The sequence below is a fragment of the Henckelia pumila genome, chromosome 1 (genome assembly GCF_033568475.1).
Source record: "Henckelia pumila isolate YLH828 chromosome 1, ASM3356847v2, whole genome shotgun sequence".
In the NCBI taxonomy this organism is placed as follows: domain Eukaryota; kingdom Viridiplantae; phylum Streptophyta; class Magnoliopsida; order Lamiales; family Gesneriaceae; genus Henckelia; species Henckelia pumila.
The window spans coordinates 174,500,115-174,572,203 of NC_133120.1; the positions used below are offsets into that span (position 1 = coordinate 174,500,115).

General features: G+C 37.2%; 4 protein-coding genes across 5 annotated transcripts; 3 read left to right on the forward strand and 1 right to left on the reverse strand.

Annotated features, from left to right (window-relative positions):
* Positions 1 to 24,454: 24,454 nt before the first annotated feature.
* On the forward strand, positions 24,455 to 25,399 carry LOC140874495 (uncharacterized). Its single transcript, XM_073277788.1, has one exon. It carries the CDS (start codon positions 24,455 to 24,457, stop codon positions 25,397 to 25,399), a length of 945 nt encoding a protein of 314 aa, XP_073133889.1.
* Positions 25,400 to 30,572: 5,173 nt separating this feature from the next.
* LOC140874496 (uncharacterized) lies at positions 30,573 to 35,065 on the forward strand. The gene is made up of 4 exons (XM_073277789.1): positions 30,573 to 30,675; positions 31,852 to 32,384; positions 32,931 to 33,513; positions 34,419 to 35,065. Exons 1-4 carry the CDS (start codon positions 30,573 to 30,575, stop codon positions 35,063 to 35,065), a joined length of 1,866 nt encoding a protein of 621 aa, XP_073133890.1.
* Positions 35,066 to 42,425: 7,360 nt separating this feature from the next.
* Positions 42,426 to 44,471, forward strand: LOC140875189 (F-box/FBD/LRR-repeat protein At5g56420-like). Of its 2 annotated transcripts, none has more exons than XM_073278784.1 (4): positions 42,426 to 42,648; positions 42,775 to 43,668; positions 43,799 to 43,933; positions 44,046 to 44,471. In XM_073278784.1, the coding sequence occupies exons 2-4, from the start codon at positions 42,829 to 42,831 to the stop codon at positions 44,313 to 44,315; spliced, it is 1,245 nt and encodes a 414-aa protein (XP_073134885.1). In that variant the 5' UTR covers positions 42,426 to 42,648; positions 42,775 to 42,828; the 3' UTR covers positions 44,316 to 44,471. The 2 variants fall into 2 exon arrangements, with proteins under 2 accessions (XP_073134885.1, XP_073134887.1); XM_073278786.1 differs by having other exon boundaries at positions 42,426 to 42,630; positions 42,758 to 43,668.
* A 13,695-nt stretch (positions 44,472 to 58,166) lies between these two features.
* On the reverse strand, positions 58,167 to 59,857 carry LOC140880450 (polyubiquitin). The gene is made up of 2 exons (XM_073284907.1): positions 59,728 to 59,857; positions 58,167 to 59,195 (listed from the first exon to the last, which is right to left on the reverse strand). The coding sequence occupies exon 2, from the start codon at positions 59,193 to 59,195 to the stop codon at positions 58,269 to 58,271; it is 927 nt and encodes a 308-aa protein (XP_073141008.1). The 5' UTR covers positions 59,728 to 59,857; the 3' UTR covers positions 58,167 to 58,268.
* Positions 59,858 to 72,089: the final 12,232 nt, after the last annotated feature.

The window sequence follows — 72,089 nt, forward strand, 5'->3', positions numbered from 1 at the left end:
AAGAATTGTTGAAAGCTACTGCTCCTATTCCTTGTCATACTCCTTTTCGCATGATACCGGCTTTTGAGCACCGAACTAGCGCTGAGAGGCGAGATTTTAATGAGCGAGCAGCTGCACGAAGCGGCCCTGCACCCCGACCTCAAGCACCCCCTGTTGCGCCCGATCGTGTTGCTATTCTGGAGGATGAATTGAGAGCACACCGCCAAGAGTTTCGGACATTTCAGCAGACTAATGGTATCTTTATGGACTACATGATGGATTTTACAGATGCTTTGAGACATCAGTTTCCACAGGCTGCTAGTTCGGCTCATCCATTTCCTCTGTATCCACAGTGGCCGCCCACTTTTGGCCCTTCTGATCCGTCCCATGATGATGCTGCTGATGATGGCGACGACCACTGACGGTCGTCGTTTGTGGTACATGTCCTTTATGCTTTCTTGTTTTAATTCCTTGAGGACAACGAATGTACTAAGTTTGGGGGAGTTGTGTCAATTCTGACTTTTATTTAGTTGCTTTTGGTTTTGTTTTGTTTTTTTTTTTATTTTAGTTGTTTGGTTCTTAGGAGTTGTGTTGTGTTGGTGTGTGGCTGCATTTGAAAATTTTTTGAGAAATTTATGTAGTTGTGTTGATATGGATTGATGACCAATGATGTTAATTTTTGTTTTGTAACTGAAGTCCATGACTACCTGCCTAGTTGACAAAATTTTGAAATAAATGGAACCAAGTGAACAATTGAACTCCTATATATTCTGTGATTTTGCTTGAATCTGAATCTTGAGACAGACAAACAAAAAAGGATTGAGGCATTGTTTGGATGTTTTTTGGGCCTTGAATTTGATTGAATCAGTGTATCCTTAGTTGCCCATTTGAGCTTACACGCATATTTGTACTTAGAGGTACGATAATTCTGAAACTACTTGTGAAAATCATCGTTTACTGCTGATGATTATCCCTTTCTGCACTGATTGAGATTTGTATGATTTAATTGTGGATTGAGACTTGTCTAGAACTAGTTCGGACACCCCTTGAGGCGAAATACGGGCAAAACTGTGATTAGGAATGATTTAGGCGATTTTTCTGAATTCTTTTGAGCCTTTCAAGCTACCTATTATATATGTTATCCCTAGTACCTTGTTTGAGTTTTATTGAAAATCGAATGGCATGCGTGTAAACGTGTGATTAAACCCCCATTCGTCATTATTTCAAGGTCCTACATTGACTACCTGAATAGCTTATACACTATTTCCTACCTTTAATGGAGTAATTTGAATGCTAAAATGTTATATGCTCCTAGATTTATTTGTGAAAAATGGAATGGTGTGGTGGATGAATTGAAAAGATGAAAAGAGGTAGTAAAAAAAAAAAATGTGTGTGGTTGGAAAAGTTGTAAAAGAGAGTTGAAAGAAGTTGTGAGAAAAATTGAAAAATCAATGAAGTGAAATAAGTGTGAAATTGTGAATGAAAGGAGTCAAAATTAGAATTGAGTTTGAGCATAAATGTGAATTACTCCTTATTTGAATTCTTTTCCTTCATTTGTAGCCATGAGCCAGGCCTTGCATTATAAACTTATTAAGTCCTATTGACCGAGTCACAGTTGCCCAATATACTAGTGGAGAGGGGTTGCGAGAATTTAGCCTATGGACTGTTGATTGAAACTTAAATGATTATGAATTCTTGATCGAAACATGCACACACTACGTTCTTTGAATTAAACCAATTGAGTGTGGTTGTGATGATATATCCTTGAATTTGATCCTGTTTTACCATGAAAGTCCTCATGATTTGTGAATGTTTGAATTGAGTTAAGAGAAGAGTATTTTGAAACGTGAGTTGCGGAGTTTATGAGTTTATGAGGTTGAATTACTTTTCTGGACATCTTACTTTTCAAGTGTTAGTAGGGCAGAGATGATTGGATTTAAATCGTTTTGAAATTCCATACTGAGGTCATTAATCCATAGTCATTCTTGATGGTTATTGTTCTTGCAATTGAGTGGAGTTTGAGTTAGTTTTGCTCGAGACGAACAAAAGTTCAAGTTTGGGGGAATTTGATAAGTGCATTTTGTGCACTTAATTTGTATATGGTTTTGCTTGACTTTTGGAATTTATTGGTAGATATTGCGTGAAATTGTTGTTGTTTTTGTGTTTGTAGGAAGTTATGGATTTTGATGTGTTCAAGTGGAAATAAGCTTACAAGATGGAAGTTTACAAGGAAATTCGAGAGTTGGAAAAGTGAAGAAAAAAGGCTGAGTTCGAGCTAGAGGCGCGCCCGCCCTATCCTTAGGCGCGCCCACGCTGTTAATGAAGAGTTTGAGATAATGAGTCGAGCTGGGAGCGCGCCCGCGCTGTTGAGGAATTTTTAAAAGCATGTTTTGCGAGTTGAGAGGGCGCCCGCGCCGTCGTCTGTTTGGAATTTTAGAGTCCGATTGTTTATGAAAACTTGGGGGATATCTTTGGTATTTTTTTGGACGATTGTTAGGTCATATTTAAGGGATTTTTCGGAGTCATAGGAGGTTTCTATCAACCACCAATACACACAATATTCGAGAGAGCACTTTTGTGAGTTTTTTGGAGTTGAAGAACTGAAGATTGCTTGGAACGAAGACGAAGACTTTTCGACCGCACACGGAAGAAAGACTACGGCTTTGTTTCTTCTTTTTATTTTCTTTTGATTGTTGAATTATGTTTGAGATATTAAACATTATTTGGTTTTTATTGAATTCAAGCATGAACTAAACTTTTCTAGTCTAGAGGTTGACGTAGCTTGGTTGAGACATATTCATGAATCTTTGATTTTAATAAATTGAATTTCTATAGATTAATTGTGTTTCTAGAATTGAATGTCTTCTTAATTTATTGGCCATAAATTGAGTTGTTATATTTACTTAGAATCATCGCGCGGGAGAGAGGATTTTGAGTAGGATCAATAGAAACTTCACTGTTAATTGTTTATATAGCTCGGGAGAGTATATAGCTTTAATAGAACCTTTAAGGAACATCATTTTACACATATCACTACATCTAGATTTTTAATATGGATATTGAAATCGAATTGTAAGTTGATACACTCTATTTGTTGCTCGGGAGAGGGGAATAGAATAATCTAAGTGTTTTGGTTATTAATCGAAGGAAATTCATAAAATAGATTAATTAGGATTGAATATTGTTGAGACCAAGTGAAATCAAAACCTCTGGACTATTTTTCTCTGATTGATAATTCCTCAAAATTTGTGTGTGTGTGAGCTGAATAATTTCTATTTATTTATTTTATTTATTCTGCAAAACTCTTGAAGTTTGATTTTCTAGATAAAATTAAGACTATTTTAATTACAAGTATTGAATATTTTTATTTTACTCCCTGTGGGATCGACACTCTCTCTTTCACTATACTAAAACTTGACACTCGTACGCTTGCGAGGAAATTTCACAACAATATGTCAAGCGACAATTTCTAAAGTGGTGGCAGGAAAAACCACAGATGGTCTTGCCATGCCTTCTCTGATTACTGATTTGTGTGTTGCTGCCGGTATGACATGGCCTGATAGTGAAGAGCAGCTGAAATGTCGTCAATCTATTCCTTGTACACCTCCAGCACACTTTGTAGACCTGACTGAGAGGCGTTCTCGCCAAGCACGTCGGTATTTTACTGCTCAAGCAGCTGCTCGCCAGGAAGAAGCGCCTCATCCTGCTACCCCTCCTACATTGACTGATCAAGTTACTTCTCTTGAGGAGGCAATGCAGCAGCAATCGACATTTCAGCAGGAGTCTAGGGTCTTTATGCATTACATGATGGACTTGACATCGGTCCTAGCTCATCAATTTCTGGGTTCTGTGAGTTCTTCATATTCGTTCCCTATACCACCACAGTGGCAGCCCACTCCTGATACTACTGAGCCGCCCCCTCCTTTTGATGACGAGGATGCCGGCGACCACTGATGGTCGTTGTTTGAGGTATATGTCCTTTATTCTTTCTTGTTTTATTCATTGAGGACACTGAATGTACCATGTTTTGGGGGGGTCAATTCTGAAACTGAAAAACTTTGAAAATTTTGTGCTGCACTTTTTGCTTGTTTTTAGTTTAGTTTGCTTTTGTGTTGTTTGTTTTAGGATTTTTTGTGTTTTTGAAGGCGTTTTGTGCTGTGGTTGGCTTCTATTTAAGTGAAAGTGATGTTAATGCGAATTGAGTGTGGCAAGAATGAAATGGAAAGATGGACAATGATGTTAGAATTTGTATTCCGTAACTAAAATTCATGATTGTCCACCTATCTGACCAAAACTTTGAATTTATTGGAACCAAGTGAAAGATTGAACTCTTATATACTCTGTGATTTGTGCTTCTATATGAATTTTGAAACATACAAACATAGAGATGATTGAGGCATTGTTTGAATTGTTGGGCCTGATTTTGTTGACAAAATTTATCCCTAGTTTCCCATTTGAGCTTACACTTATATGAGTACTTGAGGTACAAAAATCTGAAAATTGTTGAAAAATCATCGTTTACTTCTGATGATTTTTATTTCTGCAGTGATTGAAATTTGTATGATTTGATTGTGGATTTATACTTGTCTAGAACTAGTTCGGACATCCCTCGAGGTGAAATACGGGCATAACTGTGATTAGGAATGATTTAGGCAATTTTTCTGAAATCGTTTGAGCCTTTCAAGCTACCCTGTAATGCATATATCCTTAGTACCTTGTTTGAGCCTTATTGAAAATCGAATGGAATGCGTGTAAACGTGTGATAAACCCCCATTCGTCATTGTTTCAAGGTCCTACATTGACTACCTATGAATAGCCTAAACACTATTTCCTACCTTTAAGGGAGTAATTTGAATGTTAGAATTTTAGGTTCTCCTATTTTATATTTGTGAATATGGAATGGTGTGGTGGAAAAGATTTGAAAATGAAATAGGTAGTTGTGAAAAGAAAAAAAATGGTAGAAAAGAGTTGAAAAAAGAGGATTGAAAAAAAAATTGATGAATGAAGAGTTGTGAAAGAAAAAAATGAAAAAGTCAATGAAGTGAAGAAGAAGTGTGAAATTGTAAATGAAAAGGAGTTGAAAGTAGAGTTTAAACATTAAATTACTCCTTATTTTGAATTCTTAATCCTTCATTTGTAGCCTTGAGCCAGGCCTTACGCTATAAGCCAATTAAGTCATATTGACTGATTCACAGTTGCCCAATATACCAGTGGAGAGGGGTTGCGAGAATTTAGCATATGAACTGTTGATTGACACTTTCAATGAGTATGAATTTTTGATCGAAACACGCACACACTGCTTTTATTTGAATTAACCCGATTGTGAGTGTTTTTGATTTAATTTTCTTACCTTGATCCTGTGTAACCTTTAAAAGTCCTCATGATCTGTGAATGTTTGAATTGAGTTCAGAGAAAGGTACTTTGAAACGTGAGTTGCGGAGTTTATGAGTTTATAAAGTTGAGTTGTTTTTCTTGATAAATAATTTTTCAAGTGTTAGTAGGTTGGATATGATTGGACTTGAATTGTTTTTGAAATTACACGGAGGCCATTGATTCATAGTATTTCTTGATGATTCTTGTTGCTTGCATATGCGTTATGAGTTTGTTGTGGAGTTTTGCTCGGGACTAGCAAACATTCAAGTTTGAGGGAATTTGATAAGTGCATTTTGTGCACTTAATTTTTATTTGAGTTTCTTGTTAATTGTTGTGTTTCGAGCGGAATTATGTGGTATTTTGTTGTTTTTGTGGTGTGCAGTGAAAGAAAGAAAAGATGACTTTTGCGTTGATGTGAAGGAAAAGAGCGTGGAAAAGAGTTTAAAAAGCAAGATGAGATAAAAAGGAGAGCAGAAAAAGTTGAAATTCAAAATAGTAGGGTGGCCGCACAGCCTTAGTAGCACGCCCGCGCTGTTGTGAATCAAGGAAAAAATAAAATTCGAAGGTCAAGTGTGCCCGCGCTACCTTAGTAGCGTGCCCGCGCTACCTGGAATTGCTGAAGAAAAGAAATAAGTAGCTGTAGTGCGCCCGCGCTACAGGTGTTGCGCGCCCGCGCGACGCGAATTTCAGACGTGAGGAATTTTAATATTCAAGGAAACTCGGGTATTTTCGTGGGTTTTTTATTGGACAATTTGGAGGCCATATAAAAGGGATTTGTCTGATAGAAAAAAGGGAAGCCACCACACGTCATCAGAACAAATTTTTGGAGAGCTTGAGCGTGATTTTGAAAATAAGAACATCAATCAACAAAGACGGACGTCGATCGACTGGACACAGAAGACCGACTACGGATTTGTTTTCTTGCTTTGAATTCTATGTTTATTGAATTGATGTTGGGATATATAAACATGTTTTGTGTGTTATTTAAATTTGATTATGAACTAAACTTTTAGAGTCTAGAGGTCGGATGGAACCTCGTGTAGACACTTTAATGAATTTGTAATATTACTGAATTGAGTTCCTCTAGAATAATTGTGTTTCTAGAATTTCATGTCTTTTCAATTACCTGATCAATAATTGAATTGTAATATTTATTTGAAATCTGGCACTCGACAGAGGGGATTTTGAATAGGACCAATAGAAATTACACTGTTAATTATTTATATAACTCGAGAGAGTATATAATTTTAACGGAACTTAGAAAAGAACATTGTTTTACAAAGATCACTACAAGTAAATTCTTAATAGGGCTATTGGAATTGAACTGTGGTTGATATATTTTATTCGGCACTCGAGAGAGGGAATAATACACTTAAGTGTTCTTGGTTATTAATTGAAGGGAATTCATGAAAATAAATTATTTAGGAATGATTGTTGTTGAAACCAGGTGAAATCTATACCTCTAGACCATTTTTTCTCTGATTGATAAATTTCTAAAAGTTGTGTGCGTGCTATAAAACAATCCTTTGATTATTTCTATCTATTTTGCAAACCTCTTGATCATTAATTTTCTGAATAAAATTAGGACTATTTTAATTACAAGTACTAGATAATTTCATATTACTCCTCGTGGGAACGATACTCTATTCACTACTATTTCACAACAATTCATCTTGAGCCAAAATCATTGATTTCAGCGGGCAGGACGACCCTTTTATGTTAGATGTTTTGGGGGCTTTAAGCGAGTGGCCTAGGCGTATAGGTTCGCCTAGTGTCAGCATACTCCTTATAGTCACACCAAAGTCTAGAGGATGGAGATACGTAGCACCACCTCGATCGGGAGAGTCGGTGAGTTGTTTACGTGATCTCATCCTCGGGATCCCAAAAGCAGAGCAACAATTTTGTGATTATCCGGACTTGATAATCCAAGAGTTTTAAAGTCATGCATTTCATTCGGATTTCTCTTGGAATTGCATGGTTGATATTTGAATATCTGGAAATGGATGTATTTCATTTTGAGATGCTTATCTGATATTGCATGCTAGTCTCTTTTACTGGGAACGTTATTCTCACCGGATTATCCGGCTGTTGTCTTGTCTTTGTATGTGTGCTTGGCAACAGGTGGGGCAGGACCGAGTCAGAGGCAGCATGGCTAAGGGTTGAGTTGATTAGAAGTGAGACTTGGTGGTTTAGAAGTCGAATATGTAATCGAACTTAGATTGTATTCGAATTTGTATTATATTGCATTGAATAAGCTAGACTGGAGCATGCTCTAATAGTTTGAGATTGTATAACTCTAGAACTACCTTGTATTGGATTATGCATGATGTTTGGATGATTTATGGATGTCAAATGGATTTAGTTTTGAAGATTTGGTGTTGAAAAGTGTCGAGCTTATCTGTTTTATTTTCTGCAGATCTGTGCCCGCTCAATCGGTTGAATCTTACCGATCGAGCGAGCACCCCTAAGCTGAGGCAGAAGTTTGGGATTTTTTTGTGTCCGCTCGATCATTAAGTTTTGACCGATCAAGCAGAGGGCTTTTGTTAAGTCTCGGCAGAGACTTGGAACTTATGGCCCGCTCGATCGGTAATGTTTTACCGATCGAGCGAGCACTGTTTAAAAAAAAAAATTATATTGCTTTTAGTCTTTGTTCTTGTATGCTTATTTGTTGTTTTATCCTAAGATTAGATGATTAGAATCGAAGTTTCACATCTAACATCACGGCGAATGGAGGCGTTCAGACCCTAAATAAAATGTTTCAACTTCTCCGCAAGATTCCCAGAAATCATGGACACAAAGTACCGCCCTCTCTCAAACTTCTTGACATATTCAGCAATGGTCATGCTCCCTTGGAAGAGTTGTGAGGACCTCGGTTCTAATTATCTAATCGAAAATAAATCAATAGAATAAATACATTCAACTCGCATAATACAATACATGATATAACTAGAGTTGTTAAAAAGGTAGAACATGCATCGTTCTAGTCTAGTTACTTCAAAATACATATCAAGTTCGAAACATGAAATCGACTCTAAACCAAGTCCTCACTTCTATCAATCCCAACTCGAACTAGTCATGTTGCCTTTGACTCGATCATGCCCCACCTGTTTCCAAGTACATATACAAAAACAAGACAACAGCCGGATAACTCCGGTGAGAATAATATTCCCAGTAAAATCAACATAACATGTAACATCAAGTAATATATCAAAACATGATACAAATCGAACATAATTCAACATGGAATAAAATGCAATGCATGTCTTAAAAGAAATTTGGAATTATCTAATCGGATAATCAAATGAGATTTTGGTTCTTCGGTTGGGATCCCGAGGAAAAGATAACACACAACTAACTCACCGACTCTCCCGATCGAGGTGGATGATGTGTATCTTAATCCTCTAGAGTTTGGAGCAACTATAAGGAGTATTTAGACTTTGGGGGAACCTCGACAACCCATGCACTCGCTTATAGTCACCAAAATGTCTAATTCGATATGAAATCATGTAATTCGGCTCAAGATGAATGCATATGAAAATCGTAATACACTCAAGGATAATTCAAGTAATTCAACTAAATGCATGTAATCAATCAACAGGTTTAAGTTTTCAATCAAAAAAAGTAATCATGAAAGTATGTGACTCGAGTATCGTATCTAACTCGAGTATTCTGTCCCTTTTCGATCGATGTTAGCTTATACCTTTTCTTCGAACAATGACTCCCAATTCAGACAAGAAATCTCGATAAATTCTTCAACAAATTCTACGAACTCTGAGCTTCACCCGTCTTCAAACAAATCTGTACAGAGATGTAAAAGGACTCGAGATTAATTAATCAAATCCAATCAATAACAACTCAAACCATTTAACCCAAAAATTCCCTAATTATCAAACCGGCGGCATAACGGCTAATAAACGGCCAACTGAAAAATCAACAAACTCAGCATATCAATCAAATCTACCTCATATCTTCAACAAAACATCAAAATCGACACAATATCAACAAAATCCCAAACCCCCATTTTTGAATAAAAGATTCAAAAATCATAACAAATCCAAACGTCGCTCTTTTTTCGATCCGACTTGGAATATACGATCTGTGCCAGTCAAGAACAACATATCCAAACAAAACCATAATCCATCGACATCCGAAAAATAAAGTATAACCGATCGAAGAAAAACTTACGGTGCAACGAAGCATTCAAATCCGTAATCGCGAATATACCTTCAGATCGAAATTCTATCGGATAGATCGTGCGAAATGAAGAAATCAAAAGCTTGAAGGGGCGGCCATGGCTTCTCTCACGTGAATAAGGAGAATAAGAGAAGAAATATGATGACACTACATGCCTATTCACTATATAAGTGCCAAGACTTAGTCAAAATAAGAAAATTGCACTTTGGTCCCTGAATTCTTCAAAATTTGCAATTCAGCCCTGGTCAAGTTTCGATTTAGCCTTCAAATTTCATAATCTCTGAATATCAAATAATAATCTCAATTAAGATAATTTTGGGGAATTACAATTCTCCCCCTCTAAGAACTGATTTCGTCCTCGAAATCGCATACGAATCGATCACATAAGATAAGAGATAGAACAAAGACTGCAATTAGAATTCACATCATATAAATAACTCTGGAAATCGTTGTCTCAAAATAGACTCTGTCTCCCAAGTCACTTCTTCGACTCCGTGTCGGCTCCACTGCACTTTCACTAATTGAATCGACTTGTTTATGAGCTGCTTCTCTTTTCGGTCAAGAATTCTGAATCGGTCGTTCGACGTAGCTCACCGTCTCATCAAGTTCTGCCTCTTCTGGCTGATGAACATGAGAAGGATCTAGGTGATATTTCTGCAATATAGAGACGTGAAATACGTCGTGAATACCCGAAAGATATGGAGGAAGTGCAAGTCCATAGGCAAGATCACCTATCTTCTCCAGAATCTCATACGGACCGATGAATCTCGGAGACAACTTCCCTCTCTTCCCAAATCTGACTGTGCCTCTGAAAGGAGAAATCTTCAGAAATACTCGGTCTCCCTAATCAAAATACAGAGGTCCGCATCTGACATTTGCATACTTTGCCTGTCTGTCCTGAGCCGTCTTCATTCTCAACCGAATAATCTTCACCTGCTCAGCCATATCTCAAATCTTATCCGGTCCCAAATCAGGTGACTTAAAAATCTCACCCCAATACAAAGGAGATCTGCATTTCTTCCCAGACAACGCTTTGAAAGGTTCCATCCCGATACTCGTCTGATAGCTATTTTTGTACGAAAACTCCACAAGAGGTAAAGAATCCTGCCAACTAGTTCCAAATTCAAGTACTACGGCTCGTAGCATATCCTCTAAAGTACGAACCGTCCTCTCTAACTATCCGTTGGTCTGAGGGTGATATGCTATAATCGCATGCAATCGAGTACCAAGTGCCTCTTGAAGACTGCGTCAAAAGTAAGAAGTAAACCGAGGGTCTCGGTCTGAAACGATAGACTTCGGCACACCATGAAATCTCACAACGTCTCTGACATAGATATCGGCCATCTGATCATGTCGATACGTCATCCTGTACGAAATAAAGCAGACAGATTTTGTCAATCAGTCATGTTGGAAAACGTGTTCAGATCAATTAAGAATTGATACGCGGTGCAGCGGAAGTTTAAAAATTTTATTTTATTATATGGAACGATTCCATATATGGGTATCAAAACTTTTACGATTAAATTTGTTCAAGTAAAAATAAAATCATAAATTAAATTTTTACCTCGTCAAGCAAAGGCTTGATCGTGGACTCCAACAGAATTTAATCTGCTCTTCTTGTAAATCTCGGGAACCGATGACAGTCACAATCTAACTCCGGAATTAGGTCCACGAATGAAAAACAAAAACCCTCTGATTGACTGCACAAGAAATCAATCAGAAGTTTTACGTAGAGAATAAACAGATATGATCTGTTAATTCGATTTGTAATTTTTCTCAAAAATCACAAGTCGAATTTTCTCCAAAAGGGACAGAGGAATTTTTCGAAAAATCCTCTTGAATAGTATAGAGTGAATTTTGAAAATTGCAGTATTCAATGTGTGTAATTTTTTAACCCAACACCTCTATTTATAGATAATTTCTAGTTATAATTGTATCAGGACTCTAACTCCTTAAAACCCACAATCCATAACTTAAGCCCAACAAGTCAAGCCTGTTGTTATAGAAATTAATATAAAATTCATCGTGACTCCGATTGATAAATTGATTTCACCAATGTGCACAGAAACCATTTCTGCATCTTTTAGATTCAAGATAATTTTTCTGAATCCGAATTCAGTGATTTCCAAAAATGCCCATCCCTATGTCATTTTAGGAAATCCCACTCCCTTTAGTTAAGAAGTCCAACTTCTCTTTCATTAAATTTAACTCTTTAAATTTAACTATCTCTACGGGGTTTTAGTAATCCATTACTTGTGTAACCCTCAATGGTTCAGGAATACAGCTAGCCGTGGGCTCACAACTCCTTGTGACTCGAAACAACAATTTCCGACTTACCCATCGAATCATGGTAAGAGCGCCTAGCAACATCGCCCCATGATTCCCTAGGTATTACTGATAGTGCCTGCAAGAACCAGTAGATTTTCGTTAGCGTACAGTACGGTCCCTTCATCCATATATCCCGATCGAATCAACAACCATTGGTATATCGAGAGTCGTTCGAGATTCGATAACTATGCATTACATCTTGGAGATCAAATAGTGACATCGCATGTGTTACTAGGAAAACCCATTAACCTAAAACACATCATGTACTCTGGCCAGAGATTCGTCACACTAATATCTCCTCAGATCGCATAGGATATCCACACTCGCAAGTATGTGGTGAATCCTTGACAACAAAGCATTGACTCCTATATGTGTCGTAACTGTACCCAATCCCGACACCTGATGACCCCAATAGAGTCGGTAAACGAGTCAAAGAATAGTACTAGCATATAGAGTCTCAATGATGTTTCAAGTAATAAGGACTAATGGTGTACAACCAAAACTGCGGACTTTATCCACTCGATAATTGATAACCACTTGGAAAGTCCGAATAGGGTAGTTCGATCATTCATCATATGAATATCCATTTGCATGCTTTGAACATCTCTATGTTCCATACCAATGAAACGTGGTACTCGGCATTGCAAATGCTAGTATCAATCTTGAGCGATCCTTATCCTTATTTGCGGACGGCTCAATTGACTAGAAACAGTTTAGAATATACAGTGACTATAAGATGTGTTTCATGATAGCCACCCCCATGTGCTACCATATCTTACATACACTATAGTATATTCAAGGCCTTTATCAAAACAACAATAGTATATCATAATATAACAATATGAAGAAAGATAAAGTCAATGCCATTATAAAAGTGTAAATTATATTAAACAAAAGATTGTTTTACATAGAGTCATAAAAGCCCTTAGCCACAAGTTGGCTAACCGGGAACCCACTCTTTCAATCTCCCACTTACCCTAAAGCCAACTATTCATACTACGTAATCCCATTGCTTCGCGATGTTTGTCAAACAATGGTCCTGGCAAGGGCTTAGTAAGCGGATCAGCGATATTGTCTGTAGAGGCCACTCTCTCGACACTGATGTCTCCTCTTTCCATGATCTCCCGGATGATGTGGTATTTCCTCAGTACGTGTTTGGACTTCTGATGAGACCTTGGTTCCTTTGCCTGAGCAACGGCACCCGTGTTGTCATAGTATACCGGGACTGGACCAACAGCTTCAGGAATTACACCCAACTCTTGGATGAACTTCCTTATCCAAACCGCCTCTTTAGCAGCAGCTAATGCTGCAATGTATTCTGCCTCAGTGGTGGAATCCGCTGTGGTGTCCTGCTTGAAACTCTTCCAAGAGACAGCACCGCCATTGAGCACGAATACAAATCCAGAGGTTGATTTCGAGTCATTCACGTCATATTGGAAGCTAGAGTCGGTATAGCCTTCCAACTTTAATTCTCTCCCTCCATAAACCATGAATACATTCTTAGTCCTTCGCAAGTACTTAAGAATATCCTTCACGGCTTTCCAATTCATTTGACCGGGATTGGCTTGGTATCTGCTCGTGACGCTCAGAGCATAGGCCACATCCGGTCTGGTAGATATCATCCCATACATGATACTACCTATGGCTGACGCATATGGCACGTGTGTCATCTTCTCTATCTCTTCGTCAGTCTTGGGACACATAGACTTGGATAGAGAAACTCCAGAACACATAGGTAGATGTCCTCTCTTGGACCCATCCATTGAAAACCTTTTCAATATGGTGTCGATGTAGGTTGATTGAGTGAGTCCTATCATTCTTTTAGATCTATCTCTATAGATCTGAATTCCTAGAATATAGGATGCCTCACCTAAATCCTTCATCGAGAATCCACCTGATAACCATATCTTTGTTGACTGCAACATCCCTACATCATTCCCCATGAGTAGGATGTCATCAACATAAAGTACTAAGAATGTTACCGCATTCTTAACTACTTTCTTGTACACGCATGGTTCCTCCGGGTTCTTGATAAAACCAAAATCCTTTATTGTTTCATCAAATTTCTGGTTCCAACTTCTTGATGCTTGTTTGAGACCATAGATTGATCTCTGAAGCTTGCATACCTTATGCTCGCTTCCCATGGATGTGTATCTCTCAGGCTGCATCATATAGATCTCTTCCTTAATGTTTCCATTAAGAAATGCAGTCTTTACATCCATTTGCCATATCTCATAGTCATACCATGCTGCTATGGCAATAAGGATTCTTATGGACTTGAACATTGCGACTGATGAAAAAGTTTCATCACAGTCAACTCCTTGTCTTTGAGTATAACCTTTTGCCACCAATCGTGCCTTGTAGGTCAATACCTTTCCATCAGGCCCAAGCTTTCTCTTGTAGATCCATTTGCACCCAATTGGAACAATTCCATCGGGAGGATCTACTAAAGACCAAACTTTGTTAGAATGCATCGAGTCTATTTCCGATTGCATAGCTTCAAGCCATAAATTTGAATCCGCATCAAAAATTGCTTCCTTGAAGTTTCTTGGATCACATCCAATGTTGGGTTCACTTTGATCCCCTTCAAGAAGAAGACCATATCTAATAGGAGGCCTAGAAGTCCTCTCGGATCTCCTAGTAATAGGCGTGTCTTGTGATGATTCTTGAGGTGTAGGATCGCTATTTTGTATCTCGGGTTCTTCTCGAATTTCTTCGAGTTCCATCATCTTGTCTTTCTTATCCAATAAGAACTCCTTCTCCAAGAAGGTGGCATTCCTTGAAACAAACACTTTTGTTTCAGCAGGATGATAGAAATAATATCCGATTGAATTCTTCGGATACCCTACAAAATAACATAAGGTGGATTGACTATCCAACTTATCTCCCACTGTCTGCTTCAAGTAAGCAGGACATCCCCAAATCCTCAAGTACGAATACTTAGGAGCTTTGCCATTCCATAACTCGTATGGTGTTTTATTTACTGCTTTAGTGTGGACGTTGTTTAACAACAATACCGCCGTTTCAAGCGCGTAGCCCCAAAACGAAGGTGGGAGCTCAGTGAAGCTCATCATGGATCGAACCATGTCCAACAAAGTTCGATTGCGACGCTCCAAAACACCATTAAGCTGAGGTGTCATAGGAGGAGTCCACTGAGAGAGAATCCCATTCTCTTTTAGATAGTCCAAAAACTCGGTACTTAGGTATTCTCCACCTCGATCCGATCGAAGTGCCTTAATACTTTTACCTAGTTTGTTTTCTACTTCAGCCTTGAATTCTTTGAACCTTTCAAATGCTTCAGACTTATATTTCATTAAATATAAATACCCATACCTAGAATGATCATCAGTAAAGGTAATGAAGTAGGTGTTGCCACATTTAGTACCAATCCTAAATGGACCGCAAACATCTGTATGGATCAAATCCAACAGATTTGGACTACGTTCAGGTTTCCCTTTGAAAGGAGATTTAGTCATTTTTCCCTTTAGGCAGGACTCACAAGTAGGTAGAGATTTAATATCAGACATATCAAACATGCCCTCTCCCACTAGCTTGTTCATCCTCCTTGAGGAAATATGACCTAGCCTAGCATGCCAAAGGTTTGCCGGGTTTTGACTATCGTTTTTCCTTTTAATTGTTGTTACCGGTTTATCAACATAATTAATTGGAACGTCTTTTAATTTTAAGCTATATAGATCGTTTTCAAGTTGTCCATTTCCAATCAAACATTCATTCTTGTAAATATTGCAAATCTCATTCACAAAATTGCAAGAAAAACCATCTCTATCAAGCATAGAAATAGATATAATATTTTTGACCAAATCCGGAACATATAAAACATCTCTCAAAAATAAATTAAAATTGTTCTGAAAAACTAAATAAATGTCTCCTATAGCTTTGGCTTTGACTCTAGAACCATTCCCGAGCCTTAGCTGGGTCTCACCCATCCTTAGCTTACGACTTCTTGTCATCACCTGCAAATCATTTCAAATGTGAGATCCACATCCGGTATCCAATACCCAAGAAGAAGTATTAAGCGAAACATTTATTTCAATGTAAAACATACCCTTTGCAGTTCGCAACTGTTCGAGGTATTCCTTGCAGTTACGTTTCCAATGACCAGGTTTCTTGCAGTAGTGGCAAACGTTATCATCTGTATTCACATTTGAAACCTTGGCCTTTCCCTTCTTATTTGGTACATTCTTCTTGGGCGGGGCAGAACGTTTCTTACCCTTTCCACTTGGCCCCTTCTTGGAGTAAGAAGAGGAGCCAACCAAGAGTACCGGTTTATCCTTATTTAATGTGGCCTCATAAGACACAATAATATTGACCATCTCTTCAAGGGTGACCTCTATCTTGTTCATATTTAAGTTCACCACAAATCCGTCAAACGACGAAGGAAGTGAAAGAAGTAATAAGTCCGTGTTTAGCTCGTGCTCCAATGTCAAATCGAGTGTTACCAACTTTTCAATAAGCCCAATCATGTGTACCCCATGCTCACGGACCGAAGTCCCATCTCGCATGCGGCATGTCATGAGCTCTTTGATGGGGGCATACCTTTCCGACCTTGACTGAGCTCCAAAAAGTTCCTTGAGGTGAACGTGTATGTCAGCAGCATTCACGGCATCCTCAAATCGCCTCTGGAGTTCATCAGACATTGAAGCTTGCATATAGCATTTAGCCTTGATATCATGGTCCCACCATTGATCAAGTTTTGCCAATTCTTCCGGACTTATATTAGCCGGTGCTTCCTTTGGAGGATTCTTTTCTAACACGTAGAAAATTTTCTCCGAAGTAAGAATAATTTTCAACTTACGGAACCATTCCGTATAGTTTGCGTCAGTCAATTTGTTTTGTTCGAGAATTGAAAACAGTGGATTGCGAGAAGTCATTGTTATAGTATACTGAAAAGGAAACAAACAATAATCAATGATTGTTTAATTAATTTACTAAGACATAAAATATGGCGAATTTTAATTTTATGAATTACACTCCCACTATTTTAACGATTTCACTACCCTCTAGTGAAAACGGGAAACTGTTTTGCTTAGTAAGAACATGGAGTCCAATTGACAAATCATGATCCCGAATAATATCAGCCAACCATAATTTTCAAAAGGTAGAGCCCAATTACTTCCAAATTAACCCCCATGTTTTTACCTCATGTCCAATAAGGGCCCAATAATATGACGCCGTTTATTGTGACATGTCAAGATAACCCATCAATATTAAGTTGTGATGGACGGTCTCCATGTGGATCCCCAATAATATGAGCCAATCCCATGGGAGTTCCACCCAACTTACAACATGTGTCGATCCAATGTACAGCTTTCCGATGAACGGGCCCCCCCAATAATATGAGCCGGACCGTATCCGCGGGTAGCATCTTATACATTGATCGTTGATGGAAGGTAGGAATATTTAAACAATATTTAAATTCCCTTTTTATTAATCTTGATATCAATTTTAAATCATATTTAAAATGAGGGATTTTTAATTTTTGAAAATTTGTCTCATCATGCAATTTATGTATGCTTGCGGGATTCATATAATTTAGTCTAAACATGCATACATCAATAATATCTTATATTATTTAAGGATGATCGATCCCATTAACTAATCGACCCGTGGTTGCTAATCACGAGTCTAAGTCCAATCCTAGGTGATGTGCAAGTATGCAATGCAATCCTATTACATTGAGCTTCCAATTTACATTTTTTCGGTCTTCATTGTCTGCTGGGCACACCATTTCTTCAAATCTTTGTCTTCCACTAAGTCTAATAAATTTACAATAAATTTCGATGACAAATATGGGATACATTTTAGGGGTGGGAACGGGCCATAAATCAGGCCCACTTTTATTTCATATGACAATCATATTGGGCTATAAACCAAGCCCATAAATAAACACCAACAACAATAAGACAAATGTAAATCACCTAACATACACCTAAAACATTGGTCATGGCAATCGATCATCCTTTATCCATTAAGTAATTCAATAATTAAATAATTGGATAAACATGCAAAGGCATCATAATTTAAAAGATAAAATCATATTTTATCTTATCCGTCCATAAGATCATATCTTATCATCAATTGTACCAAAATAATTAATTTTATAAAATTTAATTTAACGGATAAAATTTATAAATTTTCCAAAAATTCAAATTTATCCAAAAATCAATTTTAAAATTTTCAGACTCGAACAATTCGATCTGATGCCTCGTGAACCAATCAAAAACAATTTTCGATCGAATCAAAAACTAGAATTTCAAAAATTAAAATTTTAATTAAAAATTAAAAAATAATTTTTCCGGGCTGCCCGGGACAATCCCGGGCAGCCCGTAGCTGCCCCTTGGGCAGCGACGATCGCTGCCCTGGGCAGCGATGGACTCGCTGCCCTTGGGCAGCACCCAGCGCTGCCCTGGGCAGCAACGTTCGCTGCCCCGAGCAGCGACGATCGCTGCCCGATTTTCCCATTAATATTCAATTTAAAATTTTCGTTTTGTTTCAAAAACCGAGGCTTAAAAATTTTGTACAATCGATTAATTTAATCGTTTGATCTGAGCAACCTGGCTCTGATACCACTGTTGGAAAACGTGTTCAGATCAACTAAGAATTGATACCCGGTGCAGCGGAAGTTTAAAAATTTTATTTTATTATATGGAACGATTCCATATATGGGTATCAAAACTTTTACGATTAAATTTGTTTAAGTAAAAATAAAATCACAATTAAATTTTTACCTCGTCAAGCAAAGGCTTGATCGTGGACTCCAACAGAATTTAATCTGCTCTTCTTGTAAATCCCGGGAACCGATGACAGTCACGATCTAACTCCGGAATTAGGTCCACGAATGAAAAACAGAAACCCTCTGATTGACTGCACTAGAAATCAATCAGAAGTTTTACGTTGAGAATAAACAGATATGATCTGTTAATTCGATTTGTAATTTTTCACAAAAATCACAAGTCGAATTTTCTCCAAAAGGGACAGAGGAATTTTTCGAAAAATCCTCTTGAATAGTATAGAGTGAATTTCGAAAATTGCAGTATTCAATGTGTGTAATTTTCGAACCCAACACCTCTATTTATAGATAATTTCTAGTTATAATTGTATCAGGACTCTAACTCCTTAAAGCCCACAATCCATAACTTAAGCCCAACAAGCCAAGCCTGTTGTTATAGAAATTAATATAAAATTCATCGTGACTCCGATTGATAAATTGATTTCACCAATGTGCACAGAAACCATTTCTGCATCTTTTAGAGTCAAGATAATTTTTCTGAATCCGAATTCAGTGATTTCCAAAAATGCTCATCCCTATGTCATTTTAGGAAATCCCACTCCCTTTAGTTAAGAAGTCCAACTTCTCTTTCATAAAATTTAACTCTTTAAATTTAACTATCTCTACGGGGTTTTAGTAATCCATTACTTGTGTAACCCTCAATGGTTCAGGAATACAGCTATCCGTGGGCTAACAACTCCTTGTGACTCGAAACAACAATTTCCGACTTACCCATCGAATCATGGTAAGAGCGCCTAGCAACATCGCCCCATGATTCCCTAGGTATTACTGATAGTGCCTGCAAGAACCAGTAGATTTTGGTTAGCGTACAGTACGGTCCCTTCATCCATATATCCCGATCGAATCAACAACCATTGATATATCGAGAGTCGTTCGAGATTCGATAACTATGTATTACATCTTGGAGATCAAATAGTGACATCGCATGTGTTACTAGGAAAACCCATTAACCTAAAACACATCATGTACTCTGGCCAGAGATTCTTCACACTAATATCTCCTCAGATCTCATAGGATATCCACACTCGCAAGTATGTGGTGAATCCTTGACAACAAAGCATCGACTCCTATATGTATCGTAACTGTACCCAATCCAGACACCTGATGACCCCAATAGAGTCGGTAAACGAGTCAAAGAACAGTACTAGCATATAGAGTCTCAATGATGTTTCAAGTAATAAGGACTAATGGTGTACAACCAAAACCGCGGACTTTATCCACTCGATAATTGATAACCACTTGGAAAGTCCGAATAGGGTAGTTCGATCATTCATCATATGAATATCCATTTGCATGCTTTGAACATCTCTATGTTCCATACCAATGAAACGTGGTACTCGGCATCGCAAATGCTAGTCTCAATCTCGAGCGATCCTTATCCTTATTTGCGGACGGCTCAATTGACTAGGAACAGTTTAGAATATACAGTGACTATAAGATGTGTTTCATGATAGCCATCCCCATGTGCTACCACATCTTACATACACTATAGTATATTCAAGGTCTTTATCAAAATAACAATAGTATATCATAATATAACAATATGAAGAAAGATAAAGTCAATGCCATTATAAAATTGTAAATTATATTAAACAAAAGATTGTTTTACATAGAGTCATAAAAGCCCTTAGCCACAAGTTGGTTAACCGGGCACCCACTCTTTCAAGTCAATCACTACCCAGATAGCATCGCAACCTCGAACTGATCGTGGTAGCTTTGTGATGAAATCCATCGAAATGTGATCTCGTTTCCATTCAGGAACAGATAGACTGTGCAACAGACCACCAGGCCGCTTTCTCTATGCTTTCAACTATTGACAGTTCAAATATCGGGATACATACTTCATAACATCGCTCTTCATATTCTTCCACCATAACTGATTTCTCAAATTGTTATACATCTTTCGGCCACCTGGATGAATACTGAATCGACAGCAATGTGCCTCTCACAAGATACGCTGTCTCAACTCGGAAACATGGGCACAACAATACGATTAATCACAAATAAAACATAATCCCTGGCCTAGAATTCAGAATTGTGTCCAGATCTGACATTATCTATCGAACTCTGAATACTCGGATCAGATTTCTATGCCTCTTTGATCTTCACAAACAACTCTGGTTCGGCTTGAATTAGAAAAAAACTCTGATAGATCTCCTATTTGTTTCAAACTCTAAACCAGAAGTACAACAATCATCGATCAAATGAGAGACACCAATAAAAGATAAAGATAAAGATAAAGAACAGATCTTTTGACTCAAAACATCAGCAGCTGCATTCGATTTCCCCAGATAATACTTGATTTCACAATGAAAATCCTTCAACAGATCAAACCATCTTTTCTGTCTCATAATCAGTTCAGACTGCAAAAAAAATACTTCAAGCTTTTATAATCTGAAAAGATTTTGAAAGTCTCACCATAAAGATAGTGACGCCAGATCTTCAAAGCAAATACAATAGATGCAAGTTCAAGATCATGAACAGGATATCGAGTCTCGTACGGCTTCAACTGCCTCGATGCATAAGCTATCACATGCTTCCTCTGCATAAGAACATATCCCAAACCTCGATAAGAAGCATCATAATAAACTGTAAAATCACCAGTACCTAAAGGAATAGATAGAACTTGTAACACCTAAGATTTCATAATTTAAAATTCCATGCCGAAATTATTTTTTTTAATAATTATGATTTTTAATTGCTTGGAATTAATTGCTTAAATTTCCTTTAAAGTTTAAGTGCTCAAATATTTTATGTTCTTTATTATTGAAATTTTTGAGACAGTGACTTCCGGTTCCGGCGTTTGGAAATGGTGGATTTTTGGCAGTAAATTCCAAGATTTGCTATTTTAAAAGTTTAGTAGGGAGGTAGGGGGAATTTTAGATGAGAGTTCAAAAGTTAGGAATTTTCGGGTATCAGAAATCATTTTCTTAGTATTGCAATATTGGGCTTATTCTTTAACTTTTTCAAAAGTTAGAATTTTCCTAAACCCGGATTAGTAAAACCCAACTTAATATTTTTAATTTGGGGTTTTTAAACTTAGGAATTTTATGAGTGTAAGCTAGTAGGTAAAAGTTGTACTATAGAGTTGTACTTTTAAAAGCAACACACACACACCTACTTTTAATTACTTACACCTATACATACACACATATGTACACACAACACACTCCATTTTTAAAACACATAAATCATTTTATTTGCAAACCCTAACCCCTCAAACCCTTAGTAGCCGATCCCCTCCCTCTTTCCCTCATTCCTTTTTCCCCTCCAATCGGTCGTTCCCCTCCTTGGTGTTCCAGCTGCCGCACCGCCTTTCTCCACCGCCTCCGACGCCGGGAAACCTTTAAGGGAGGTTCACCTAGCTGTGGTTTGAAGATTCCCAACTCCATCTCCTTTTTGTTTTTGAAAATCTTGTGGGTAAAGACTAGTGAAGGCATGTATAAGCATTTCCTTGGGAAATCAAATTAGCTATCTATGTTTTGAGCTTAAATCTTTGCAAATTTCGAAATTCCTTGTATTTTGACTTGTATGGGTTCGGTTTTTATGATTTTCCAGCTAGGGTTATGCTAAAATTTCAAAAATCTCATTTATGTTGTTGATTGGAAGTTGTATGATGCATTGTGATGTGTAAAATGATGGGTTTTGATGCATATTGGCACACTTGAAAAATTTCAGTAGATCATGCCCTATAAGTTTCGAATTTTTCATGTTGTTAGGGCTGGGATTGAATTATATAAGTGTATTTTATTGTTTAGAATTTGGTCTTGATTGATTATCCACGAATTTGAGGCTTTTTTATGCATAATCTTGTTATTTTTGAATTGTGGTGTTGAAGTGTGATGAGGGGCTGACAAGGTGCTTGTGATAAGTCCTAAGAGATGGTTTTGAGTGTGTTTGGTGGTTTGGAAGTAGGTGGGGGCAAGGGAGTAGGGCTTGGTGGTGTTTCCTCCAAGTAGAAGTGTGAAAAGATGAGGTTGGCATTGGGCAAGGCAGTCTGAGTTTGGGGCAGGGGAGGCGTCATATGAGGTCCGGGAGTGGTTAGGGCTAGTCCTTGTCAATTTCATGATGTTTTGGTTGCGTCGGTATAAAATGGGCTCGTTTCGGATAAAATTTCAATAAGTTATGGATTTTTGAAGTTAAGGTGTCGGTGCAGAATTTTGAGGGCAAAAGTGGGCTGTCCGGATTGGGTTTTTGTTCAGGTTGCATAGTCTGTAAAATGAGGGTGAAATCAAGTCATATGGTTAGTTCTTAGTGTTTGAAGAGTTTCGGTTTGAGCGGTGTCGAATTTGGCTAAGGATTGATAGAGTTAAGAGGGTTTCGGTGCGGTTTCTCGGGTTGTTGCCTTGAAATGAGAATTTGAGTTAAGGATGGGTTAGCACCTAGGGGCAGCAACTTACTCACCTAATACCCACATTTATGTGTTGAGTATTCGCTCATATAAATGCATACTTGTGTCTTTAAGCCTTGGCCTTGGGTCAAACAAAAAGGTTACAAAGAAAGTCTCTTCCATGCATGCTAAATATTTTAATGTCAAGTCAAAAGAGGAAAAGAAAAAGAAAATATTTTTGAACGAAGTGATTTGATTGTGACGGGACAGGGTATTGATGGGTGGGGGATGCCTTACTCACTTGCCATAGACGGGTAGATCGAGATCGGAAGACATCTCGGGATCCCTACCAAAATAGAAGGGCAATGTGGGGTCGGGAGAAATCTCGGTGTCCTTGCCATAAAAGGATAAGCCGCGTCGGGAGGAATCTCGGCGTCTTGCCAGCATAGTGCACTGCAGCCATTGATCGATCAAAACAGAGGGTCACAATTTAAGGATCTAAGTTTACAGCTTCACTTTCAGTATCAGTTTGACTCATCTTATTGCATTCAGTTTTCTGTCATGCATGAGTTTCAATAAAGTTAAGAATGTTCCAGAGTTTCATAGCGTGAGTTGGAGTGTATTCATCGTTTATATGTTGTCTCATTCTTTTGTAGCATGCGCATTTCTACAGCTTACGTTTCAATTATATTATGTATAGTATTTTGAGTATTAATGCAGTTATTTTAAACCCTTGTTATTACACTGTTTATACTTGCTGGGTCATTAGACTCACTATGCTTGTTTGATTGCCAGGTGAGGAGGAGTTCGTAGGGACCGAGGGGCAGGGTCCTTGAGGGGAGGTCTCCGGCGGAATGAGGCCCTACAACCGTTGCGATTTCATGTTTCCGCACTAGTTTATGATAGTAATAAAGAGTTTAAACTTAAGTACTTTTGTTGATAGCCAGGATGTGTTTTCCCTATGCTTGGAGTTTATGGTTTAAAGTCTGTTATCGATATTATTTCAACCGTGTGGGGTTGCCACTATTTTCTTTATGATAACTTTCGTAGTATGAAACCTTATTTTCTTTTACGTCTTCTTCTTTCCCTTTTTGCTCGTTTGGTTGCTTGAGACAGGTTGGTTTGTCTACTTACAAACAAGTCATGGCAAATTTTTTAAAAAAATTCGTATTTTCTTTTATTATTTAATTAAGTATAGAGGTTAGGGTTGTTTCAGTTGGTATCAAAGCACAGTCTTGGTTTGGGCTGAGCCTACTGCTGGTTGCCGAAACTCAAGGGATCTAGCCTCGAAGTCTGTAAGATTTATGTTTCGCTTATTGCTATTTGTTCAGATTAGTAGCATTAGTTTCTTAAATTATTTGAGCATGTTTTAAGTTTAAATAAAAATGTTTTTCTTATGGCATGAAATTTGAATTTTTGAAATTTGGACTTGCGTTCAGATGGCATCTCGACGTGATCCCCATGCACCTCCACCGCCACCACCTCCTCCGCCCCCTCCGCCAGTTTATGTTGGGGCTCAGGTGCTAGCTGGCCTGGCTCGTATCTTAGATCAGCATGCCGAGGCCCTGAGGGCTAGAACTAGCGCGGTCTATGAGCGGTTCAGGAAGATGGATCTTAAGGACTTCTCTGGTAATACGGATCCGATGGTAGAGGAGGGCTGGAGTCGCTCGGTAGAGGCGATTTTCCGCTACATGGATTTGGGAGATACGGACCAAGTTCGCTGTATGAATTTCCTTCTCAAGGATGACACCGCCTTGTGGTTTGAGGGTGTGGAAAAGACTGTTGACATTACCACGCTGACTTGGGAAGCAATCAAGAATCTCTTCTATGAGAAGTACTATATAGCTGAGGTGAGGGCGAAGTTGAAGAAAGAGTTCATGAGTCTCCGGCAGGGAGATCTGTCTGTATCCAAGTTTGTTCGGAAATTTGAGAGGGGCTGCCACTTCGTGCCGTTGATAGGGAATGATGAGGCGGAGAAGTTGCAGCACTTTGTTGCATGTCTGAGGCCTACTATTCGCAGGGATGTGATGATGGCTAAGCCAGTGGATTATGCAGCTGCCGTCAGGAAGGCTATGAGGTTCGAGCAGTCCTTGAAGGACATTAGTGCCGAGGTTCATGGCAAGAGGGCCTTCAGTCATCAGGGTCACCAGCAGCAGCATGGCAAGAAGCCATATCAGGGACAGCAGAGGCAGCAGAGTCCCCAGGGGCACCATCAGGCCCAGAGACCTGCTCCTCCCAGGACTGAGGATAAGCCTATTTGCCAAATATGCCATCGTCCACACTTTGGGAAGTGCTTGAAGGAGGCAGGATTGTGTTTCAAATGCAAGAAGCCGGGTCATGTAGCTAAAGACTGCCCGGAGTTGAGGAGGCCCGCGCCGGGTTGAGTGTTCGTGATGCAGGCCGAGGAGGCCGACCCAGACACCACACTCATCACAGGTAACATCTTATGTTTTTGGGTTTACACTACAAGAAAACGGCAAACGACAACAACGCTTTTTCCGCATTGTTATTGTCACAAAAAAGCGTTTTCGTAGCCAGTGTTGTGAAAGACCGCGGTCAAAGACAACGCGGAAAAAGCGTTGTCGTTTTGAGCAAAGACAACGCATAAAAAACATTGTGATATTTGAAAAAGACAATGCTTTTTCCGCGTTGTTTTTTTAGCAACGACAACGCTTTTTATGCGTTGTCTTTGAGCGGACTTTTTACAACACGGCCATTTACAACGCTTTTTCACAACGTTTTTAAAAGCGTTGTGGTTTGCAAAGACAACGCTTAAAACACCTACGACAACGTTTAAAAAGCGTTGTCTTTTCTCAAATAAAAAACAAAAAAAAATTAATTCACAAATTTTCAATATTATAAATCACTCAATATTCAAAATTTTTGAAAATTAAATCTAATATACAATATTTCAATATTATAAATCATTCAAATATAACAAAAATTATTCAAAACAAACAATCTCTTTCTTTTAATTTAAAACTTTGATTCCTCACTTCAGCACATGTTAGCATCCCGAACTTTCATAAAAGCCGCAACAATCTCTGTTTTTTTAATTTGTATCTCCATACTGTAAATTATTAAAAATAAAAACAAACATAAAACAAATATGAATAGATTAAAATGAAAAATAAACTTAAACACATATTTATCAGTAAAAGAACATGAACTACGAATGACGAAATTATCACTAAGCGATTGAAATTATCAAATAAACTACGAATTATGAAATTATCAGTAAGCGATTGGAATTATCAAAAGATCCATTTAAACACATATTTACCTCATTAACAACACAATCAGTCTGTAAGTATTCTCTTTGGAAGCTTCCTAGACCTAAATCACTGCTCTTCCGATCAACACAACTAAATGTCATGGTAAATATAGCATAAGGCACAAGGAAAAAAACTATACTTCCGTGTAAATAGTCCACTTCATTAGTTAGCACAAAAATTTAAATAATTCAAAGCTTTGAATAAAAATTTAATAATGCAGCTTGGTGAGCCTCTAATGAGGGAAGGCAAAAGCAATATTAAAAATTAGATCAAGTAGAATAGTGCAAAGGAAAATGCAGAGCACGTTAATAACAATCATAGCTTAAAATCTCTTAAAACTTGTAGTTTAGATGCTTATTCAAGTTTCGTGATTGTAGCCACCAGCTTTTATTGATCCAGCACATACTCAACATATATTTGAGAAAACACTTGACAGTGCTAAATCAATTATCTACTGTCTCATTATAATTTTCAACAATGGGGAACAGAATAAAACACACAAAAAGATTAGTATATTAGCAGATAGTACAGTAACAACACAACTTAAATAATAGAATCAATACAATAATCTAGAACTACTTTCGATCATTGTGTAAGCAAATCAATCGTTGATCCCAACAGTCCCTCCTAGCAGCATTGCACCAATTTGAATCTCATAGAAGTCAAGGATGAGATCTTGACCTTTTTACAATCATAGAACTAAATGTTTGTAGTCACAGACTATGGTCATCATGAATCACAAATATTTTGAATCATATAGCATACTAGCAGAGTATCTTTTGACAGATAAACTAGAGGCAATCCAAACATTAGGTTCTTTCGAGGACCCTTTGGTACCACCCATTCCCCTCACAAGTGTCAAAGGTCCCAACAACAATAGCTTTGCAAGACATTACTCAAGATCAGCTACTCAAATGTTCAAACTTTCATGATACAGAAAACTAAGCAAGAAAACTAATTCAACTAAATGGGCCAGACATTCTTCAATTTACAGACTATCTAGTTTGACACCACGCTATCCTTGACAAATTCTTTAAAGACAAACACAAATTCAACTAAATGATTTTTTGACAATAATTAAAGAAATTCATGAAATCCCTCGGTGATGTGAATTCTACGAGACCAAGGCAAGAAAGTTGTTGCAAAATGGATCTCATGATCTGCTAAGGCCGATGATTTATTATGCTTCATCCAATAAGATTCAAATTCCATACCACTTTCAATGGTCGCACTATCTTTCAATTTCTTTAAACAAACCAGGCAGTTGGCCAATTTCAACTCTTCGAAAGTATATTTATTTTTACACATTTCCTGTGTACCTTAAGAAACAAAAAGGAAATAAACCTTCAAATAGAAAAAAAAGAAAAAAAAAGGAAATAAACCTAATGAAAATCAGGTACACCAGATCCAAAACTAGCCAAACACAAAACAGGAAAGTACCTAGAAAGGCCATAACCTAAGTGCTTTTAACCCCCCGTTTTCTTCGAAATAAATGATAACCTGAAATATGTCACAGACAGGAGAAATGGAGACCAAATAAATTAAAGAAACTCATGTTTCCAGGACATGCATTAAATTTAAATACAGAACACTACCTGAGTTCTCTTCTTGCTCGAAAATAGAATAATATAATAACACGGGTGAATTAAATTTCTCCACTCTGAACAATTTTTACCTCATGATACACGAACCACTTGACCTGATGAATTAATCCAGAACACTACTCGAGTTCTCTTCTTGCTCGAACCTGAGGTATATATATATATATATCATGAATATGCATACTTGAAGATGGCTGGCAATGTTGTGGCGAAAGAGACAATTGATACCCATAAGCTCCAAAATCCTCGAAGGAACAGCCTTATCCACGCCAAGCTGCTCAACTGCTTGAACAAATCTTCTGTGAAGCTCTGGTGTCCAATCCACCTAAACACACATTTCATAAAATCTCTTCATATAATTATATATGTAATCATTTCATATTCATTACCAAATCAAATCCACACCACTGTGTGTAAGTAAGCTTTTAATGAGTTGAAAAGAAGGTACATTTTTTTTTACATAGGTTTGGTTTTAATAGAAAGCACCCCAGATTCACGTGACTTTTGGTTCCCATGATTTGTGTGACAAATCCATGAATAACAAAGGGAAAAAGACCCGAAACTGTTCCTTAATGGATAAAGATTATTTCACAGTAAATTGAGCTAGTTAACACTGCAAAACTAGTCTTTTTTACAGCACATGATGTAATATAAAGATCTAAATCTGCTAATTAATAGAGATTTAATTAACGATACCTTAACTTTCCTCTGATTTGTGCTCAAAACCAGAACACAAAGTTAACAAATGGAAGAAAACCAGAAGGAAAACCCGTTTTAAACAAAACAAAACAAAACTCAAATCTTCAAACATAAATCACAATTTACAAAGAACCAAACGCAAATCTAAGAGCACAGATGACGTTGTACAGCATGAGAAGCAAACAACAGGGAAACAAAACAGAAGAAGAAACTTGTACGAACATCGGAAGGTCGGCTAGTGAAATCCTAAGCAAAACCCAAGGCATGTGTATAACACAGATAGATCGGAAATTCATTCGAAAAATCTGACCAAGAGTGGCGAGATTTCTATACAAGAGTAAACTATAACCATTAAAAGAAATAGGAATTCAAAAAAATGCATAACCGTATAACATAATTGAATCTAGTGAATCCAATGCAAGGCCAAGAGTTACCTGCAGCAGTTTCTATCGATGAATCCCGCGCTGAAGTATCTTCGATCGTGCGCTTAAAAGAGAGAAGAGCAGATTAATTTCTCTGCAAAAATGTTGTCTGATAACCCTCAAGAAGCAAGAAATCTTGATTCTCCATCGCTGGCTCCAATGGCTGCAGCAAACTCAGATGAGATTTAATAAAATACAACGCTTTTTACAAAAGCGTTGTTTTTAATTGTTGTTTTTGGTCATATTTGTTGTAGTGTGATATCCCATACTTTAATTAAATACACCGTAACAAAGAGCGCAAAGAAGGATCACACACTTGCGCAAGCGCTAGCTGTGGCAGCGCACAAGCTGTTGCAGCAAGTGAACCAGCAAGAATCCAGCAACCTACTAAGAAAGCATCGTCAAAGTGAATTTTTTTTTGATTCAAACAAGCCGCTTGAACACGGTGACCAGATTCTTGATGAGGCTAGCACTTAGCGGTGGCCTACAGAAAAGCAAAAGAGATCAATATGGCAATGTATCCGAGTAATAATAATAGTAAATTATAACATCAAAATTGGACATTGTGGAAAGTGTAAAAAAAATTAAAAAAGAGGTACAACTCCAAAATTTCACCTATTGCGAAATCTACTTGGAAAATTAATAAGCAGTAATTGCATAAATAATTTTTATTCTTAATACTGAAATGGAAATCAATTATTATGAAAAATCTTGGTTCACTGCAAGGAAATAATCCTCTTCCATTGACAAAACAAGTCAAATTCAACACAAGACATTATATTCTTACCACAGAAAGAAGCTACATCATTTACAACAATTTGGAAAACTCTAAGTGATCGATATGGAGATTCGATCAAACCATGATGATCATTTACAACAATTTGGAAGACTCTCTCTCATCCTCTCTGGTTGCAAGCTACAGTCAGGATAGGTGGTTTCAGCAAGAGGGTGATGGTGGCGACCAGGTCCCATCCAACGAAAAATTTAAATAGTATATGTAAATTTTTTAAAGAAACTGCAAGTTTCATCCCAAATATGTAGTTGGTTGACACTCCTAGCCTTGTGTTAACAAATTTTTGGATCCACCCCCTACTATGATTATACTTTTATAAAACCTGGAGCCCATTTTTTCGTTATTTAATAGTATCTAACATATTTTAGAACCTCCTATTGAACAGGGAACTGTCGAAGAAAGCCCAGAAAGAAAACAACCTTTAGTGGCGTTTGAGTGGATTGCTTTGAGACAATAATCACTTATTTATTATGAAGGTAAAAATAAACGCAGCTGGATTTTTCGGAAAATGCAAGTATACCTGAAAAGAGGATCAAGCCAGAGAAACCAACCCAGAATAGCTTGCGCATATCGTAGCTTATGCCTGTGAAGATTTAATTGTGCTAAAATCTGAACACCAGCAGCTGTGCTAGCCCGAATCCAACATCAAAACGACTCAAAATCAGGAAATAGATGCACCAAGAACAAAGCCCAACCCCCTACAGATGATTCAAAACAGCCGCCCTGCTCCAATCAAACCCTAGCAACTCACGACAGATGGGAAATCCATGAAGCTGCAAGTTGAGCGTGGAGCAGATGCGAAATCCGTGAAGCAAAAATCTATCTATGAAGCTAGGAAAATCAGCAAGAATCGAAAGAAAACAGGAAAAGGCAGATGAAGAAAGGGATTCGAAAAATTTTTAGAAAGTGTAATCCGGAAAGTATGCAAAGAAGCTCGGAGAGGAACACATATTCAAGAGCAGCAAAAATCGACGATTGATGGGAACGCAGCAAGTCGGAATACAACGAGAGCAAAATGGAGAGGATGAAATCGCGAAGGGTTTGGGAATTTTGGGTCGGACCAAAAATCTAAATAAAATGGAATTCATGAATTAGAGGCAAAAATTATATTATGTGACAAACGAGATATTAAATCTAGAAACTCCAACGGGAGGCAGCGGCACAAAGAGGCAGAGGTTCAAACCAACAAAGAGACTGATTGAGCAAAGGGGAGAGATGATCGATTGAGCAAAGCTGGAAAACCAAGAAACGACCAGAAATAGCTCAAAGTCGATAAAGAACAAGAAGCCACACAACTCCAGTCGTGAACGAGGCGTGACAGTTTGAGCTTTGGTCCTAGATTCCTCAATATTTTGGTATTAAATTGAATCCAAGTACGAACGCTTACCTTTTCTAGCTTCAATCGATAGCTTTTCGGCGGCTAGGGCGGCGAATCGACGGCATGATGAGGCTGCTAGGGTTTGGGGAGAAAGGGGATCACGAGAATGGCTTTGGGAAGGAGAGAGAAGTGTCGTTTCCTTTTTTTTTTTCCTTCTAGTCATTTTAATTTTTATTTAATTTTTTTAAAAAAAATAGTTTATCTACAACCCTTTTTAAAAAGTGTTGTAGTACATATAAAAAATAACGCTCAAAGACAACGCTTTTTTAAAGCATTGTCTTAGGCCTAAAAAAATGCTTAAAGACAACGCTTTGTTTAAAAAGCGTTGTCTTTTATGAATTTAAAAAAAATAACGACAACGCTTTTCCTTAAAAGCGTTGTAATTTAAAAAAAGACAACGCTTTCTACCAAAAGCGTTGTCTTTTAAGTGTTGTGTTTGAGCATTTTCGTTGTAGTGTTAGAGCAGTTAATCGATTCACTACCACATGTGATTTTAAGTTTTATTGATTCGGGCCAATAATTTTGTAACATGTTGCATGTTTGAAAAATTTGACGGTATTAGCATGCATAGTATCTTGTTTGGGATTTGATGACTTAGATTGAGTCTAAGTAGAACTTTTTTTACTTAACTTCAATCTTTTCTGTGGATGCATTCATCGTTAATGCAGGTAGGATTGTAGTAGCTGGTGTAGCCACTAGAGCATTGTTAGACTCGGGAGCTACACATTCTTTCATTTCGGAGGCATTTACCCGTAAGCGGAGTATTGAGTATGAAGAGTTGTTGGGTGTTTTCACAGTGACCATCCCATCAGGGGAAGAATTGTCTACGAGGAATATAGTGAGGAATCTTGAACTCTTGCTGCAAGGGAAATCAATGAGTGCCGATCTGATAGTGCTGCCCATGCCTGAGTTTGACTTGATACTTGGGATGGACTGGATGACGAAGAACGCTGTGGTGATTGATTTTCAGCAGCGATCAGTGATGGTTAGACCGGAGGGAGAGGAACCATTCTGGTTTGAGGCTACTAGGAGTTCGAAGATGACTCAACTTATATCTCTCATGCAAGCTAAGAAGTTGGTGCACGATGGATGTGAGGCATTCTTAGCCAGTGTATCTTTGTCAGAGTTGCCAGCACGCCCAGATATTTCAGATGTGGACGTGGTCAGGGATTTTGAGGATGTGTTTCCAGAAGATGTTGCGGTATCCCACCTGATAGGGAAGTCGAGTTCTCTATCGACTTGATATCGGGTACTGTGCCAATCTCTAAGGCACCGTATAGACTAGCTCCCACAGAAATGAAGGAACTGAAAGAGCAGATTCAAGAGTTTCTTGATAAAGGGTTCATACGCCCTAGCTTCTCTCCATGGGGCGCACCGGTCCTCTTTGTGAAAAAGAAGGACGGAAGTCTGAGATTGTGCATAGACTATTGAGGGTTGAATGGTGTAACAGTGAAGAACAAGTACCCACTTCCTAGAATTGAGGATCTCTTTGATCAGTATAAGGATCTTCTGTGTTTTCGAAGATTGATCTTTGTTCTGGATATCACCAGTTGAAGGTGAAGGAGTCTGATGTATTCAAGACAGCCTTTAGGACTCTCTATGGCCACTACTATTTCCTTGTGATGCCGTTCGGGATGACGAACGCGCCCGCGGTCTTCATGGATCTTATGAACCGCGTGTTCCAACCGTACTTGGATCAGTTTGTCATTGTAGTTATTGACGATATCCTCATTTACTCGAAGGATAGAGAAGAACATACCCAGCATTTGAGGAATTTCTGGGAGTACTCCGAGAGCGGAAATTGTATGCTAAGTTCGACAAGTGCGAATTTTGGTTAGAGAGAGTACCATTCTTGGGTCATATTATTTCCAAGGATGGAGTGGAAGTAGATCCTTCCAAGGTTCAAGCAGTGAAGGAGTGGTCTGTGCCAAGAAGCGCATCGGAGATTCTTAGTTTTCTCGGATTGGCCGGATACTATAGGAAGTTTATCAAGGGCTTTTCATCTATTGCGGTGCCCTTGACAGCGCTGACCAAGAAGATTGCCAAGTTTATTTGGAAGCCAGAGTGTCAAGAGAGCTTTGATGTGTTGAAGGAAGCTCTCACGACAGCACCAGTGTTAGCTATGTCATCTAGAGAGGGAGATTTTGTGGTTTACACTGATGCTTCCAAGTTGGGACTTGGGACAGTGCTTATGCAGCGAGATAGGGTTATCGTTTATACTTCTAGGCAGTTGAAGGAGCATGAGAAGAACTACCCTACTCATGATTTGGAGTTAGCAGCGGTGGTGTTCGCTCTCAAGATTTGGAGGCACTATCTCTACGGAGAGAAGTGTAAAATATTCACCGACCATAAGAGCCTCAAATACTTCTTCACCCAGAAAGAGTTGAATATGAGACAGTGGAGATGGTTGGAGTTGGTGAAAGATTATGACTGCGATATTAACTACCACCCGGGTAAAGCTAATGTGGTCGCAGATGCATTGAGTAGAAAGTAGGCAGTGATTGCCTCTTTGACTGTGTCTAGACCTTTGCAGGATGAGATTCAAAAATTCGGACTAGAGTTCTATGCCGAGGGTAGAGCTCCTAGATTGTCAGCTTTGTCAGTGCAGACTTCATTTTTTGACCGTATCAGAGTTGCTCAATCAGTTGATGAGTAGTTGAACAAGTGAAGACGAAGAGCCGATGAGAGAGGCAGTGACTTGTACTCAGTGGTAGATGGGATTGTGAGGTTCAGAGATAGACTATGGGTGCCCGCAGGTGATTCTATGCTAGTTACTATCATGGCAGAGGCGCATATATCACCGTACTCTATCCACCCAGGCAGTACCAAGATGTATCGAGACCTTCAGCAGTTGTATTGGTGGTCGGGCATGAAGCGTGACATCGCCCGATTCGTGTCAAAATGTCTGACTTTCCAGCAGGTCAAGGCCGAGCATCAGAGACCTGCAGGATTGCTTAAGCCACTTCCTATTCCCGAGTGGAAATGGGAGAATATTACCATGGATTTCGTTGTTGGCTTGCCGAGGACAGTGAGAGGTTCAAATGCTATTTGGGTTATTGTTGACCGTCTCACTAAGTCGGTGCACTTTTTGCCAGTGAGGACGAATTTCTCCATGACTCAGTATGCGGAGTTGTAGATCCAGGAGATAGTCAGACTACATGGTTTCCCTGTTTCCATAGTGTCTGATAGAGATCCGCGGTATTACTTTGTCATTTTGGAAGAGTCTTTCATTCAGCTTTGGGGACGAAACTTTCGTTTATCACTTCCTTCCGCCCCCAGACGGATGGACAGTCCGAGAGGGTGATTCAGATTCTAGAGGATCTTCTGAGAGCTTGCGCTATTAACTTTCATGATAGTTGGGAGTCGAGGTTACCATTGGTGGAATTTGCATATAACAACAGCTATCAGGCCACCATTGGTATGACGCCTTACGAGGCACGGAGACCTTGTAGATCACCGGTATTATGGACCGAGATCGGTGAGAGGTCGGAGTTGGGACCCAAAATTGTTCAGCAGACTGCTGAAGTTGTAGCCAAGATCCGTGATAGGATGAGGATTGCACAGAGCAGGCAGAAGAGTTACGCCGATCATAGGAGAAGAGAATTGAAGTTCTCAGTGGGTGGTCATGTTTTTATCCGAGTAGCTCCTTTGAAAGGCGTGATGAGATTCGAGAAGAAGGGGAAATTGGCTCCGAGGTTTGTTGGACCTTTTGAGATTCTGGACAGAGTGGGAACGTTAGCCTATAGGGTGGCTTTGCCGCCTAATCTCGCTGGAGTACACAACGTCTTCCACGTATCCATGTTGACGAAGTACATCTCGAATCCTTCTCATGTGCTCAACCTTGAGCCTCTTCAGATATCGCCTCATATGACTTATGAATAGAGACCTGATCGGATTATGGAGAAGCAGGAGAGGAGACTCCGTAACAAGACTATTCCAATGGACAAAGTTAAGTGGTTGAATCATTCAGATGAAGAGGACACTTGGGAGACAGAGGCAGATATTAGGACTCGCTATCCAGAGCTATTTGGTGAGTTCTAATTTCAAGAACAAAATTCCATATTAGGGAGGGAGGAATTGTAACACCTAAGATTTCATAATTTAAAATTCCATGCCTAAATTCTTTTTTTTAATAATTATGATTTTTAATTGCTTGGAATTAATTTCTTAAATTTCCTTTAAAGTTTTAGTGCTCAAATATTTTAAATTCTTTATTATTAAAATTTTTGAGACAGTGACTTCCGGTTCTGGCGTTTGACAATGGTGAATTTTTGGCGGTAAATTCCAAGATTTGCTATTTTAAAAGTTTAGTAGGGAGGTAGGGGGAAATTTTAGATGAGAGTTCAAAAGTTAGAAATTTTCGGGTATCAGATATCATTTTCTTAGTATTGCAATATTGAGCTTATTCTTTAACTTTTTCAAAAGTTAGAATTTTCATAAACCCTGATTAGTAAAACCCAATTTAATATTTTTAATTTAGGGTTTTTAGACTTAGAATTTTATGAGTGTAAGTTGGTAGGTAAAAGTTGTACTATAGAGTTGTACTTTTAAAAGCAACACACACACACACACCTACTTTTAATTACTTACACCTATATATACACACATATGTACACACAACACACTCCACTTTTAAAACACATAAATCATTTTATTTGCAAACCCTAACCCCTCAAACCCTTAGTAGCTGATCCCCTCCCTCTTTCCCTCATTTCTTTTTTCCCCTCCAATCGGCCGATCCCCTCCTTGGTGTTCTAGCTGCCACGCCGCCTTCCTCCACCGCCGCCGACGCCGGGAAGCCTTCAAGGGAGGTTCACCTAGCTGTGGTTCGAATATTCCCAGCTCCATCTCCTTTATGTTTTCTAAAATCTTGTGGGTAAAGACTAGTGAAGGCATGTATAAGAATTTCCTTGGGAAATCAAATTAGCTAGCATTGTTTTGAGCTTAAATCTTTGCAAATTTTGAAATTCCTTGTATTTTGACTTGTATGCGTTCGGTTTTTATGATTTTCCAGCTAGGGTTATGCTAAAATTTCGAAAATCTCATTTATGTTGTTGATTGGAAGTTGTATGATGCATTGTGATGGGTAAAATGATGGGTTTTGATGCATATTGGCACACTTGAAAAATTTCAGTAGCTCATGCCCTATAAGTTTCGAATTTTTCATGTTGTTAGGGCTGGGATTGAAGTATATAAGTGTATTTTATTGTTTGGCAATTGGTCTTGATTGATTATCCACGAATTTGAGGCTTTTTGATGCATAATCTTGTTATTTTTGAATTATGGTGTTGAAATGTGATGAGGGGCTGCCAAGGTGCTTGTCCTAAGTCCTAAGAGATGGTTTTGAGTGTGTTTGGTGGTTTGGAAGCAGGTGGGGGCAAGGGAGTAGGGCTTGATGGTGTTTACTCCAAGTAGAAGTGTGAAAAGATGAGGTTGGCATTGGGCAGGCAGTCTGAGTTTGGGGCAGGGGAGGCGTCATATGAGGTCTGGGCATGGTTAGGGCTAGTCCTTGGTCAAGTTCGTGATGTTTTGGTCGCGTTGGTATAAAATGGGCTCGTTTCGGATAAGATTTTAATAAGTTATGGATTTTTGAAGTTAAGGTGTTTGTACAGAATTTTGAGGGCAAAATTGGGCTGTCCCGATTGGGTTTTTGTTCAGGTTGCATAGGCTGTCAAATGAGGTTGAAATCAGGTCATATGGTTATTTCGTAGTGTTTGGAGAGTGTCGGTTCAAGCGGTGTCGAATTTGGCTAAGGGATGATAGATTTAAGAGGGTTTCGGTGCGGTTGCTCGGGTTGTTGCCTTGAATGTGAGAATTTGAGTTAAGGATGAGTTAGCACCTAGGGGCAGCCACTTACTCACCTAATACCCACATTTATGTGTTGAGTATTCTCTCATATAAATTCATACTTGTGTCTTTAAGCCTTGGCCTTGGTTCAAACAAAAAGGTTACAAAGAAAGTCTCTTCCATGCATGCTAAATATTTTAATGTCGAGTCAAAAGAGGAAAAGAATAGAAAAATATTTTTGAACGAAGTGATTTGATTGTGACGGGACAGGGTATTGATGGGTGGGAGATGCCTCACTCACTTGCCATAGACGGGTAAATCGAGATCGGGATACATCCCGGGATCCCTACCAAAATAGAAGGGCAATGCGGGGTCGGGAGAAATCTTGGTGTCCTTGCCATAAAGGGGTAAGTCGCGTCGGAAGGAATCTCGGCGTCTTGCCGGCATAGTGCACTGCAGCCATTGATCGATCAAAACAGAGGGTCACAATTTAAGGATCTAAGTTTACAGCTTCACTTTCAGTATCAGTTTGACTCGTCTTATTGCATTCAGTTTTCTGTCATGCATGAGTTTCAATAAAGTTAAGAAAGTTCCAGAGTTTCATAGCGTGAGTTGGCATGTGTTCATCGTTTATATGTTGTCTCATTCTTTGTAGCATGCGCATTTCTACAGCTTACGTTTCAAGTATATTATGTATAGTATTTTGAGTATTACTTCAGTTATTTTAAACCCTTGTTATTACACTATTTATATTTGTTGGGTCATTAGACTCACTATGCTTGTTTGATTGTCAGGTGAGGAGGAGTTCGTAGGGACCGATGGGCAGGGTCCTTGAGGGGAGGTCTCTAGCGGAGCGAGGCCCTACGATCGTTGTTATTTCATGATTCCGCACTAGTTTATGATTGTAATAAAGATTTTAAACTTAAGTACTTTTGGTGATAGCCAGGATATGTTTTTCTTGTGCTTGGAGTTTATGGTTTAAATTCTGTTATCGATATTATTGCAACCGTGTGGGGTTGCCACTATTTTCTTTATGATAACTGTCGTAGTATGAAACCTTATTTTCTTTTACGTCTTCTTCTTTCCCTTTTTGCTCGTTTGGTTGCTTGAGATAGGTTGGCTTGTCTACTTACAAACAAGTCATGGCAAATTTTTTTTAAAAATTCGTATTTTCTTTTATTATTTAATTAAGTATAGAGGTTAGGGTCGTTTCAGAACTGGAGCACTGGTCAACCGCTTCTTCAAGTCAATAAAAATGGCCTCACATGCTTCGGTCCAAACAAAAAGCGCATTCTTTTGAGTTAGCTGAGTAATAGGCTTCACAATATATGAGAATCTCTCGATGAATCTGCGATAGTAACCCGCTAAACCCATAAAACTTCAAATCTCAGGCACAGATATCGGTCGAGACCAATTCATAACTGCTTCAATCTTGCTGGGATTGACAGAAATACCATCTCCGGAGATAATGTGACCGAGAAAGACAACTCGATCCAACCAGAATTCGCACTTCGACAATTAGCCTACAACTGCTGACACGCAAATTCTGCAACATGATTCTCAAATGCTCTGAATGATCAATACGATTCTTTGAATAGATAAGAATATCATCAATAAGAATAAGCACGAACTCATCCAGATACCTCTCGTCCTGAAAACAGTCTTAGGAACATCTTCCTTTCGAACTCTCAACTGATGATATCCTGATCTCATATCAATCTTCGAATATAACGATGAACCCTTGGCAATCAAATCTTCAAGCTGTTTTTTCAATTCTTTCAGTACAACAGGTGCCATTCGATACAGAGCTTTCGATATAGGTTGAGTGACTGACATCAATTCCATGCTGAATTCGATCTCACGAATTTGAGGCAATCCAGGAATCTCTTCCAGAAAGATATCAGCAAATTCTCTAACCACTGGTATATCAACCAATTCGGGGCTAGATTTCAGTACATCAACTGCATATAATAAGAATCCTTCTGCACCATTTTGAAATAAACAGGTCATCGACAAAACAAGAATCAAAGGAATCTTGGATCGAGAACCCTTACCGAAAAATTTTCACTCGTCTGCCATTTCGGGTCTGGAACTGACAAACTTCTGGAAACAGTCTACGGTAGCCCTATACTAGGTTAAAGCATCTATACTGACAAAATAGTCAAAATTTGATAACCCAGGTCCAAAACAATCGAATTCAATCACATTCTCTTCGAATCGAAGTTCACAGTTTCGGACTAACCTCATAGAAAACAATTCCTCCACTCAAACGTGAAAAAATAGAAACAGCAGCAGGCAAAGGCTTAGATGGAGAAGAAGCATCAAGACAAATTTTTCGGAGGTAAAGGAATGAGATGCACCAATATCTATCAATACATGAGAAGAAAAACTCGAGAGAAATCAATTACCTGCTATGTCATCATCAAGTGCAGCCTGAGCCTGATCCCAGAGCGAACTGCTCTGATACCAAGCTGTAATGTTCCAAAATTCAAGGATGCTACTAAACATACATTCACTAAAAACGTTGCGGAAAATAAAAATATTCTTCTTAAAAAAATATTTAAAAGTGCACCAACAAACGCATGAAATAAATTTGTGCAGTATTGCCAACAGGGCCAATATTAAATTGAGTAAAACTTGTTTCCTTCCTCAAAATAAACATAAGTGTGGCACCATAAAACTGTTTTCATAACGAAGTGCTCATGCATCTCTCGTCGACCCAACCAACTGCTCCTCTTCATGCCCCGACTCCATACTCATCAATGAATTCATCAATAGAGTCATTACCTACACCATTCAACTATAGTGATTCTAAAGACTCAACAATAAAATGCATATAAAACTCATATAGAAAAACTTGAAACTCAATGTAGTACCATAAATGAACATAACATAAAAATTATCATTTTCGTGTGACGGGATACATATAATTGTGGAAATCGTATCATATGAGCACATGGGGTTCCCGTGATCACGATCGTTGAACAACAAGAATATAGATGTACCATCCCTACTAGCCTTGACCAATATGCGCACCGAATACCGTCCATACTGGCCTTAGCTAATAGGCGAACCATCTCTGTACCATCCATACTAGTCTTGGCCAATATGCGCTCTTTCATACCGTCCATGCTGGCCTTGGACAATATGCACTCTTTCATACCGTCCATATTGCCTTGACTAATATGCGCACCATCCCTTTCTTTGCCATCCATACTGGTTTTGGTTAATATGACCACCGAATACCGTCCATACCAACCTTAACTAATATGCGCATCTTCATTCTTTGAAAAGGACCCTTCGAAGCTCATCCCGGAGTACCAATCCCTTACTTCTACCACACGAAAACATATAACACCAAAATATTTTCATGCATCCTTCATATCATCATACTACTCATACGCTTCATAACTTCATCATTTCATTCTCTTAAGCTTCGTGATAAACATCATGCAACTAAAATTGATGCAAAAACTCATCCATGCATAACATACTTCAAAACATTTCCATGATAAAATAACTTTCATGGGAAAATTCACATAAACATGCAATACATTACTTAACCGATCCACGTGAGTCGTTCCGTACATCACGAACATTGAAAAGTCGAATTTTTTTCATAAACATTCTTAAAAATACTTGAAATACATTAAAATATCATAAACATAATTTTTAGGACCAAAAAACCACGTTTTAAAAAGGTCACATTCGAACCAAAAATGCAGGGGGGGCCACCCAAAGTGGTGTCCCTGCGCTGCCACTGGCGTTGGGGCGCCAGAAAACCGGCTCCCCTGCGCTGCTGCGATGACCAACGCAAACAGGTCGCCGTGCGCAAGGAGCAACTCTGCCTATTTCGATCCTTTGGACTTTATTCCATCCTTTTTCAAGTTTGAAAACTTACCCATTGAAAAATATCCTCAAACACTTGAAAAACTTCCAAATATTCGCACAACACAACCCAAATTTCAAAGATTTGAACCAAAAATTCACATTCAAAACCTTCTCATCAACATTCTGATTTTTTTCAACATAATTCCCTTGAATCTCAGTAAACTTATACCGAAAACATCAGGAACGCATCACGCTTCACGATCATACAACATACTCATGCAACTTTTTGAGATCATGCATCAATCAACACCATAAATCATGCTAGGGTTCATATCAAACATATATATATTCTTGAACGGTGGTTTAAAAACGTTAAAAAATTGTCTGGATTCGATGCTTGGAATTAACCTGGAATCTGGAGCGATCAAGCCTCGAGAAAACTGAAGAAATATACTCTAGCTTTGATGTAGCCCTTGGTATCGAGTAAGAGAGAAAAGGGAAAGAAGAAACGACGTCCTGAATTTTGAGAAAAGAAAGAATGTTGAAATATTTTGACACCTAAATAATTTGTGACTAATGGGATTGAGAGTCGGTCCATTAGTTGCAAATAAAGTTTTAAAATTTTTTTCACCCAGCTAAAAATACACTGCATCCTTTTAAACTTTTGATTAAAAATAAAATATTTCTCAACTTGTTCAAAGGTTAAGATCATTCCGTCAGTCAAGAATTAATTCCAAACCTGGAAACACCAAAATAATTTATAACACATTAAATAACATAAGTCACATAGCTTAAACATAACAATTAAATTTCACAATTAACATGCATAAATCATATAAATCATTTAAAATTTTCGTGATTGAGCTAGTGGACGTTTGGATCTTACAAAAAGTTTCAATTTAAGGATAGTTTGGTCTTTTCATTATGAATACATTTATTTTTAGAAAAAAATAAGTTTGGTCTTTTCATTATGAATACTTTTTTTTTAGAAAAAAATAACAAGCATCTCAACATCTCTCTACTCCCTGGGTTTTGAACCTTGCTCACCAAATATTGACAAGAGCTTTGACCACTCTCCACTAATACTTTTGTTTGTTATTAATAATAAAAATATATATACACAATTATAAAAGTAGTCGAGACCAGTAAACAAGCAGTGAAATGCAGTTGACACCAATCAAAATTTCTCCAAAATCAATCCAAACAATTATAAGGTTGTCGAGACCAGTCCACAAGCAATGTAAAACAGTCGACACCAACCGAGATTTCTCCAAAATTAGTTAAACTCCGTCGATATAAGCTGAAAAGCATTCAACACCAGTCGAGATTTATTCAAAATTAGTCAAACTCAATATACTCGATCAAGATCAGTCGATATAAATTGAAAATCGGATGAAACCAGTCGAAAATCAATCTATGTAAACCAAAAAACATTCGAAAATCAGTTCATAGGAATTAGAAATAATTTCATATGAACTGAAAATCAATGATGATCGGTCTATTCATAATTTTGTTTAAAAATATTCAACAAAAAACTGAAAAATGAGCAGAACAATGATAAAGAAAAAATGCAAAAGAGGAAAAAGAAAGAAGAAAGTAAAAACGCAAAGAGATGGAAGAAAAAGAGTGAGGAGACTTAAAAAAACACATATATGAACTCTAAACTCTATCTAATATTTTAAATCATTAGTAATATAGTCGATTTGTTCAAATCCGGCCAATTCTTCAAGTAAAAACTCACTAATTTGTGTATTGTCGACAGTTCCCGAAGTTCCCGACGCCTGCGAAATCGTGTTCATGGATGGAGATCAAAATCCGTGATTCGTGCGGTAAATCTCCTCTTGCCTGTTAAATCTTTCGCTGTTCGTTTTTTCTTCCTATAGGGTCGATGAATATCTATGAATGAACCCTAGCTACAAAATCCCAATTAAATTGAAATCTTTCTCTTGATATTAGGGATAAAATAATTGCAGTGGTTGCAAAACGATTTTGAAGAGAGAGCTGGGATTTTCTTGATATTGTCATCTATGGATAAAATCAGCAGCTTGCCTGACCCAATTCTATGCCACATTCTCTCTTTTCTCCCAACTCAAATTTCTGGGAGGACTAGTGTTCTAGCGCGAAGATGGAGATTCCTATGGACTTATGTTAGGAAGCTCGATTTCGACAAATCCGATTGTGGGTCTGAAAGTAAATTGAGTTTTGCGGACATGGTTTACAGGGTTCTGTTGCTGCACAATGGCTCCATAGATAGTTTTAGAATCTTTTCGGACGGAGGGGATAGCAACTGTCAGATTGATGCTTGGGTCAGCACCGCCATTGCGCGCAATGTTCAAATTCTTTATCTATCTCATGTTTGGTTGCCTCCATGCTGTTTCAAGTGTCAATCTCTGGTGGAGTTTACCATTCACTATTCTTCAATCTCTGTCAAGTCCGGTGCTGTATGTTTGCCTAGACTCGAGAAACTTACTCTTTTCTGTAATTATTACGAGAATGATGAATCACTTCCTAACTTGGTTTCCGGGTGTTCAGTTCTTGAGTATATGTGCATTGACAGAGAAGTATGTGACAATATGAATCGATGTTATGTGTGTTCGTCCACTCTAAAATCCTTCATTACGTCTGGGTTCTTGTGTTGCGAGTTAGACCATGAACACAAGCTGGTGTTAGATATCCCAGCAGTTCAATATCTTGAAATAGGAGATCAATATTCGCCGATTATTGGGGCCAAAATGCTATCTTCCCTAGTCGTAGCAGATATTTATTTTTACAACGACTTTGAAGAAAAGAGCAGGGATGTGTTTCAATTCGTTGAAAAGCTCTCTAACGCTAAAAGACTAAAGTTTACAAGTGGCAATCCAATGAATGTACGTGCTTTGTTTTGTCATTAGATAAATAATTCAAACTGTATTACTAACTAATCATGTTGCCTTTTTTTAAAAAAAAAAAAACTCTTTGTGCACCTGATTGTGTCATGATACATCAACTTCTCTTCAGCTTCTGAACCCGACATTCTCCTTTCCAACAATGAGGTTTCATAATTTGACCAGACTGGATTTCACAGTTGATTGGCGTCTCTTGACAGAATTCCTTGAATGTGCTAATAAGCTGGAATCCCTCACTATTGGAGAGGTTTCTTTATACAAATGAATAACTTATCATTGTGAAAATATTCTCTTTTTCGCTTTGTTTTCTTACTAGACTTGTGTGCTGTTGTGGTTAATGGTGTCGTTGATTTCATCAGGTAAAGGAGGAACTGAAGTTCTGGAGGGAGCCTAAACATTTACCAAAGTGTCTATCATCATCCCTTAAATATGTATCGATTCTTGGATTTGCAGGTGGAAAGCATGAGTTGACCCTGGCAAGATTTATTTTGAGGCATGCTAAAGTCTTGGAGACGATAAAGATATATTCTGAGTCTTCGGTTGCAGATGCCCATTCTGAGCTCGTAATGCTCAAGAAAATTTCGGAGTTTCCACGAGGATCTCCGAAATGCGGGCTAACTTTCATTTGAGAGGTGTAAATTAGCTGGAATGACAATAATTTGAGTCATGAATCTTGAATTCTATTTTTCTAAGAACTGAGAGTGAATTGTTTTTCGGCATCTCTAGTCCGGGTTGCCTTTTATCTCTATGGGCACACAGTTCTAATGGCGCTGCAGCTTACTGATACCGAGATGCCAATTCAATTTATTTTTTTGTTAAAAAAATTCAATTATTATAATCGATTTTTAAAATACTCTTACTTTTTCAAATTACAAGTAGTTCACAGTTATTGTAATTAATATAAATTACACAAGCAATTGTAATATAATATGATATTTTTATGATAAATAATTAAATCAAATTTATTTATTTGTTACATAATGATATATAAACTTGTGTAGTCTCAATAATTAATATGTTTAAGATGTAATAATTAAATCTATTATAATTTAAATTCATAATTTTAAGTTCGTCGCAATCTAATAATATATTCATGTATATTATTTAATCTGCTATAATATTTATCAATTTAAGTTAAATAAATTTAGTATTAGCGTAGTTCTAAATTTATTTAGTGAAGGTGTAGAAATTAATATAAATGAGATAATAAGGAGTATAAAAGTATTTTTTTAGTATAAAATTTATTTTTATATCAAATGACTACAAATCATATCGTCATGAGATACAACATCTTTTTATGTACCACGAAATTATTTTCTGCAACACTAAATTGTTAGTTGTTAGAAATTAAACATCTACGGGCTAGGTCATGCACCAGGTGATTAGCGTTTCTCGGACAATGTAGAGCAGCTTCTGGAGCCCTAACAAAAAGTCTTCAAATATGATGCCAATATCAAAAAAGGGTGAGACCCGGGTAATAAATGAGAGCCCGGGCAATGGATAATGAGATTCCTCGTCGCCTTCACGTGATGCCTGCACACCAAACACAAGGAAACTCGTAAGTGGGGGGTCGGAAGGATTTTTGACGTCGTCACTCTGATATTCAAGTCAGACTAAGATATATGGAGTGAGTTAAGGAATTTTAGAGAGTGAGCAAGGATTTTCTGACAATCATTAAATGTGAAGTGACACATTTAATACATCATGACATCTTCCGTAATTTTGGAAAAGCCCATGTCGTTACAACGTGCTTTCACTTTTTTCGTAAGAAGAGTCAACACACGTTAAAGAAACGTCGTCTTTTCCTAGTCTTAGAAAACACAGGGGACCAGGCCCTCCCTGTAAGGGATATCATGGTACATAAAAATTATCAGAATCAGATGTTGACAACATCCTATACAACATGCAGCGAAAATATTAAAACGTGAATAGTAACAGCAAACCAACAATAAAAATACTCAAGAGTAAATATGCACAAGTACTAAAGTAATAAAATGGTGCACATAAAACAGATTCAGGTGTTGTCACAAGGTGTTGACAACACCTTCAATAACACCTTGAGTAACATGCATCAGAATTTATGAAAGCATGAATAAAATAGATAAGCAACCAAACAAATCAGACTCAAATATTTAAGCAAGAGTATACAATACTCTTGCAATGCCTCAGGGCAAAACTTTCACTAGAAAATAAATCAAAGAGTTTTACATACCCTAAAACTAGTGAATTATTGTAAAAATCATTTTTCTCAAAACATATGAGAAAATAAAAAATAAAACAAATAAACCAACTCTTAAAAGTCTACTGAAAGTAGACAAGAAAATCAAGAGAATAGAGTTGGCCCTAGATTCCAAAACCCGAGAGCAACAAGTCTTCGAACAATCTTCAAATGCTCTCAAAACTCCAAGGCATCTACGAACAATAAATTCAGCAAATTGACAAGAACTCTTCAGCGTGAAAGCACTCCAGAAAGTCGAGTTCTGTCATCTACGTTCAAGCTCTCTTTTCTGCTCTCTATTTTCTGCACGCTCAAATCCTCATCTACGACTTGATCTCTCTTCTCTGCGCTCTCTCTCGTTTTTTTCAAGCCTCTTCAATCTCTACGCTCTTCTTCTATTTAAGAGTGTCAACTTATCTCCAAAAAGAGACTTGATCTTGTTTCCTTAATTCAAACTTGATTCTACAATGATAATAAAACAAAGATAAGTTAGGAGATAGAGATCGATATATTATGATAAGTGCATAATATCTCCTACAAAATAATCAAGTAAATATATAAATATTTAAGCTCTTTAAAATATAGGAATATATCATTCCATAATTCAAAATAAAACAATTCGTATTTAAAATATCTCAAATACTTAGATAGAAAAAACTATCAATCCAAGAAAGGCAAAACACCACAATAAATCTTTCACAACATAGAAAAGATATTAAGGATTTTATTCCTTTCACTCCCAATGACCGGGTTGTCTAAATTTTCTTACGAACAAAGTAACCTTTGATTAAGGTAATCGTGGCCTCTTCCCATCCGCTAAAGGCATGAAAACCCAGTTTCTCCAGTGCCTGGGCTACTTTTTGTCCACCCGGGCTCTGCTGCACCAACCCTAATCTCCTGCACAAAAACCTCTTTCCTGTTACCTGAGGGTAATCCATTACCCGGGCTCTTTGATGACCCCTTGGATTTGGTGAAATCCTGAGCTATCTTACCGGGATATCAAAATAGATTCCGAGAAAGGAGAATCCATTGCAAAGGGAGCAAGTGTCCCGTCAAGTATGATATGTGAACTAACCTGGGAAACATTTGTCTTCAGTGAATAAGGCATGCACATTATGGTCCGGACTCAGAATATCCATACTGAAGTAACATTAATTATATCTGATACTGCGGCAACATTTATCTTAAAGGGTTCCCATAGGGAGTGGCTCTTGCAAGGATATCATTAAAATTTTGCATTTTACCATAAAACACCATCTTATTTCTAACAATCCAAAAGCTCCGACTATTTAGAACAATAGTCTCCAAATCAATATGCGCGCCATTGTCAGCAAAGTAGTTAAACAAGTCATCAAATTAAAAGATCCACCCCAAAGCTACCAAGAACGGACCAGAACGAGTTTAATTTTAGTTTCACGAGTATATTTACAGTACCAAAATATGGGAGAGATATCGTGTAGTGATCCGCAACGGAATCACCTACTAATCAAGCTTAACATGCAATTAAAACTTAAATAACAATGATCAGACAATAAGCAGAAACTAGAATAATCATCAAACCCAAACACAACAACATAAATACCCAAATATTGTTTAAGGTACAACTATATCAAAATAAGTGTATCAAAATACAACCCTATGGTACAACAACTGAACAAAATAACCGAAAACTTAATGGCGTGGCTCCTTGCCTCGGGGCCCACTCCTGCCAGCATCATCCAACCTGAGGCCTGTCCCGTGGAATGGGATGTCCAAGATAAAAATAAGGACGTGAGCAAAGAAGCTCAATATAAAAGTATGAGTATACAAACTTATATATGTTTGCAAATGACGTCAACTAAGTAACTAGATCAACAAGGAAAATTTCATGCTCAGACTAGAGGTTCCTGAGTGTCAGCATCACTCGAAAATACCCCTCTGGATTACTAGAAAACTTATCCGGACGTGGATCTGGAATATCTTGGAAACTTCACAGCTCTCCGGACCCGTCGACCATTGACTCATGATGTCCAGCCGTCCCACAAACTAGAGCTGAGCGGCGCTACTACAATATGGCTATCTCAAAGGAGATACAACTCAACGTTATAAATGATCAAGCGACGTATGAACAATAATACATATATATATCATGGCAGATAAAATGAAACATATAAGAATACATACTCATCTGGATATCTCATTCAGTATTTACATACCTTTATAATTCAAGTCTTGGTGAACAACCTAGTATACAAGTCTATAATCAAAGTTACAACGTATCACTTAAATCATTCTAAAGGCTTTAACTTAGCTATTAGATACTCTTTAACTTATCAAAGATATCAAAGTATCACATGCGTCCATCGTTAACGCGCTGATGGCGATTACCCCCAAACTTTAGGCATAACTTTGCTAAGATCCTGGTTGCACCTTGATATAGCCTGGCCCTCACGACGCGTAAAAACCATAAAATAATGAACTGAAACAAGAGAGAATCCGAGTAATTTACACTTAGAAATGGCAGCCTCGACCCCTATATATAGAAGGAGTTCTGACCTTCCGCATTCAAGTTCTGACCTTCCAATTGGCGTTCGGAGCTTCTGATTGTTCCATCAAAGCTTTCGATCTCTACCCACCGAACACGTGTCCCATGATTGGACAACTCAGGCTGCTGACGGAGTTCGGACCTTCCGAACTCGCCCTTGTTCAATCACCAGTCAGAAGACCCATATTCGACTGTTAGAGGTGATCGGACTTTCCGATCTGCAGTTCGGAACATCCGAACTACTCGGCGCATCCGAACTATACCCTTGCCTTCCAAACTTGTTCGAGGATTCCATTCTGCACTTTGGATCTTCCGAACTACTCGGGCCCCTGGGTTCCTCCGAGCCATTTCTTAGAAGTTTTATTTTTTTTTTTCTACTTATTTTACCCAATTAAAGATTCCTTGATCATATTGTGACCACTTAAACATGTTTGTGCAGTGTAATTACTTAAACGGGAGCCGAATTACTATATTCTCTCCACCTTAAGGCTTCGTTTGATAGGTGTGATGAAATTATTAATGCATAGATAGTTGTTAGGATAAAGTATAGGATAAGTAAAAATTGTGATAGTTTTATTATTTTTAGATAGTATTTTTTAGTTAATGATAAAATCAGGGTTATTCTTTCCATGACGATTTTACTCCTTGTTGACCACAATATTTTGCCCATCAACCAATCGTATCTCATTTGTCGAATCTTTTGGTGATAATAGTTCTTCCCGGTGCTAACCAGATCGATGGAAGTACCACATCTTATATTCATATCTTCATTATCGAGTTCTCCCGAAACGATGTTTCTAGATTTGGTTCTCATATTCCAAAAGGTATGTCCCTTTCTAGAAGGTATTTTGACGTTTTCTTTTCATTTTTGCAATTCAGATCAAGAGGAGACCCGTGGATTCATAAATTACCGTGATAAATCAAAGCTTGAATTGTTTCCTAATCCTATTCTTTGTGTGATTTCATTCCAGATTCCAAGGGTGTTTTACTCTATCCTTCGGTCTAATGAAATTTTTAGTGAATCTGGTTTCGATGTCATCTGTGTACTCTCATGCTTAGTTAAATGCTCAATTTTGTTTCGACGGAACAAGAGTAGGACATTGTAAATCGAAGAAGAAAAATTTATTGGGAAAAGAGTTCTCATACATTTGAAGCAGCACAGATGGAGGAAAGAACAAGCAGTTGCGAAATTAGATGTTGGGGGTGGGGGAGTGAACAATGATATTTCTAATTAATGCAAAGGGTAGAAAGGTCAAATTCTCAGTACACATGCAGATTGTAATACCACCTCCATAGATTGGATTACAATACTTCATTTTCTCGATGGTACAGTAAAATAATTACGGGTTGCTCGATCTTGAAATAAGCAACAACTTTGGATTATTCATCTCTAGTTTAATTGAAACTAGCAACAAATAATCACGATAGAAAAACAACCAATAATTCAGTTGGACCTTCAAAGAAACCTGTCTTTGACAACCCAAGCGAAAAATCATTCGACAAACACCACGAAGTTTTGACACTTTGATAAGTTTGATTTGAATGCAAAGCAAAAGCTTTAGTAAAATTCTAGAGAGAATTTTATGTATTGATAATCAAAATCTGAATTCTATTCAATAATGAATGTCTTTGTTGTATTTATAATACAACTATAAAATAATAAAAGATATCGCAAAATAATTCAAAATATATCTAAAGATATCAAAGATATCTCCTAAAAGTTTCCTAGTATGCTTAAAAGACTCAAAATAGGAAAATAATGCCAAAATATTAAAATTCCCGAACACACACACAAACATGCTCGGTGTGTGTACAGAAGCAGCGCGGGCGGGCTACACAGGACACGCGGCGCGCTTGAGCATCACACATTCTTTGTAAAATCAACACACATTAGCGCGGGCGCGCAAATATGTAGGCACGGGCGCGCATGAGCTTCGAGCCCAGCTTTGTATTTTTTACTTTTCTTCAATATTTTCTTCACTTTCTTTATCCTTTTGGACTTCAATAACATTATAGCTTCCTTCAAAGTGATTCTCAAGCATTCCAACACCCTCTTGATAATCCATCATCAACAATTGAAGTGCCTCCTTAAATTTCTTATCTCGACCTCTCGTAATTGGTCCACGTGGCATTTTCAACTGGTCCTTAGCTTCCTCAGCAACATAATCCATACGTGAGCCATCGATATTCGCATCATCCTCCTCTTCTTGAAAAGGATTTGTCCTCAAATCTTGATCATCACCTACATCAAACAACGACAAGTCAGAAACATTAAAAGTTGTACTCACCTTGTACTCACCTGACAATTCTAATTTGTAGGCATTTTCATTGATCCGCTCCAAGACTTGAAAAGGTTCATCGCCCCTAGGTAGTAACATAGAATGCCGTTTTTCCGGTAAACGCTCCTTCCGCAAATGCAACTACACCGAATCACCCGGTTCAAATACAACCTTCCTTTTACCTTTATTTGCTTGCTTTGTGTGTTTCAAATTCTTCTTCTCAATGTTCGCCTTCACCTTCTCATGTAAATTCCTCACAAATTCAGTCTTTTTCTTTCCATCCATGTTAACCCTTTCACTCATAGGCAAAGACATCAAATCTAATGGAGTTAAATGATTAAAGCCATACACAATGTCAAAAGGTGAAAAATTTGTAGTAGAATGCACACTACGATTATATGCAAACTCGGCAAATGGCAAACATTCTTCCCAACTCTTCAAATTTTTTTATTATAGTACGCAATAAAGTTCCTAACGTTCTATTAACAACTTCAGTTTGACCATCTGTTTGAGGATGACAAGTAGTAGAAAATAACAATTTAGTATCAAGTTTGCACCATAAAGTTTTCCAAAAGTAGTCAAAAAACGAGTATCTCTATCAGACACAATACTCCTAGGCATGCCATGCAATCTCATAATTTCATTAAAGAACAAATCCGCAACATGAGAAGCATCATCAGATTTATGACATGCAATGAAATGAGCCATCTTAGAAAACTGATCAACCACAACAAAGACAAAATCCCTCCCCCTCTTAGACCTTGGTAGTCCTAAAACAAAATCCATAAAAATGTCTACCCATGGTTCACTAGGAACGAGAAGTGGAGTATACAATCCATGTGGTTGTTGTTTAGACTTAGCCTTTTTACAAGTCACACATCTCTCACAAATATTTTCAACATCATCATTCATATGTGGCCAATAAAAATGTTCATGCAAAGTTTCATAAGTTTTAGTCACCCCAAAATGTCCCATCAAACCACCCCCATGTGATTCCCTAACAAGTAATTCACGAATGGACGATTTAGGCACACATAAATTATCTTCCTTGAACAAATATCCATCATGAACGGAAAATTTATCCTTTGGACCATGCAAACATGACGCATAAATGTCACCAAAATCAATATCACTAGCATACAACTCTTTCACATACTCAAATCCTAAAAATTTAGAATCTAAGGTAGATAAAAGTGTGTACCTTCATGATTGAGCATCCGCTACCACGTTTTCCTTCCCTTGCTTGTACTTGATAATGTAGGAAAAGTCTCCACAAACGCCACCCACTTGGCATTATCCAATCCCATAGGCATTAGCCATCTTTCTTTGAAATATCTGGGGTGCATTAGCCAATCCCATAGGCATAACTTCCCAAATATAGTGTCCTTGTGGAGTAGAGAAGGCTGTGAATTTCTTACTGCCTTTTTCCATTCGAATCTGGTAAAATCCAGACTTACAGTCAAATTTTGAGAACACTCTAGCATTTCGTACACAGCTAATTAGGTGTTCTCTACTCGGTATGAAGTACCCATCAAACTCCAGGGTTTTATTAATACCTTGGTAGTTAATAACTAGTCTGGGTTTACCTCATTTTATTTCACCATGATTTCTAACCAGAAAACCTGGGCAGCTATATGGTGAAACTCCTTCTTTGATTAAACCAAGGTCCAAATGTTCCTTGATAATCATTCTCATATCCCTTTGATCTGTTATGTTCATCGGGATAGGCTTATATCTGACGAATTCATACTCTTTGCCTTCCTTTAGAGTAATACTGGCTTTGAGTTGATTTCTATCCCACCATGCCAAAGGATGCTCGTTGTACTTTCTTTGAGACTCTTTTTGACATCTTCAAAAGATACTTTATTCTCTAACTCTATATCTTTGTGATTTAGAGTTACCTTGAGAAGCTCCAAATCCTCTGTTTGGAGTTCTTGTTCTTTTGTTATTTTCAACATGGTTTCTCCAAACCTTCTTGGATCTTTCATTTTTGGGTGAAAAAGTTGTCCTTTATCACCACGCTGGCTGCGAAATATTATCGGCAATTGTCGATAAAAAGCAACCTTGAGTCTTTGAACGATAATTTTATGATCACAAATTGTAGTGAACATAAGTCTTCTTGACTCATTGTCTTGTGTGTACTTCTTAAACATTTGTAAGAAGTTATTTCCTAACAGGATATCAGCTCTTGTATCATGGAAATAGATTGGTGATGTTTTTAACTTGTATCAAGGTGTTTGACCTGCACCTCCCATAAGGATCTCTGCTTGTTTTATTCCTTTGCAAAGAATTAAAATTCTTCGAGAGAAATCTCGTCCAGCAATTTTTGGAAATTCTTCTTCACATTCTTCAGGGAATACTCCTCTTTTTGCTGTACAAATTCCTGCTCCCGAGTCAATATATGCTGCAAAATACTCAGCCTTATATTGTTCATATAACATCCCTATCGGAATGTATATTGAGAAAGGACTTGTTTTTATTTTTTAAAGGGATTACTAAATAGCCCCGCCATTTTTAACAGACTGTGTTGTAACTCAGTAATCCGATTAAGACTATTTACCTTTAGTTTTCCTAAGGCCTCAGAAGGTAGAGTATGCTTACTCCTTTCTACTTCTTCAATGAGTTCTAGTAAATTATGTTCATGACTTACTAATTTCAACTGTTGTTTCTTCCTCTGTTTGTGAACAGAGTTCTCGAATCTGATTAAGGGATTGTCCCTTATCCAATTCTCTTGGTTTTTTATTTCGTAGAATTTTTATTGAATCCTCCAAGTCTTTTATTTTGCCATGAACTCTATTCCTTTTTTAAGGCGTTTCCATGGTTTATGGTCCTCCAGGAATTCTAGACCAAGAACGAGTTGATCCATTTCTTTTCCTGGAATTCCCCATATTTGAACTTCCAATTCTCCAATATTTATCACTCCTTGGTAAGTTTATTTTTCCTATTGTTCCAAATAGTAAATCGAGTTACAAGGGAACAAGTTCCGATGACTTGTAATTTCGAATACTATTTTCACTTCTTTCCATCCTTCTGGAGATCTAAGTTTTCCTATTATAGAAAACTCTTTTTCTTCTGGTGGAATTTCTTGAATAGAAGATTTGTCCCATCTCCTGCTTGTCATTATGTCTCCTTGGAAAGATAACCTTCGGGGTTCTATTTTAAGGTCTCTGTATAGAACCGGCCTGTCTTGAATTTGAATGTCTGTTTCCTGAATTAAAGGAAACTCTCCCAAAGATCTCTGGAATTTCAATGAACTCATTTCTAATAAATAATTCAGAATGGTGAGTATTAGAAAGAGCATATGAAATTTGATACGTAATAGAATATGGCCTATTACCTTCCTTCATTAGTTTTTTTTCCTTGAAGTTTTGATGCAAAGTCAAGGCTCGACTAAAATCTCTATCAGCTAAATTATAGGCTATTCTTGGATAAATATCTCTCACAATTTTTCCTGCACACAAATTTCCCGAGATAGTTCCTAGAACCGCATCTTGTATATTTTCCATTCTTTTATCGCATACTACGATATCTATGGGTGAATCTATTCCCTCTTTAAAAGTAGCTTTGATAATAATCTGGATTGCTCCAATATGAATCCAAGACATTGTCTTTGCTACTTCTGCTTTTAATTTCTGTAATTCTTCTCGAATTTCTTCAAAGGGAATTAACTGCATTTCAATTTGATTACTGGTTAATTCCATAGGGATCGCCATTTTGCTTTTGGATACCTTATAAATTAAATTATGTCTTCTTTGTCTTAGCCTTAGGCTTCCTAAGACTCTTTCAACTTGTCCTGCCAAAAATCCTTGGTACTTATGTAATGTTGGATTTTCTCTCATAATCCTTTGGACCATATTATGAGATATCGTGGTTTGGCTAAAGAACCCAGCCAAACTTTCATGTGTTTCATGGCGAAACACTTCCTCTTTACTCTGATTCTGATTCTGATTCATCCTCAGAAACTTCTCGACTAAATAATATCTCTTCTTCGTATATGCTTTCATCTGAGGGGATATCCTCAAATTGATATACTTGGACTAGATCTTGAAAGAAGACCGCATCTTCCATTTCTGGTGTTGCTTCAAAGAGTTTAACTTCTTTTTTCTCGTTTTCTGGACAATTTGTAGATATATGTCCTCTTGCTTCACATGTCCAGCAGTTCCAATCCTTGAAACTTTCACTTGCTCTTATATGAGTTCTTCTGAAAGTTCTTCTTGATGATGTTCTTCTCCCGCTTTGTGATGAGTCTGTTGCTGGGGATGTTCTTGTAGGTCCACTTCTTCTACCTGATCTATAGGATCTGGCCTTTTGTTTGGACCAAAATGTTCTTGGTTTCCAAGAACTTTTCATTCTTTTATTATAGGGATTATTTCTGAATTTCTTTCTTTTAAATCCCTGTGATCTATTTCCAATGATCGTTGGAAGATCATTTTCTCTACAACACAAAGGTGTACGCTTATCTATACTTCTTATTTTCTTGTAGTTCTTCTGTAATGCTTCCATATGGCACAATTCTGCTAATTTTCCTTTCAAAAAAGAGGCACGTCTTGCCAATGTATCAAGATTACCTGGAACATATTTTTTAATCAGCATTTCTCTCCAGGGACTTGGCATTTTTGCGAAAAATAGCTGAATAGCTATATTTTTCTCGACTCTCGAATTCCATCTGTATTTAGTGAATAACATAATGTATTCATCAAACTAAACAGATATCATGTAACTCGAGGCTATAAAGAGCTAGAGTATATATTCTCTTTTTTTCTGTATCTTGATTATTGAAATAGTCTACCCCTATGAATTGTGCTTTAAATAGGGTGGTCATTCTTCCTCCAATCTCGCTGAGGGATTCTCCTACTAAGATTGATTCCTTAGTTTCTGGCATAGTCATCTCCCATGCGATCTTAACAGATCCCATTAGACTCATTTTTAGAAGTTTAATGAATCCTTCTTTATTGAGATCTAATGTCATTGCTGCTATTCTCATAGCTGACGTCCAATCATCTATAAGATCTTCTCTGTTTTTGAAGTCCATAACATCAAGGTTTAACATAACCCCATAAGGATGTATTGGATCTAAAACAGTTTTTCCGTAAGGAGTTTGATGGAGTGGGATTTTACTCCTTCTTGATCTGGTTCCTGCTGCATGTGAATTTTCTCCAACCTGGAACTCACTATGTGGTTCTTCTGTTTTAACCACATATCTTGGGGGATTTCCTATGAGTTGTTCACCCTCAGGGGAATTCATTTTTAGATCTACTACTTTGAGATTCGCAAAAAAATCCACAAGATCTTGTAGATCCTCGAGATTTAATCTTTCTAAAGTAGTCATCAGATAGTGTTTTTCTCTGATACTGCTTTTATAAGATTAATCATCATTTCATCATCGGTTAAAGGTTGTTGGATCATTTTGGTTTTACCTTTCTGATGTAACAAAGGTTCGGTACCAAATGAGAGTGGTAACATTTCTCCTGTATTTCCTTTTCTAGAACCCGAAGTGTGTTCTAGATTTATGATTTTATTTTGAAGATCCTTTAGAGTTCCAAGAATTTCTTCTTGTTTCTTAAGGATTTGTTCAATTTGCCGAGGTATTTCATACAGCTGATTGTTGTAATATTGTACCGTCTTTTTAATTTCTCTAAGATCTCCGGAGAGTTTAGAGGAATCTGGGGTAATCTCTAAAAATTGAGAGTTAAAAATCATTTTTCTTTATCTCTTCAAAATTAAGAGTATTAATCACAACCTGTTGTAAGTAATCTATTGTGAATAGATTAACTTGTTTATAGAATTTCATATGAATAAAATTCTCTTGATTCAAACCTTCGTTTGAAGTCATTTTTTGTAAAAAACTTCTTCTCAACAAAGAAAAGCATGAATTAACAAATAATATTATGTCTGAATAATTAACCTAAAGCTCTGATACCATTTTTGCGGATAATTCTTTGTACTATGATTAAGCACAAAATCTTCAGATTTTAGCATAAAGTCTTTAGATTTTAAGCATAAAAAAACATAAATCCAGTACAAGAATTTAAAGGGTTAATTGCATCCACACCCCCTGTGAAAAGTCTAAAAGGCATAAAACACAATGTGTAAAATTAATAGCATGTTAGACCCTATGTTTTAAAAAAATTAGCATAAAACCCCCTATGAGAGAGTATAAATGTGCCCGAGTTTGTATAACATAGGGTTGAAATGTGCTACATTTTAAAAAACTGAGGGATACATTAGCCTATTAATATTTCTTAGGGGGTTTTATGATTTTTAGACTTTTCACATGGGAGATTAATGCAATTAATCCGAATTTAAACAATTAAATATTCAAGTTTGATGGTCCTATGGAGCTATTGCAAAGAATCTTATGGGTAGGGAGGTAGGACAAAGTCAAGTTGGAATTTGGGGATTTATCACCAATTTGCTCTTATAAAAACCAAAGTAATATTTTTTTACGATAAATAGAGTATAAAAACGTTTTTTTTAAGTTAACATTATCACAAAAAATTATCACCATAAATATAACACAATTCCAGTGTTTTTATATTCAGAAAATTAATTAATTTATTTATTCATAAGTACATCAAATACTAAAATAATTATATTCGATTCATCAACTGAGCACAAAATCCATAATTTTCCTTTTGATTTCCAAATGGACGGAGTTGAGGATTGCATTGGGGATTGCAAGATGATGAGAGTCTGAAAGAGGCGATAATAGAATATGGATGAGACTGAGCGAGGCGACAAATTGGGCATGAGGGTCCGATTGATAGTTGGACGGGGTATTTTTTTCAATTGAGTGACTCACTGAGCCGATCTCACACAAATTTTTGTCAAGAAAAGAAAATGAGGTAGTTGGGAACTTGCCCATTAACTTAATTATCCCGGCAAACTTTTCTGAATTCAGGAAGGAATCTTTTTTTTCAAAATATAAATAATCCTAATAGAAATACAAAATTTATTGATTTTTTTTTAAAAAAAAAAAAAAGTAAATCCAGGACCGTTTGTCACGGACTCTCGAATTCAGCGAGAATATACTAGATTGATAAATTTTTTTAAAATGCAATATTTTTATTAAATTTTTTTAATTTTATATTATTTTAATAAAAAAGCTCATAACTAATTCAACAAAAAAATAAGAAACATCACTCAAAAATGTGGCAAGACCGAAACAAAGGAATAATATTAATATACCCTTGCAAACATGAATTTACTTAACTATGGAATAGCAAATTACCTCAACAGCCGTACCACAGTTTACCATTCTTGAAATGTGTAATTGTGTAATTTTGAACTCTTCTCATTGTTTACTTTACTATAATTACTCCTCGCAAATTAATTTTATTATTTGCTTCGAACACACATCTTCTAGTAATTTCCATTCGAAATTCCCAGCATTGACTGATGATGGAAGGATTAAACGTTAAAAGGATGACTCAAACTCTTGTAATAATCAACTCGAACATAAACCAAACCATATGAGAAATGAAAAATATGGCAAATACCAGATTCAACTCCAATTCATTGTCATGGAAATTATTGAACAGTTCACAAATCACAATGATATTTAGAAACCACCTCCTCCTCCACGGAGACGCAGGACAAGGTGAAGGGTGGACTCCTTCTGAATGTTGTAATCGGCGAGGGTCCTTCCATCCTCCAGCTGCTTACCAGCGAAAATCAACCTCTGCTGGTCTGGTGGGATACCCTCCTTGTCTTGAATCTTGGCCTTCACATTATCGATGGTGTCCGAGCTCTCCACCTCCAAAGTAATTGTCTTTCCAGTCAAAGTTTTCACAAAGATCTGCATCCCACCACGAAGCCTCAGCACCAAGTGCAGAGTCGATTCTTTCTGGATGTTGTAATCGGCCAAGGTGCGGCCATCCTCGAGCTGCTTTCCGGCGAAGATCAGCCTCTGCTGGTCTGGTGGGATGCCCTCCTTGTCCTGGATCTTGGCTTTGACATTGTCGATGGTATCGGAGCTTTCTACCTCAAGGGTAATAGTCTTGCCGGTGAGGGTCTTCACGAATATCTGCATGCCACCACGGAGACGGAGGACCAAGTGGAGGGTGGACTCCTTCTGTATGTTATAGTCGGCGAGGGTGCGCCCATCCTCGAGTTGCTTTCCGGCGAAGATCAACCTTTGCTGGTCCGGGGGGATGCCCTCCTTGTCCTGGATCTTGGCCTTGACATTGTCGATGGTGTCTGAGCTCTCCACCTCAAGGGTGATGGTCTTGCCCGTAAGGGTCTTGACGAAGATCTGCATGCCACCACGCAGACGGAGGACCAAATGAAGTGTTGACTCCTTCTGGATGTTGTAGTCGGCGAGGGTGCGGCCGTCCTCGAGCTGCTTTCCGGCGAAGATCAGTCTTTGCTGGTCTGGAGGAATTCCTTCCTTGTCCTGAATTTTGGCTTTGACGTTGTCAATCGTGTCTGAGCTTTCCACCTCTAGGGTGATGGTCTTGCCCGTCAAGGTTTTCACGAAGATCTGCATCTGCAAGGTGAAACATGATCAGAAAACATTTCATTGACCGCAATCAAACAGACACCAGAATTAATCAATCCAGCGCTACTAGTAAAAAAAAAAAAACATATCTACTTCGAACAAAAACCACAAGATCCCCTTCTATCAAGAGATCAGATCAACAATTGAATTACTTTTCAAAACCCAAAATTTACGGTAACCATAACAGAATCTCGCTCCGATCCAAGAGAGAGACTCGTAATCAACAGATCTTAAATTCAAAAGTCGACATGAAAAACGAAAGATCGGTTCAATCGACAGATCCGAATCTCATCATAAGGAGAAACCAAATAAAAATAAAAAAAATTATGAAAACGAGATCCCACGACAAAAATCAACAAAACAAAAGTCCTGCAACTACCAGATCCAATAAAGGACCCAAATTCATCGAAAAATTAACCAGAAAAAATCAATCGCGAAACAGACAGCCAAGAATAAAACAGATTCAAAAAAACAATAAATTCTTATCTTAGATTAAAGAAAAACGGAGAGTAGAAGATACCTCGAGAAGAAGAAGATAAGCTTGAGAAAGAGAAGCAATTAGAAAGAGGCGATATGAAAGAATTTCATGGACGCGAGAACCTTCTTATAATGAAGGCCAGGAGCGGAGATTAACGCCCAATTAAATAACGACACGTGTACCTTATGACCATAACAAGCCTGCACGCAAACGCACCCTTGATCGGTTAATTATAAGTTTAAACTTTCTGGGCCCACATGTTTTGTTTCGGATAAAATTCGGTACAAAACATGAAAAATATGGTACAAATACATGATATTTGAGTATCAAATGTGTTAGATCTAGTATAAATATATTATTTTCGAGTACTAAAAAATATTGATATTAATAACACATTTATCTTATTTGGATGAAAATCGGTACAAAACATTGAAAATATGGTACGCATATGTGATTTTTGAGTACCGAATGTGTTATATCTGGTACAAATATATGATTTTTGAGTACTCAAACACATGTTGCAAGTTCACATTAATAAAGATGTTTAGATTTTATACTCAAAATTGTATTTTTTGTACTCGATCTTGAACAATTAGTGCTCAAATATCTTGTATTTGTACCATATTTTCAATGTTTTGTACTTAATTTTATTCGAGTAAAATAATATGGGCCAGGGAGTGCAAACAAATTTTTTCTGATAAAAGACTGATTCTTAATTTGCTTTTGGATTTAGGGACTGAACACCAATTCACCCCTTGATTTATTTCTTGGTCTATGTGCGGTACCACGTTCTCTGGAAGGTGTGTAAACCACGCGCTCTATTTCGAGGAAAAAACAATAATTTGGTTTTATTATTTAAAAAAAAAACTTTTATTAAACGGTCTCAAATGTCATTTTTTTTAGGCAGGTCTCTTATATGAGTTATCTATTAAAAATTATTATATTTTATGTCAAAAATATTACTTATTATTATAAATATGGGTAAGATTGACCCGTTTCACAGATAAAACCGTCTCACATGAGTGTTACTCTTATTATAATTAGCCAGCTGATCAAAATTATTAGGGCAATTTTAGAGTTTTACATCCTTACAAGTTAAAAAATGTAAAAAGTCTCCGGTCTAAAACTAACAACATTTTACATTCATTCATTTTTCAAAGCCAAACACATGTATATTTTTAAAGTTTAAACGCATTTGCCTATTTACAACGAATTTTGTGCCCAATTTTCTAAAACGTAGAGTTTTAAATACTTTTGATTTTAGACACATGATTTTTACTAGCGATGACAATGGGGCGGGCGGGGCGGGGATGGGGATTCCTCCCCATCTCCGTCCCTAAATACAAAATGTTTTCTCATTTTCACCTCATTTTTCGTTATTTTTAATCGAAGATTCCTTATTCTCATATTCTCGGGGACTTAATCTTCATCTTCGTCCCCATACTTGAATATATGTAAATATATATATTTTTAATTTTATTTTTATTTATAATATTAGTCAATTTTATTGTAAAATACATAAAAAAAATTTTGATGTAAAAAAATTTGATTGTAAAATTAAAATCTAACATTAATCACAATATCTTGAATTAAAAATATTCATATCAATCAAGATTATTTTTAAATGAATGAAAATTGTTCTTTTAAAATAATACAAACTAATAAATACTATTATTTTTAATTTTAATATTTACTATAATTTATATATTATTCAAATATTTAATAAAATTTTATAAATAAAAAATATTTATAATTTATTATTATTATTATTATTATTATTATTATTATTATTATTATCGAAACGAGTTCAAGAATGGAGATAGCATCTCCATACCCGCCCCAATATGCGTTGGAGATTTTAAAAAATCCTCAAACCCAAATCCATACCCGTAATAGCTCCTCCATTCACGCCCCGTTTCGGTTTTTTTTCTGCGGATCTCCGAACCCGTGAGAAAAATTGTCATCCCTAATTTTTACTTTGTTTAATTGCAACAAAAGTGTTGATGTAGTTTGCCAAAATTATAAAGAAGGAACATATATATAAATAAACTTGAATTTGTTTATATTATTAAGAAATATAGAATAATTACATTTGTTGTAAATATATATTTATCATCTATACTATATATAATATTTGAGTACTTTAGAGTGAGTACACTAACTTTTTTTCCAAAATTTCTCTTTACACTATATGAATAACTAAATTTCATTTTATTTATATATATTTCCAAATTTTTCTCAACTAACTATTATAGATAGGATAAAATGATAACTTTTACATTTATTTTGAAATGAAAAAGAATAATAGAATTTTTTTTTTTAAAAAAAAAAAATAATAATAATAATAATAATAATAAAAATAAAAATAATACATATACGCCCATACATATATTTATAAATACTTGAAATGAACATTTAATTAAAAACTTAACTAATTAAAAACTTAGCTAAATGAATTTAAATGCTTGTCAATAAAATCTCATAAACAATAAACTCCAGTCCACATGCGTACTAAATAAATGTCAAATCCCCTACCATGCAACCATTAAAACATATCCTCAATCCAACCATGATAAAATAACTGTGCGGAAAAACTTAGTTTAAAACTGAAAATATTCAAAACATGACTAAGAAGCAATGGTCACGGGCGCCGTCTGCAGGGAAAAACTCATACGCCTTCACCTTCGGTAGGGGCTACAGTATCATCAACTAAATCAAGCTCACCTGCATCATATAAGCATAGTGAGCCTAGGGGCTCAACAAATTTTATCTCATAATAACAAGGTTTAAAATTCACACACAAGCATACAGATCATACTAATATATATACTTAACATGAATATGCATGCAAGCTTTTAAAACGATGCATCATAAAATAATCTTCCATGTCATAACTTTCATCATAACTAGTAACCACGAACTATATCCTAAAGTACATATCATAATAGAGCATGTCATAATGATAAATAACTGTGTAGGTTGTATTCATGAGTGTGGCCCGTAATCATGAGCGATTGATCAATCTGAGAACCATTGTACGTTGAAACGACCCTAAACTTCTATTGTAAATATACTTAAATAAAAATGCGGGTTTTTCAAAAATTTCGGCATGATCCATATGTTTATTTTAAAACCCACCTGACACAGATAGCAAACAACAAAAGAAACCGACAACACAGATAAACTATTTCAGAATAAATGAAAGAGAAACTAGGGAAAAAAGTTCAACATCACAATCATCAAAATTTTACAATTTAATTCTTACAGACCAAAAAACAAATCTTAAAATCATTTCATTTACATTTGCCAAATAAACAAAATAAATACTTCATAACATTTAAGTTTGAATAAACTTCTACGGAAGAATAGCATAGGTCGGAGGGATGTGTCGTGCCCGCATCGCAGTCCACTTGAGAGTCATGCCCCTCGATCTCAACAAAGTACTGTTATGGATTATGTCGAAGCGAACATGACGATAATAGAAATTGCGGAATAAAATAATCAACAAGAACACTAAAGATTTACGTGGTTCACCCAATATAGGCTACGTCCACGGAGCTGCTGCAAATATTTATAACCGGAGAAATATTACAAGTGTATACAAAACACTATATCTCACCACACCCAAATCTCGAGTATTACCGAGAAAATATTTCTCTAACTCACACAAGAGATCACCGAAAAAAAAACAACTCTTTTTTTCTCTCTTTATTTTCTTCGCTAATGTTAATACAGAAAAGAGGAATGTGATACAATAACTGAAGGAATATGACTCTATTTATAATGTTTCCTTCATTCTTCTTTCTTCAAACTTTCGATGTGGGATGAGAGATTTTATTTAATGTGGGCCTCACCCCATTAAATCTCACATGCCTAACAATTCTCCCACTTGAAGACTTGATTTCAATCATGGCTTCACACAGTCAATGCAACAGCTCAGGCCTCCTCGCTTATACTTGCAATCCAACTGAAGTCGAACATAACTTCAGTTTGTTAGTGGTCACCGCCTTTGTGAACAAATCAGCTGGATTTTTACTTCCAGGAATCTTTTCAAGTATCAAGATTCCATCTTACAAAACTGATCTGATGAAATGGTATCGAACCTGTATATGCTTCGTCCTAGCATGATAAACAGGATTCTTTGCCAAATGAATAGCACTCTGACTGTCACAGTGTAATGTGCTATCCTCAAGCTTCTGACCTAATTCCTCAAGGAATGATCTCAACCAAATCATCTCTTTGCTCGCTTCCGTGACTGCAATGTACTCAGCTTCAGTAGTCGAAAGTGCAACAATCTTTTGCAACTTGGACACCCAACTTACTACCGTACCACCCAATGTGAACACATATACAGTAGTACTCTTTCTGCCATCTAGGTCACCACCCATGTCGGCATCGACATATCCTTGTAAGTCCTGATTAGTCCTCCTGAATCATAGAGATAAACCAGCAGTACCTTTCAAGTATCTGAGAATCCACTTCACTGCTTCCCAGTGTTGTTTTCCCGGATTGCTCATAAACCTGCTCACAACTCCTACTGCATGTGCTATGTCTGGTCTGGTGCACACCATTGCATACATGAGGCTTCCGACAGCAGAGGCATAAGGAATCTTATTCATATAAGCATGCTCCTGCTCCGTCGATGGTGATTGGACTTTGGTTAGTTTGAAATGACTAGCCAAAGGAGTACTCACTGGTTTAGCTTTATCCATGTTAAATCTGCTAAGCACCTTTTTCACGTACTCTGCCTGAGATAACTTCAAGACTCTGTTCACCCGATCTCTTGAGATCCTCATTCCAAGGATTTGCTTTGCAGCACCCAAATCCTTCATTGCCAATTTTTTTGATAATTCTCTCTTGAGCTTATCAATCTCTTCCAGACACGCTCCTGCTTTCAACATGTCATCCACATATAGTAGTAGAATGATATAGGAACCATCAATCTTCTTCACATAACAACAGTGATCCGCCTGGCACCTCAAGAAACCGTTGTTATTCATGAATCCATCAAACTTCTTGTACCACTATCTTGGAGCTTGTTTGAGACCGTACAAGCTTTTCTGAAGTTTGCACACCATTTTCTCTGACCCACGTACTTCAAATCCCTGTGGCTGTTTCATATAAATTTCTACATCCAGATCACCATGAATAAACGTTGTCTTTACATCTAACTGCTCCAAATGTAATTATTCCTTCGCCACTAGTCCAAGTACAGTTCTGATAGTGGTTAACTTCACCACTGGAGAGAAAATCTTGGTATAATCAACGCCTTCCCGCTGTTGAAAACCTTTCACAACAAGTCTCGCCTTGTACCGCTTGCTACCGTAAAATTATTCTTTGATCCGGTACACCCACTTGTTGTGTAATGCCTTTTTGCATTTCGGAAGTTCTCTTAACTCCCAAGTTTGATTGGATGACAGTGAATCCATCTCGTCTTTCATGGCTAACTCCCACTTGATTGAATCATCATTTTGCATCATTTCATCAAAGGTCTTTGGTTCACCTTTATCTTTCAGCAAAATATATTGAAGTGCATGGGAGTTCTTATCAGGTGGTCTGATTGTTCTCGAAGATCTCCTAGGTTCAATCACAGGAGTTTGTGGATCAACTTCTTGTGCAGCTTCTTTTTCTTGGTTACTATCCTCCGACTCATTCATAGGAATATCTGTCAATGACACTTCATTTGTCTTCTTGACTTCAGGACAGTTATCTCCAGCTGGAATGTCTGACTTGTCCTTGTACAAAACTTGCTCATTGAAAATGACATCTCTGCTCCGAATGATCTTCCGATTTTGGTCATCCCAAAACCGATAACCAAAATCATTATCTCCATAACCAATAAAGAAACACTTCTTTGACTTTGGATCAAGTTTTGTTCTGCTGGCTGAATCGATGTGAACATATAAGAGACAACCAAACACTTTCAAGAACGAAAGGTTTACTCCTTTGCCACTCCAAACCTCCCCTGGTATTCTGCAATCAAGTGGTACCGAAGGTCCTCTGTTGATCAAATACGCTGCAGTGTTAACTGCATCAGCCCAAAATGATTTCGGCAGTCCAGGGTGCAATCTCATGCTCCTGGACCGTTCATTCAGAGTTCTGTTCATTCTTTCAGCCACACCATTCTGTTGAGGTATACCAGGAATGGTTTTCTCCATCTTGATCCCGTTCAGTGCACAATATTTCTTGAACTCAACATCTTCATATTTTCCACCGTTGTTAGACTGTAAGCACTTCACCTTCAAGTTGGTCTCATTCTCCACCATGACTTTCCACCTCTTAAAGGTTTCGTAAACATCAGATTTATTTTTCAAAAAATAAACCCAAACCTTCCTGCTCAAATCATCGATAAATGTGACATAATATTGTGAGTCGCCAAGGGATGTCACAGGAGATGGCCCCCACACGTCAGTATGAACCAACTCCAACTTTGCTATTTCGGTTCTCTACCGCCTTTTGAAAAGCTCACTCTTTTCTGTTTTCCAAGAACACAACTTTCACATAATTTGTGTTCGACAGTTTTTAACTCCGGTAGCTTCCCTTTTGATATCATCATCTTCATTCCCTTCTCACTCATATGTCCAAGTCTACATGGCTCCTTTGCTCACTTTCCAAGAGCCATCATCAAATGTCACTTTATGGCCTTCGTCATCGAGTTGTCCCACTTAGATCAGATTCCGGGTCAACTTTGGTACATGCCTCACTTTGTTGAGCTTCCAGATAGACCCGTTTGACATTTTCAAACTGACATCACCCATACCAGCTATTTCCAAAGGTTTTCCATCTGCCAAGAAAACTTTTCCGTAATTACCAGCAGTGTAATTACTGAATACCTCACGATCTCCGGTGGTATGAAATAAAGCTCCCGAATCTATAACCCAAGAATCAACCGGGCTTTCCGTGGATAGTACTAAGGCATCATGTACATTCTCAGTAACAGCATTTGCATTATTCTTGGGTGATTTGCAGTCCTTTTTCATATGACCAGTTTCACCACAGCTACAACACTTCAATTTATTTTCAAAGTTATTTTTGTCTTTTCCAGTTCTTGATTTGGATCTGCCACGCCATTGGTTAGAACCTTTTTTGCTCCTGCCTCTGCCTCTATTCTCGAGATTAAGGGAAGATCTCGATGATGTCGCTTCTCGCGAATCCATCCTGCGAACTTCTTCACCAATAATTCGATCTCTGACATCATTGAATTGTAATTTTCCTTTTCCAGCAGAATTGCTAACCGCTGCTCGCATCGGCTCCCAAATATTTGGTAAAGACGCCAAAAGAATAAGTGCTCGAATCTCATCATCAAATTTTATTTCAACCGATGTTAGTTGGGAAACAATCGTGTTGAATTCATTGATGTGTGCTGCCACCGAAGCACCTTCCTCCATCTTCAAGTTGAATAAATTTTTCATGAGGAACACTTTATTATTTGTTGATGGCTTCTCGTACATGTCCGACAAAATGGACATCATCTCCTCCGTGGTTTTTGCCTCTGCCACGTTGTGTGTCACGTTCTTTTTTAGGGTCAATCGTATTACCCCTAACACCTGTCGATCAAGGAGCTCCCACTCATCATCCTCCATCTTTTCTGGCTTCATCCCGGATAGAGGTTGATGTAGCTTCTTGCTATTCAAATAATCTTTAATTTGTAACCGCCAGAACATGAAATTTGTACCGTCGAACTTATTGATTCCCGGTCCCGATCCGTTATTTCCGGCCATCGCTTCATTTGCCTTAATAAAATTTTAAAAAATATTTTCTGGTGTGGAAGATCAGACAAAGCTGCAACCACAGAGCATACTCAGAATTTTAATAAATTTTTCACCAAGGCTCCTGGACACTGTAACCTTGCATTGATACCAGTTGTTATGAATTATGTATAAGCGAACATGACGATAATCGAAATTGCGAAATAAAATAATCAACAAGAACACCAAAAATTTACGTGGTTCACCCAATATAGGCTACGTCCACGAAACTGCTGCAAATCTTTATAACCGGAGAAATATTACAAGTGTATACAAAACACTATATCTCACTACACCCAAGCCTCAACTATTACCGAGAAAATATTTCTCTAACTCACACAAGAGATCACCGAAAAAAACAACTCTTTTTTCTCTCTTTATTTTCTTCTCTAATGTTAATACAGAAGAGAGGAATGAGATACAATAACTGAAGGAATATGACTCTATTTATAATGTTTCCTTTATTCTTCTTTCTTCAAACTTTCGATGTGGGATGAGAGATTTTATTTAATGTGGGTCTCATCCCATTAAATCTCACATGCCTAACAAGTACAACCTGCACCAAGCATAGTAGTGAGTCTAAAAGCCCAACAAGATTTAAATAATACAACAAGGGTTCAAAATACTGCATCGTACTAAAAGTAGTACTAAGTATACAATGAAAATTCACACAAAAAAAAGTGTCATAACATGCCCGAAGTAGGAACAATAGCAATATGCGATGAAAAACAACATTCATTAATCATTTATCCTTTACTTTTACTTTTGAATTTAGATCCTCGATTGTGACTATGATTTTGATCGATCAATGGCTGCAGTTATACTATGCCGGCTAATACGCCGAGATCATTATCGTCGCCACATTGCCACATTTTCATTCTTTTTGGTAGGGGAGCCGAGATAACTCCCGGTCGCTTACTACACGTCTCATTTGGTAGGGGAGCTGGGATGTCTCCCAGCCGCTTACTACACGTCTCATTTTGGCAAGTGAGCCGGGGCATCCCCCGACCGACATTGCACGTATAAGTCACAACCAAATCACTTCATTCCTTATCTTTTCATTTATTTAATATTTTCTCATTTCAACTTTTACCTTTATAAGCATTTTTTTTAATTTAAGACTTCGGGACTAGATCTTTCATTAACTTTGAAGTAACACACACGAATAAATGGCGTTGAATAATTTAGATGACATGAAACTCAAAAATAGTGTGAAAATAAAATATATGGATGATTGGAGTGTAGGTGAGCACCCACAGCTTAAGGGCTTTCTACTTACACTTACGTTTACATCCAAAGGGTCTTTCTCGAGCGGTTAATCCGTATGATCCATAACTTATCCCATTTTAATTCAAAAGCCTTTTCGTTCAAACCGACACCTCAAACACACTCTAAAATATGCATAGTACCAGAATTCATCCTTTAGTAATGACCTAAACAACCCGAACAATTTAAATTCCCGGATAGCCCATGGATGATAGAAAAATATGCTCACGATATTCTAACTTAAAACACACCTAACTTATTTGATTCTCATCCGAAATAAGCCCAATTCGCACCAACACAATCCTAACATCACCTACAATCATAAAATTAAGGGTAGGCTCTGCCCAGACCTCGCCAAGTATCCATTCAGACCTGATTACTAGAGATAATTTGCGTAGGCTAAAAATTCTGTTTTGACACCCTTAAAGCTAAGCCCTCCCAAACTCACTCCTCATTCTCTTACACCTCAAAAACCCATATAAACAACTCGTAAGCATCCCTAAACGACCAGCTAGGGACCTTGAGCTAGGCGCTTGCCCGACGCTAGCTCATTTGAAACATTTTGCCCAAAATGTTGGTTCGACGCCTTCAACTTTCCTAATCAACAATCCAACCAAAATACCAAATGACCAGCCCTATAGCCCACCTAATACTCATTCAAAAACGCATTTTTAATCCCATGAACATCCCATGTGCAGCCCCTCCACTCCTCTCACCCATATCATCCAAAATTTCGATTCAAACGCCACAAACTCAATACATTTCGCAACATTTCAACACATAAATACAATGTGACTTGCCTAACACAATGTGAGGCTTAAATCCAACCAAACACACATGAACAAGGGTCGAACACAACAGGGCAACTTCTGATTTTTTGTTTAAGCCATGGTAGTTTACATTTAGATGCAAGAAATTACTCAAAATCTTCAAATTGCAGGCTGGAAAATTCATTTACACAAAAGAACCACCCCATGCCCAAACCCTGCTGGAAAACCGATGCATACACCCCCATAATGACATGTAAAAGTCTGTCCAAAAATCGAAATCAAGAAAGGAAGCAATAACACTATATCATATGCTTGGGTTTCAAAAAAAACAAGAAGGAAATCCTTGCCTCCAACTTTGCAACCACACAACAATGGAGGGAACGGCTGCTGAAGGGTCACGACCAGCAGCTAAACTTGCCCCTAAGGTGGACTCCGAGGCGGCAGCAGGGCTGGGAAGTGCGGCCGGCGGGAAAAGGGAGAGAGAAGGGGTGGCCGATGGCTTCTTGGAATGGAGAAGTGAAATGGCGAGAGAAATGGGGGAGGAGGATGAGAGTGGCGGCTAATATGGGTTAGAAATGCTAGGGTTTAATTGTATGATATAGTACTTTAAGTGTATGTATGTATAGGTGTGAGTGTAGGATATGCACAAAAGTGCTATTCTACTAATAAAAATGCTAGTTTAGGTGTTACAACTTTATATTGTAGGATTTACCTCATTTCAAATTTCTAAGTCTAGAATATTTAAATTTAAATGTCAAGAATGGAATTTCACTAGTTCGGGTCCAAAAAGGCTAATTTTGGAAAATATAAGAAATTATGCGCAAGAATGCGCTTACGCGATTTTCTTTACCCAAAAAAAATTTAAAATAATATTTTCTTTTTATCTTCTTCAACTCTCAAGAATTTTAGGCCATCTAAATTTAAAATACGAGATTTTCCCGCCGTGCCCACCTTTGCCGCTTGTCGGAGCTGAATATCACAAATTTCAAGTATCTCAAGTAATTAAATTTAAATATTGACGCAATTAAATTCTAAGAAAACTTAAATCATTTAAATCATCATGAATTTTTAGGAATTTAAATATTAAAGCTAATTTAGGCATGTAATTTAATTTATGGAACTTTGGCGTCACAAAAACAAATAAACATTTGAAGGAATTTAAACACTAACTTAGAAATTAAAATCAATACTTTAATTATTTTGATGTCACAATGTTAAATAAAATATTTAAATAATAACCCGAGAGATTAAAATAATTTAAATAAACTAAACGATTGTTTAAAAGTCATTTAAATAAAATACACAAGCGGGGTAAAACCTTTAAAACTACTTGGACGTTTAAAAGTATTTAATAAATAAGCTAGACATTAAAAATGATTTAAATAACTAATCGTTAAACTTAAGTTGTTTAAAATAAATAAGTTGTACAATAAATATTTAAATAAATAAGATAAACATTTAAGTTCATTTAAATAATTGTCCAATAAACTCAAGTCATTTTAAATGAATAAGCGTGATAGTTAGGATCATTTAAATGAATAAAATAAATAATTAAAATTATTTAATTAAGCAAGCTTAAACATTTAAAATATTTAAAACAATTAAGTTGCACAATAAAAATCATTTTGACAAATAAATTTAAACAATTAAAAGCATTAATTAAATAGTTAGTACAATAAAAATTATTTGAATAAATAATTAATATTTTATTAACAAATAATTCAGATAAAGAATTTTAAACCGATTAAACTTAAAATAATAATCATAATATTTATTTAATTTAATGAATGCGATTTAATAGATTGAATTTTAGATGCTACATACGTGGCGGTGGATAAATCCACCTCTATGCTGGTAGTAGGACTACCCCTGTGCTCGGTGGTAAAACCATCTCTATAACGGTAGTAAACTACCTCTCTACTCGCTGGTAAACCACCTCTAAGATGTCACATCACTTCAACTTCCATAAAAAATATTTCATGCTCAAACAACATATAATTCATCATAAAATATTTCATGAATGTATGTATTTCAAATTGATCCGTAATATATATTTAATTAATTTTCATAATATTTATACTTATACATAAAATAAATACTCATGCATAAAATAAATTAATAATATATTTCGAACTCATTATTTTTCATAGGATTGTCCAAACTGCTGACCCACTAAACTTAGGCCCAACTAGTCACTTAAGCCCATTAACCATCTAACTAGGCCCAATAACCAAAAGCCCGGCCCATTAAGCCCAGTCAATCATACTTTGGCCCAATAATTTCCATGGCCCCAGGCCCATGAAAATTTGTGATTTTACTTAAATATTTATTTAAGCCCAAAACATGAAAAATAATAGCCCAAATAATTTTAATAATCTAGCTTAGCCCATTAAAACAACTTAGACTAATATTTAACTTAAATTAAAAATACCCGAGCCCAACTAACACAACCCGAACCCAGACCCAACTAATTTGACCCGCCCTATTTTAGACCCGACCCGGACCGCCCAGCCCTCCCCCAGCCCAAAACCCGATCCCCCCTTCTTCCCTAGCTCTCGGCCGTGAGCAGCCCCCATTCAAATCCGGCGGCCGCCCTGCTCCGGCCACCACCGGCAGGAGC

Bases quoted from the DNA above. Each gene is read 5' to 3' on its own strand.
- LOC140874496 (XM_073277789.1), top strand. From the start codon at position 30,573: ATGAAGCTGCAAGTTGAGCGTGGAGCAGATGCGAAATCCGTGAAGCAA. The intron at 32,385-32,930 runs GTATCCCACCTG...CTCGAAGGATAG, and splicing joins TGTTTCCAGAAGATGTTGCG to AGAAGAACATACCCAGCATT. The intron at 33,514-34,418 runs GTAAAATATTCA...TCTTTCATTCAG, and splicing joins CTATCTCTACGGAGAGAAGT to CTTTGGGGACGAAACTTTCG.
- LOC140874495 (XM_073277788.1), top strand. From the start codon at position 24,455: ATGGCATCTCGACGTGATCCCCATGCACCTCCACCGCCACCACCTCCT.
- LOC140880450 (XM_073284907.1), bottom strand. From the start codon at position 59,195: ATGCAGATCTTCGTGAAAACCTTGACGGGCAAGACCATCACCCTAGAG.
- LOC140875189 (XM_073278784.1), top strand. From the start codon at position 42,829: ATGGATAAAATCAGCAGCTTGCCTGACCCAATTCTATGCCACATTCTC. The intron at 43,669-43,798 runs GTACGTGCTTTG...ACTTCTCTTCAG, and splicing joins CAAGTGGCAATCCAATGAAT to CTTCTGAACCCGACATTCTC. The intron at 43,934-44,045 runs GTTTCTTTATAC...TGATTTCATCAG, and splicing joins AATCCCTCACTATTGGAGAG to GTAAAGGAGGAACTGAAGTT.